This window comes from Nelusetta ayraudi, unplaced genomic scaffold (assembly GCF_046127955.1).
Source record: "Nelusetta ayraudi isolate G7.1 ecotype Tasmania unplaced genomic scaffold, CSIRO-AGI_Nayr_v1 ptg000002l, whole genome shotgun sequence".
NCBI lineage: Eukaryota > Metazoa > Chordata > Actinopteri > Tetraodontiformes > Monacanthidae > Nelusetta > Nelusetta ayraudi.
Window position 1 is genome coordinate 11870064 of NW_027466052.1, and position 72089 is coordinate 11942152.

The following is a 72089-nucleotide window of genomic DNA, read 5'->3' on the forward strand; positions in this document are numbered from 1 at the left end:
ACAAACGCTCGCTTCCTGCCGTGGGTTCGGACCTCACACGGTGCCGGACCTCCTGGTGGTGGCGCTCACCTCCTCACCCTGGGCACCCAGGAGCACCTGGCCGCTGGCTGCCTGGGTGAATCCATCCATCCATCTTCAACCCGCTTGTTCCTGCACTCGGGGTTGCAGGGGTCAGCTGGAGCCTCTCCAAGCTCTCCTACTAATCGCTACAAACAATTGAACTTTCAGTAATTATAACTAGATCTCATCAGAGAACTAGATGCAAATGGAAAGTTTTCTGTTTTCAGCCTGATTTGTTGTTTTTTTAAAGCTGATCATTTTTTTTGGTAAACACATTTAATCTTATGGTACAAAGTCTCTATAATCCGTGTTGCAGCCTTTTTCCCCCATTGTTTGTGTGGTTGACCACATTACTGAAAGTTGCGCCGAGGGAAACTGAAGTCTGGCCTCGATGAAGAAAATAAGTATGCGGCCTGAAGGTCGGAGTTTTTTTTTTGTGTGTGCTTGTTTCTTGCTGTTGTTTTTGTTTTTGATCTGAACCTGAGGTGTGCAAAACCCCTGGCGTGCAAGATGCAGAGATTTCACCGCTTTGAATTCCAGCGGGTCGGGCCGAAGATGGGAGAAGACGGCGCAGCGCTCAGGGGATTTGCTGGATGTGTTTACTGAGCTCACAGCCGAGTGGAGAATGAGTGTGGAAGCGAGGAACCTCCACACTGCAATCACAGGCGGAGGAGACCTTCCTCATCACACCTTCAGCCTCCACCAGCGCTCTCCGCTGGCTAGTGACACCCATTACCTGACACACACACACGGCTCCCATGCGTCAACCCCCCCCCCCCCCCCCTACTGTAGGGGCGATGGCTAGCTCTTGTTTTAGCACGAGATTATGCATGAGCACGCCATCCCTCGCACTCTTCTCAAATTCCCTGGACCATGCTTATCTATGCTCGTGCATCCGCACACACACACACCCACACACACACACTGTTAACACCCAAATAATGAAGTTTGTCTAGAGATTGAGAAAAAAGGGAAGCAACAATGAATACAAGTTGGCTAACCAGCCATTTATTTACAAGAAACTCCAAATGAAACCTGTGACACATCACAGCTTTTAAAACATCTCCCAAATCAGCCGGGGTTGGCAGCGTGCAGGTGGACGGAGGCGTGGTTGGAGTCTCCAGCCCAGCAGGTGATGTCGGCCGAGGAGGGGGTTGTCCTCTGGCAGGAGATGCCAGGAAAAGGCAGAAGAAAAGAAAAAAGGTTACGACGACAAATGATAGATAATAAGACGTAATAAAGATAAAAGAACAATAATGACGCTCCTCAACCCAGGAAACCCGAGTTCTGCAACACGCACGCATTATGCACATAAAAACAAGTCTGAGTTGTTCCTGACAAAGCCGGTAAACTTCCTGAATTCATCTCTGTGACTCTGACACATCCACCTGATGATCCCGCTCTGCTTCTTCTTCTCTGATCAGTTACCCCGAGGCAGAAATGAGGACACTAGACAGTCAGTCAGTGAGTCAGTGGACAGTCCACTATGTCCACTGACTCACTGGAAGAGGTGCTGAAATCACTTTGAAAGTGCAGATGAGAGAGTGGGACAGTCTCTGCTGCAACTAATTCAGCTGTTGCTGCACTGACAGACAGAAAGACAGACAGACAGCCGGACAGACAGACAGAAAGACAGACAGACAGACACAAAGCTTCCTTTGTCTTTCTCCACCCTGTTGCCAGTGCAGCAGCACAGCTTTAAATATATTTTCTAATCATCTCTAAAAATAAATCCAGTGGACCAAAATGTGAAGTGAAGCAGGCGGCATGTAAACAGGAAGCGCATAGGCGTATCACATAATTCCATTTAGCTCGGTTCAGACACCCTGGGGTGGTTCAGGCGACAGCCATTCATCAGGAACCTCCCAGCATCCGGTGCGGTGCGGGGAGGGGCGTGCACGCGCAGGGCTTGAAGTGCCGTCCAGCTGGGCGCCTCGGAAAGCGACGGCAGGGAGAAGCAGCGGCGTTTAGCCTCTGCGTTTCCTGCCTGGACATTTCATTTTTCCCTTCGGCTTCCTTCTGGCTAAACCGCCAGGAGGGTCGAGGCCGTTGGATGAACTGGGGGGGATGGGGGGGGGGCGTTCTTGCTAAGTCCTGCCGCGCGCGCGCGTCTGTGTGCGTTTGCATCGAGTCAGGTGGTGGGACGGAGCTCGGTCGGCGGCGAGGGATGGAGGGAAACGTGCACCTGCACCATCACGCTGAAGCTCCGCTGGCACTTTAACGATACGAGCTGTGGTGTACGTTCGATTATTAGACTCCAGAGTACAATATCCAGGAGTTGGTTTTTCTCTCCAGCTGATGATGCATTACAAAAATAAGTAATGATGTTACAGATGTCTGGGGGGGTAAAAATAATAAATCACGCAGACTGGTAAGACGACTGAGAAGCATGTGCCCACAAACACACAACAAACACACACACACACACACACACACACACGCATTAAAAACACCCGCACACCCACACGTTGGTGATTCATTTACTCCCTATTTTGGGAGTGAGCGGCGAGCTGGGGAGAGGAAATGAGACAGAGAAAGGGGGAAAAGCGATTAGTTTGCATTTAACTTGCAAACATCATTAGGACCTCGGCGCTAATTGTGTTGTTTTAAACAAGTGAAATCTGATAATGACTTCATTAGCGACCCGGGCTAATGACGACTCCCAGGGTTTAGAGGGAGATGGAGAGTAGGGGAGAGTAAATACACGCGCACACACAAACACACACACACACACACACACGCGTGCGCGTGCACACACACACACACACACACACCTAAGTGCACACCACAGGGGGACAATGACACACACAGACCCAGAGCATCAGGTAGAATGTTTGCTTAATCTGGTGGATTTTCCTCATGCATCAATAGTTGCGCTTTCATTACGTTTTTTTTTTTCTCCAAAATAAAAGCGATATTTCTAAAATTTCGACAAAGTACAATTGCGATGTGCAGGTGTTTCCATTAATTCTCGTGAAATCTAGTCCGGCCAGACACCACCTAGAGGAGGATGGAGGTACAAAACATTTTACGATAAATCTGCATTTCGATGTTGTTTGCTGACAAGAATGGTTATATTTTTCTCTTGTACACGTGTAAATGCGAAAAAATCCATGGCACTTTTGCGATATACCTCTATATGGATACGTGTGAAAAACCACCTGATGAGAGCGTCTAAACCTTTTAGCCATATTTGAGATGTTTTTCAAAGTTTAGGTGTTTCCATGACCAGTTTTTTATTGCGATATTTAGGTTTTGCACAATTCTAGGGGCAACGGGAACGCAGCCAGTGTCGCCGGGAGCTCGGCAAGGCGGATGGGCAAGATCTCAGAGTTTAAAAATCTGAGCCAACCAGACACTGGTTAAAGGCCGGGCCAAGACAAATGGGGAACAAGAGGACAGACGTGGCCTGTGCGTGCGTGAGTGCGTGCGTCCTCATTAATGCAAAGGGCTGTAGCTTCAGAAGGAGAAAGGTCTTATCCATAATATGGCAGCTCAGTGTATGGATGCATACATTACCGGATGTCGAGTGCTAAGCTGCTGTGTAATTTCCTAACTCCCCCATTTCTCTTCCTTCCCCATCTCCCAGACAACACCCCATGGCTGCTTCTGATGAGATTCAGCGCCGTCGAGGGTGGAGAAGGAGAAGGAGGTGTTTATGGAGCAGATTCCTCTCCTCCGCCCTCTTCTTCCCTCTCCTCCTGATTAATTTCCAACTAGATTGCTTGGCCGCCGGTGTTATTAGCATAAAATTTCCATGGATCAGGCCCGGCTATGAAACCCTTTCATCAAGCTGCTTGTCAAACACAAAATTTCAAATCTCATTTTGTTTCTAATATCATTTTCATACCGGGGGAGTGACGGGCAGAGGAATCGGTGTGTGTGTGTGATGGTGGTGGTGGTGGTGGTGGTGGGTGGGGGGGTTCCGGTGTGGAGAGACTGTCATCCAGACGGAGGTATCAGAGGATTGTTATTCCAAAGATAAATGGAGTCATCAATTAAAAAAAAAAAAAAAAAGACCCCACAAAAAAAAGAGCTTGGGGTTCTGAATGACATTCTGTGCACGCGTGAGCGTTCGTGTGCGTGCACGTGACTCCGTCCACGTGGCCTGACAGCCAAGGTCAGTGAGGGGTGGCTGGGGGGGGGCTCAGGTGGGGATGATATGAGCGGACAAGCTTAATTTCTCATCTTCTGGCGTCTTAAGTCAGCGACACTTTGATTTACCTGCATCCTTCACCTAACGTGGTTTATCGCCCCCGCAAACTCATAAAGCGGCCGTCAGTGGGGCCCCGTGTGACAGCCGCCCGCAAAAATAATTCCCAACGTCGCTCTGATTACAAAATGTGCCTGCAAAGCAACGCGCTGTACAATTAATTATAAAGAATAAGGAAGCGGCGAGACGGGGGAGTTTTGTTTTAATAAAGACAGAGAATCGATGCAATTTAATCAATCTGAAGCAATTAAAAAAAACAAAAAAAAAACTATATTGTGAAACAATCAAGTAGAATAAACAAGATTACAATGAATGAACCGGGCCAGGAGAGGCGAGCTATAATTAAATGGCACAAATTGTCATTCCGTCGTTGTGTGCTGTTTGTTGCACCTCAACGCCTCCACTCAGGAGCCGCGTCTCTAACAGGGCTCATAAAGCCGAGGGCGTCTCGTACATCGGAGGACGCAACACATTTGCACTTTGTGTTTGTTTCTTTTGTCTTTGCGCTCACTGGGCCAGATTTTAAAACGAGGCCACAGTTGAACCGCTTCGGTCTTGTTTGTGCTGCAAAAGCTGGAACGACGTCTCTTTTGCCGGCGATATTTATAGTTTATAGAAGCCGCGGTCTTGTCGCGCATGCGAACCCCCGGCGAGGGCTCACCGTTTTAATTGCGGCCATATTCCTCCACCTTGTGTGCAGGTTTAGCCGCTCCAGCGAAGCGTCGCGTCGTAAACTGAGGAGCCAGACAAACAGCTCGGTCAAGGGCAAGACAATGTTGAACTCAACAGTGTGCGGATGAGCAGCAGCAGCAGCAACAACAACAACAACAACAGGCAAGCATGCGAATCTCTCTGCCGTTCAGTTTATTGCTAATAGTCCAGCTAATAATGTTTACAGCGATGGTCCTTTTCACAGCTGATTGTCCGGCACACTGGGTTTGATTGGTACGAAAGAGGATTCGGGCCACAAGAAGAGAAAAAGATATTACAGGAAGGATATTTTTAAGTTTTTCATTTCGAGTAAAATTGTCAAAGTAAAATATCAAAGTCAAAATTTCGTGAAAAAAGTCGATGTAAAAAAAGACGAAATTTCGCAAATAGTTGCCGCAAATAAAGTGGAAATTGGCGAGTAGACTGGATGGATGGTTGGTTCATGTTGACATTAATTGCAAAATTTCAATTTCATTCACCAAATCCCGTCTTTTTAAGTGAACTTTATTCTCGATATGTTGACTTTAATCTCAAAATTTCAACTTTATTCTAGAATTGGAAACTGTAGATTGGATTCCGTAGATTCCGTAGATTGGATGGGCAACGTTCAGCAGAACAGTGTCTGCTTTTTGAAATGATGTGAATTTTTGAATGTACCTTTCGTCTTTGTTTATCACCTGGCCTTATCCCAACATCACGGTGCACGAGTCAATACCAACGACTGACAAGAAAGCCAACATAGCAACACATTACACACACTTGACCCAATGCACTGAAGAAAAAAATAGCAGGTCAACAAATTTGAGTATTACTGACTAGAAAAATGTATCACGTTATTCCCCCAATATTCAGAGTCCAGACTTCTTTGCTTCCTATTATTTCTTTACAGAGGTCGAACCCAAGCCGTTTCATATTGATCACGTCCGAGAACGTTTAGCTCAGCACCACAGCAACACGATAACTGACGCTGCTAATAATGTGGCCGGATTAATGTTTTTAAATTGGCTGCCTATAGTGCTGACATGTTGTTTTATGAGTTGTAAATGTATTGAAGCTTTTTTTTAAAATAAATAAATAAATAAAAAGTCCTCCCTGGGGACGACACGGTCGGAATCCGAATCAGTGGACGTGACGCCGAGCTGAAGTTTGTGCTGCAGGGAAACGAAAACACGCATGCATCCGTGGCCTGCGCACGCAAACACGCTCATTTGAAGTTCAGTGAATCGTTATCACTTATCGGGAGTAATTGCTGCATGTTTGCGCAACTGTGAAATTGGACAAAATTCCACTCCATATAATTAAAGAAAACACAGCGAGCACACAATAATGTGAAGGGGCCAGGAGAGCGTGAAGGCACAGATATGAGCGATGGGCAAACACGGCGTTTCTTCCCTATTTGCACTCTGAGCGGCCAAACCCTGACTGCCTGGGAGTTTATACAATTAATCCCCCCTAAAAACGACCACTGCAGGTGACCTTGGCCCGAGCGAGGCAACCTGCAACAGCAAAAGAACTAGTTCGCCGCCACCTTTGCATCTTTGGGCCTTCCCCTCGTCTTAACTTTCTGCCGGCTGACCCGTCCGCCCGGGTGCGTGCGAGTTTAAAGGAACGGCAACGCAAAGCAATTACTAACGAGCGAGACGTTCCCTTTGTGGAGTGAAGGAGGGAACAGAGTGGGGCCAAGTGCCCTTCAGCAAAAATGAATTTTCCAATTTCAGTTAGTTCTCCCATGAATAAATAAACAAATGAATAATTGAAAAGAGAAACATAAATAAATAACATCACAAACATTTCACCAGTACTCATAAGTATTCTACAGATAACCCAGACAGCATGCTAATGATAAAAACAGTGCATGTAGCAGGTTGGGATGCATTATTCACTGCTTGGCTACAGCCGGAATTAAATAAATAAAACGCGCTGGAGAAACTCAAAACATCCTGGCAGCATCGAAGTGACAGCGCTGTCCCATTTAAAACACACAGGGACACTGCGGAAAACAAACCAAAAAAAACCCAAAAAACTGACCAGCCAAACGCAAGAGGAAATAAATAAACCAGCAAAGGAGCTGGCGGCCATTAAGATGACTCCTAAAATTCCAGCCAGCAAAGACATAAAGTTCTTATTTAAAGAGAGCAACAGCAAAATAAAGCTCTCTGAGCTGCAGGTTGATTCAGGGTGATGGTTCAAATTCCTACAAACTGTTGGTTGAAGCAAAATTGGGGATTTTTTGCAGTTAAGAACCTTTTTCACCCCGGATGCTTCTGAAAATTTCGATTAATTGATCTCTGTGCTAATTAGAGTTGCTACTCTGGGAGGAAGAGTCACTTTAGAATAAACTGTTAATCGTTGCATAAATAAAACAACTAAACTACAACCATTAGAAGCAGCAGCAGCAGCAGCAGCAGCAGCAGCAGCAGCCCAGGATGGGCCGGATGAGGCGGCTGGCAGCGGGGGATTGTTGGCTGGAGCATGTAGATCAGTGACCTGAACCCTGATTAGAGGAGCAGCATTATTGCCACAGCGAGAGGCCAGCGCCCATTTGTTTTAATGTGATCGGAAAACGAGACAACGTGCACAATTTCAGCCGTTGCTGCAAAACGCTAATCGGGTTAGGTGACCGCGGATGGAGAGGGCAATTGAGGCGGCCGCTCGCCTCGGCTCGCTCTGCGGACGCTCTCAAACACACGCGCCTCGCCTCGTTAGCGCGTGACGAGGGGGGGCGCTTACCGCCACCGCCGCCGCCGCCGTCTTCAGCCGCCGCGATGAAGCTGCTCTCATTCTGTTTGAGTGCGCAACGCTTTTTATTATTATTGGGAAAACAGAGATGGCAAAGAATAGTGGAGAGCAAAAAGGGACCAGATCCAGGACTCATCACACACTAGTGTTGTAGCACCCCAGATTGGTCTTGGTCTCGAGTCCACTTTTTAAGGATCTTGGTCACGTACCTACTTGGTCGGACTCTGAGGCATTTCTACTCGGTCTTGTCTTGTCTTGGTCTTGGTCTCGGAATTTTTTTTTATCAAGACCAGTCAGGCCTCAGCCGACACTACAATAGCCGACAGATGATAATGGAAAAGGATCCAGCTGCTGCCATTTTTTTACGCTCTGTTCGTGGCACCCAGAGTGACACTCGCCCCCCTTTTTTAATGTTATAAAGCAAAAGCTGTTTTTTTGGTTTTTTTTTTAATGGTTTGAAATATTTGGCAAAGCAGCAAAATGTTAATGAAAATTTTTAAAAGATACCTTTCTGAAAAGAGATGCTGCTGTTCGAATTAGAAGCAAACTCACATTCAAAAAAAGATACTGGTCAATTTTTTTCCCGTTTTGTTGATTTTCTGTGATATATAAAGTCTTGACCTTGACACTCTTGACTCAGTCTTGGTCTTGGTTGTTGCACCCCCCCCACCCTCCACCCCCCACCACCACATACCAATAACACAATATCTTAAGAAATAAAGGTCTGGCTGTATTTCAATAAATACATTATCCTACATACGCAGCGGTGGGCGAATGTGGAGGTCTGAGGAGTAAAGCAACAATTTCCTGATCTCACTGTACTGGAATTAAGAGCAGCGCATCAGCAGCTACGCAGGGAGGTTGGCCTTTGTCCTCCGTGTGGTGCGTTCTCCACCAAGCTCATTAAGGGAGACTGTTAACATGCTTCCTAAGCACAAATGTTAATTAAAAACACGAGGCTTAATGCGTGTTTTTATGCCACGCTTTTGAAACGCCGTGAAGAGGAATAAGAAGAGGAAGAAAAAAAAAAAATCTCATTTCCTCTGTGGTTCTGCTGATTGCAGTCTGACGGGGAGCTCAAGTTAATTAGAACCCTGTGATCTGACGGGATGGTCGCCACCGCCACCACCGCAGCCTCCCGTGACTGCAATCACCAAGAGTCCACTCATCACAACTACTGGAGCGAAGGTCACCCGTTGCAGCGCCGCTTCAATCCCAGACTTCTGTTGTTTTTTTTGTTTTTTTCAAATGCCTTCAAGCTCCAGCACACAATTCAAACCGCGTGTTTCAGTCCACCAGCGAAGTCCTGGAGACGGACTGAGACCCAGTTGTTGCTTCGTGGGAGATACTGAGTCTGGTTGGAATTGCCAAGACCAACGAGGTTCCTGCGATGATTTGAAAGTTAACACAAGCGGCCGTGATCCAACACAATGTTGTTCAGAACCACGAACCAGCCACAACCTTCTTCCTCGTATTATTCTTACTCATCCCAACCACCGAGGTGGAGGCAGCACTGAGCAGCTGATCTGTGCGTGTGGGGGAGATTTTTGTACTTCTACCTTGGAGAAACTACACTGCAGTATCTCAACAGTATCTCTTGCAAAGTGGTAATAGTAAACAGTGTAATGGTGTTTCTGGTAGCTTGTTGTCTGCTTTGAAAGTGGTGAGTACTGCCGCTGTTACGGCAGAGATTTTTTTGTTTACTTTATAAATAAACCACGCGCTTTATTTTTTTATTTTTTTATTTTTTATTATTTACAGGCCGGAGGTGTAGTTCTGGATATTTATTTGGTTCTGCTGGAGCTGAAAATACAACGATGAGCAGAATGGGAACCGACCAGACGGCCGAGTCGCAGTGACCACCAGTCTGGTGAGAAGTCACACGTCTGCCAAAGATCCCAAAAAGAATCATTTGAGATTTTTTTGGGGGGTTGCATTAACATTTCTACCCGAGTGTGTTTCTAGGTTTTCCAAGGCACACCAGTGTGTCACCAGCTCTACAAGCGGCTCTTTGGGGCCGCTGACAGTTTGACTTTTTCACTCGCAAGCTGCCGCCTGCTGCCCGGCGCGTCCAACAACACGTCTGCACCGCCGCTGATAAGTTTTCACCGCAAGACACTCGGAGCGGAGGAGCATTTTTACGAAGTGACAAACTCATACAGTGACAGGATCGGCCCATAAAAGTCCATGCGAATGAAATGAATGAGCGTTCGCCGGGTGTGAAAATATACTGCGGCGCGCACCTCGGCGGACCCTCCTATTAATCAACCTGTCTGCACTTTGTTTTGAGAGTAATCTCGCCCAACCACGAGAGAGGCACTCAGCAGTAAGTGGCGCTCGGCTGTGCTTTGAAGGCCGTGCTTTATTGCCATCCCAGAGCGAGAGCAAGACTTGGCTGTAAAAACATCATCTCGGCGCTCAGCGCTCGCCCGCAGTCACACGTGCACCGATCAGCGCCGGGCTGAAGACGAGGCCTAAGCAGTCCCAGGGCGCACACTCAGAGCACGAGATGGGCACGGTGTGAACCTTCTCTCTCTCTCTCTCTCTCTCTCTCTCTCTCTCTCTCTCTCTCTCTCTCGATGCAAAATTAATGTGCGCGTACGTGCACCGTCCCTCCGCTCTGCCTCCATGATGCAAGAAATGAGAAGCCGTTCATAAATGCGGTCGTGTGTTTGTTTGAAAACAAATGAAAAGTTACGGCAAACAAGTCGGAGTTGCAAGAAAAAAAAACAAAAAAAAAAACCCTCCCTCCCTATTCAGCAAACGACGTTGTTCACGAGAGAAAAAAAGACCGCATTAAAGACGAGGACAATCCGGGCTCAATGTGTCTCCTCCTCCTCCTCCTCCTACATGAGGGAAGACAAGGTCTCCAAGGCTTTTCTTCTCTACTTCTTTCTTTCACAGCATCAAGGTGACATAAGTAAGACCATTTTTTGTCGCGCACGTCCGTCCGCGTGCTCCCGAGTGCGCTCGTGTGTGCGGAAGTTTTTTGCGAAAACGTCCATGTTCACCGCTAAAACAGAGCGCCGCGGCTCCGTTCCCTCAGCGCTACTAATGCTGCTGCTGATCTTCGTAAATGGAACAATCACCCCGTCAAGGGCGCCAGCATTGCCTCCGCCCCCTCGTCACTGACAAAAAGAGCCTCTCACTGTCATTCTGGAGGCAGCTCCTCCTGAGAATGGGACTTCAGTTGATGTTTTCAAGGCGAGGTCGGCGGGTCAAGGCGTGAAAGCGCCCTCGCGGCTTTGCCGAAGCTCCTTTTCTGAGCTTCTCCTTGAAGCTCGTTCAGAAATAAAGGCGAGGATTTGAAGGCGAAGGTGCGGCAGAGCACTTCATATATGCAGGAGGACACGTGGATGTAAACACGCGTGCATGTATGGGAAGGGCGGCTCCATTCAAGAGGGAAGAGGCGTCCCTGCTCTCCTGCAGCTGCGGCTCTTCCGTCTCCACCTGTGGCACCCGGACCCCCCCCCCCCACTGTCACTCCACCGGTGCAGAGGTGAGGCGTGCCGGGGATTGAAGCCGTCTGTTCTCAGAGGTGTCGGCGCGGCCTGCTTTTGCATAATACATATCACACCTCCGAGTTGATCCATTAGCGGGTTACAGCCGAGGAGCAGTGGGCGGGTGGGCGGGCGGGCGGGCGAGACGCGGCCGCCAAGACAAACACACGCCACGTGCAAAAAAAAGAAGAAGAAGAAGAAGGAGGAGGAGGAGGAAGAAGAGAAGAAATGAAGCGCACACAGAACGGTCTCCTTTTTTTTTTTTTTTTTTTGTTGCTGCCAGATGAGAGGTTGAGGTCGTCCCTGTGGGCTGGACCTGTGTGTTGCTGCATTTAAAAACACTTTTACCGGACCGACTTGTTGGCTTTGACCCTCCGGTGGTGCCTGGAGAGAGAGAGCGGGCGCAGACAAAAAGCATGTGAAAGAAAGAGAGAGAGACAGAGAGAGAGAGAGAGAGAGAGGGACGGAGAGAGAGAGAGAGAGAGAGAGAGACGGAGAGAGAGAGAGATGAACACAGAAGAGAGAAAGGCAGACTGTAAAAAGGCCTTCTCCCTCTCCCTCTCCCTCCCCCTCTTCCTCTCCCTCTCCTCCGCCTCCCGTCCCCGCACTTCCAGACACTGATTTATAATTTTAATATCTCTAATTTCCACAGCAGCGCCCATTTTCCAAATGTCATTTTCCAATTTATGTCAAACCGTGTGACCATTTTTCTTAATACAGCTTATGACAAGCTCGGTGGCAAGGCGGATATGCAATTCAGATTGAGTGTTTTACAGGCACAGCAGCAGACACACTGGGGTGTTTGTGTGTTTATCTTTATCAGCGTCTGCTCACCATTTGGGAGGTTGGGGGGTGTGTGTGAGTGTGTGTGTGTGTGGAAGCCTTATCCGCCGGGGAAAAATTGGATTTGCCGCAAAATATGCGCCTTCGGGGAACAAAACCATAATTCTGTCATAAATCTAATAATTACAGTTATCATAATAAGACTTATGATGGTGGCAATGATAATGTATTAAAATATGCATTAACATTAAGAGGCCGGAATGGAATGTGGGCAGGCTTTATGGCAATTACATGAATATTGATGTTAATTAAAACAGAACCTTCCTTTTTATGTAGCACTCTGTCTTGCTGTAATGGTAAGAGTTGGACACGGTGCTAAGCCAGATGGAGCACAAGTTGCTTCACCCAGTGTGTGGCAGTGTGGGACTCTAACTCTCTAACAAGGACGACGCCAGCATAAAAGTCTTCCAACCAACCAGGTTCAATGGGAAGGAGCTGTATGTCCTGTAAATACTCGCTGCCTCCACCTCTTATGTCCAGCAGACAAAGTGTTGGTAATTAAACCTGTGAGTGACAATCCAGCGTGATCTGGATTAAATGACCAAACCACAAAAGTTTTTTTTTTTTTTTTTTTAACAGGCAAAACAATACGGAAACTTTTCAAACTCCTATCAATCACGGCAACGATGCCGAGGCCGTGAGCCTTTCCAATATACCTCAGCGCTTCAGACTTTTATGCCTTTTCTACTAAATTGTTGACACATCTCTCAGTTTCCCACAGGAAATCACGAGGAGAGCCGTGCCAAGCACACGCCTGCTAAGTTTAAGTTTAATGAAAGCTGCTAGCAGCGTCCTGGCAGCCAACATAAATTCAAAGTATTGGCAATTTAAGAAGAAGCGTTCCAGTGATTTTCCCCGTTGACAATGTACGAAATCAACTTTACACAACTTTCATTGACCTTTTTGTTTAAAAACATGCAATAATTTTATATATTGATTTCCTTCTGTATGCTCCAGGGACCCATTGATTCCTCTTCATGCTATGTTGAAAAAAAAAAAAAAAGAAAATCCTTATGCCAACATATGAAAGTTGCTGGAGAGAACGTCACTGTTCCGCACGTTGATAAAGTTTTTTTTAGCACCCGCAAATCACACAGATGGCAGCAGTGAGCTTCTGAAGTGAGCCAGACGAGTGAGCGGCCACTGTATGAAGGCACCGACACCTTCATGTGCACATCAACCAAGACCGTTGTCGAGCTCCAGCTATTGTGTTAATGAAGACAAATGGAAAACACAGAATAAAGAGGAATAAATATAGAAGCCGAGGAAGAATAAAAGTCATACTTGTTTATACACGTACTTATATACAATTTAAAGCCGATTTCAAAGACAATCCAATCATATTTGGAAATAAAAAAACAATCTATATCCTCTTAGCAAAGGCAGGCTGTTCAGCAGTCAAGCTGCAGCACATTATTAAGGGATGCAAAAACAGTTTTTTTTAAACGCCGGCTGACCTTTGAGGTGGCACAGCATGAAATGGCTCCGGCCCTGACTGAAAACGCTGAAAGCAGCTCCAAACATGCTCTTTAAACCAATAACGACGATAGGGATCTATGTGAAAGACCTGTAATAGCCTGCATAAGCTGCTCTCGCCAGTCCGACCTCTAGCTCCCCTCCCTCCTCTGAGCCAAGCGCTGATCGACTCTCTGCGAGTGGCGGCCTGCCAGCCCATGTTCTCAACTATTGAAAAAGGGTAAAAATAACAGGAACAAGTTGTCGGAAATGAAATTTCAATTCATCCAGTCCCTTTATACACTGGTGCGAGAGCCTGTCGTTGAGAGGGGGGAGGGATCAATAGTGTTTAGACAGCAGGGCAGATTTTCTAAGTGCTGGATCAATAGGAAGGAGAGAGGAAAAAATACCCCGGCTTTTCTTTGGCTGTTGTAGTAAATAAGAACAAATCAGTGGCCTTAGGCTAAATGGATTGACCAGCTGTTTCCGAAGTCCTGCGTTGTAAATAAAGATCCATTCTGAGGTGTGTAACCGAGGCCCATGGGCGCCGGGAAAAATGTTCCAGGTCGGCCCAGCGTGAGCTGTGCGGACAACACAAGTGGACACTTGATGAGAGGGCGAACAAGACGGAGGGAGAGAGGGCAGGGAGCACCGACAGGGAGCAGCAGCAGCAGCAGCAGCAGCAGCAGCAGCAGCAGCAGCAGCAGCAGCAGCGGCAGTTCTCCACTCTTCCCAGATCAGAAGTGAGGCAGTGTCAAAAGTCAGGACTAAGAATTGATGTTTAATGACTAAATATGTTACCAGATCATGCTATTTGTTTTTGTTGGCGAATTTGCAACTTAATACATGCAACCCAATATTACATTTGTGGACTTCAGATTGCACAACCATATACCAAGTTAAGTAATTAAGTAATAGGTTTAATTTCAATTCAATTTCCATTTCAATTTATTTAGAATAGCCGCTTGAGATGCAGCATCTCGCTTTCAAGGGGGTCCCTGTTTTGTTTAGTGTTAAGATAAAACCTATTGTCAACTTTTTTCTTTTTTTTTAAAGTCACACAGACAAAGAACAGTGAACACATTTGAAAAATCTAATGAATAAATGACTGTCGGTAGTTTAGAAAGGTTCAGAAACGCTGCAGGTTCGGTGTGCTGATCACCTCCCACCGAGACGGCCTGCGATGTCGCTGCCTTTTAGCTGAATCGAGTAAGTCATTACATGAAGGACAAGTCTGGCCAACATCGGCAACTTTTGAGAGGTTAAATACGTCCAGCACAGCGGGCTGATCAGCGGGCGAGACCCTGACAGGATGACTGATGGCCTGCTTGCTTTGCCTCACCTCTGCACTTATCTGAAAAAAACGAAAGAACAAAAAAATAAAAAATAAAAAAATAAAAAACACCACCTCCGCAGGACGTTCGCACGCAAAAGTCGCTGGTCAGCCATCGCGGTGGAAAACGCGATGGGTGAAATTCATCACCGAAGCCTCTCCAGCCCAATCAAAACACTGACGGGAGTGCAGGAAGAACTCTCTGGTGTTGACATTTTGCCTGCAAACTCCATGGGAGGACACTTTGTAGGGCAAACGTTCGGGGGGAGGCGGAAGGGTGGCTGTTGACTTTCTCTGCGGGGCGATTGAGGGGGGGGGGGGGGGGGGGGAGGACCAGTGGGCGAGAAATCTTCAGAGTTTGCTGTGCTTGGAAGCGGCGTGAGACGTTGCGCACGGAGCTCCAAAGCCGTCCGTTCCTTCCAGGCCGGAGAACGCCGCTCTATATTTGGCCTGTCTAAACACATGGCGCCGCCTGCTCCCGTCTGGATGTGACAACTGCCCATTTTGCGTTGCGCCAGTAAAAATCACACTCCGCTGGTGTTATTGCAGCAACTGCACGGGCAAGGCGTCGGCAGGGGCGGCAGAGGGCCGCGGTGCAACGCGGGTCGCTGGGCAGGCGCTGGAACCCGAAGGGTGCACAAACACAGCAGCCACGACTCACTCGGTAGCGTTGTCAAAAATTCCATTTGGCTTTGCGTGTGTGTGTGTGTGTGTGTATGTGTGTGTGTGTGTGTGTGTGTGTGTATGTGTGTGTGTGTCAGCCTGTGTGTTCCCAAGTGCCACCTGCCTCTGATTTAGGTGACCCGGATTGTGCTCTCCACCACATCTCAGGCTGAGCAGTGGAGGTGAGAGCTGGACTCATTTGTTTCCGGAGCAGCATTACCTTAATGATGCCATTGCTCACGCCTCCATTTCAGCACATTTACAAAAAAAAAAAAAAAAAGGGGGGGGAGGGGGCAGTTATATCATTTATTAGGACATTCAAATATCTCCCCCTAGCTATTTACCCACTGCTCTGGCAACAAGGGGCTCGCCTGAATTAAAGGTGACAGCGAGGACTCGCTCCTCTTACCAAACGCGGGCAGAACAGAGTCATCATGCAGGGGCGCCCATTAAAAATTCAGATTGCAGCTTCTTGGCTTTACCGAAAACGTCCGTCCTTCGCGTGGTGTTAATATGACTGTTTTTCTTACATTATTAAAGCGTTTGTCGCGACACATCGCCGAGCAGTCCACCGAAGGCTCCTGGTTCTCCGTTTCTGGCATTTTTATCAAAGTTCATTACCGCCGAATGAAATGTCTGATCATTAACCTCGGGGTCTGTGACTGGTGCGGGGCGGGCGACTGTCTGCCTTCAACGCCTTCAATGCTACGGTATCGCTAGGCGCACCACCGCTGAAGCAGTTGTTGAAGAGAAAGGCTCACTTCTGGAGCAGAACTCAAGGTTTCTTTATCACATCCGTAGCCAAGGCAATAGAGCCTTGAAGCCACGACGGTTTTGCGATAATTACCGTTTATGCGCTTCAGACCATTCAATGGAAACACCTGCAAATCGCACTTTGTCAAAATCTTAGAAATATATATACATATATATATATATATATATATTTTTTTTTTTTTTTTGCGAAAAAACTGTAATGGGAACACAGCTAATGACAGAATAATGTTAAGGCAGGTGGAACTATCAAATCCTTCTGAAGTCAATCTGGGTAAATGTGTGTCGCTCAGGTGCACTTAGCAGAATACTATTCTATTCTAATTAGAGACTTTTTGTCACACTTTTAAAATGACCTGGCAGCACCCCCCTCCAAAAAAAAAACAACAACAACAACAACAAAATAGAAACACAGTGCAACAAAGCACATATAATGGAGCTCTTGACTGTTGACGTGTGTGTTTGTTTGGGTTCTTCAAGGTGAGATACTTTTCATGTGCCTGCAGGAGGCGTTTGAAAATGAACGGCAACGGAAGACGGGTGTCACCGTCAGGAGCTCGGAAAAGTTATTTGAAAAAATAACAACGGTGGAACCTGTAGAAGATAAAGAATCCTCAAAGCAGAATGTTTAGAAAGTCTAATCTGATTTTCTGCCCTTTTCCTCTGTGAGTGTAGTTCTTGGCCAGGCTACTGTTCAATGAAGTGCACGTCTCGCTGAGTGGCCCTTGATGTGGTCAAGTCCCTACAGGCTATCTGTTACATATTCCAGCCTGTGTAGGCAGTTTTCTCCCTGTTTTGAGTCTTTTTTTTGGGGAGTGTGTGTGTGTATGTGTGTGTGGGTGGGGGGGTTTTCTTGGGAGGAGATGAGGACTATTGAGAGTGTTTATGTTCCTGGCTTGTACAGAGGCTTTCTAATGTGTAACACTGGCCTCTTCAGTATTCACATGCCTGGGGCTATTCTCTAAGTGGTCTTTACTTTGAAAACACAGGTGCCCTCCAGGGGTTGATGAGCAGCGGTTGCGTGCATGTGTGCACATGTATGAGGAGGCCGTGTGCTGGGCGGCCAGATAAAGGCGGCGCGGTGCGGCGCGGCGCTCTGAGGCCCGAGCAGTGCTCTGAATAATATATCCATACATCATCAGTCCGTGTCGGACTTTGATTCAGTGTGGTGGTCTCGCCGAAACCACTGAGGTATTATCTTTAATAATGCAAGCTGGGATTAGGCGCTTACTCTCTTCTGATAAATATGGGCAAATCAATTAATTCTACTGACACCCTCCGCCGAAGCCGCGCAATAAATCCAAGGTAGCGCGTGGCACTCTCGCTTTTTGTTCTGGGAAGCGGCGGCGAGGAGCTCGCTGCTTTACATAAGGCCGCAAAAAAACAACTCGCACGTTGATATTTGGAAAGCTAATGAGGTTTGGAAAGGCGATCGTAAATTGTAGAAATAAAGTTGCACGTCCCTCCCCGCTGGCGCATGCGGAAGGAGCCGCGCCTCTCGCAATAATTAACACCCAAGCAACCATGACCGGGCAAGAAAATGCATTCTGCGCCGGCCGTACAGTAAACACGCAGCTGGCATGTAAATGCGGCGTGATTGCAGGCATTTGTTTCACAATGCCCTTGTAAAAAGGAGGGAGAACCTATTTAAATGGGGATAATGAAATAAGGGCAGCACGCGTTTGTCATGCGCATCGCCGTGTTTGCTGCTAATAAATGCGCTCCTGATGGAAAAAGGCCTCGCGGCTATTTTGCAGGCAGCACGGCCACCAAACACAACTCAGCTGGTCCCGCTGCCAGTGACCTTGGTAATGGGGAGCGTCTGGCACGGCAGCCATTAGGACCGGCAATTCTCCACCTTAAGGAAGCATCTTTTATTCCGAGTAAAAAAAAAAAAACCTTTTATGCGCCTCTCACCGCGCGGCGGTGCAGACGCACGCCGGCCCGAGACCATTACCGACTACAGCGGTAGAGCAAATGTCATTACGGAGCTTGTCTTATCAATACTTCTAAAAAGATAACATCAATGGAGACGGAGGCAGAGCAGATATAATATGTTTCTGCTACTGTCACAACCGTGTAGGTCTAATTAAGCCGAGTTCCACTGAAAGCCTCCATGGGAGCAGGAAGGAGAGGAGAGGGCGACCCAATTAAAACTAAATGGGAACTCAGACTCAGACGCTCGGTGGTGTGGCTCATGCACACGATGAGAGCTAACCTGTGACAACAAGGAGAACAAGCTTTATTAGTCCCTAAAAAGCGCCGCTCCTCTATTAGTATTCAAGGCTAATGAAGGCTTGGTTCTCTCCCCACTTCCCGCCGCTAGCCCGTCGCCGCTCGCTTCATAAATATTGTCTTATTATGATCATCGTGATGATATGCAGAAAATTTCCGAGCCAATTACCAGAGTGACAGGTGAAACGGGAGCGGGCGGGGAGAAAGCGGGAAAAAAAAGAGAGGGGGGGGGGTTGCCATGGTGACAAAGCCAAAAGAGTGAGATTTTATGCGAGTGGTCACGTGACCAACATCCGGCTAAACTGCTGCTGCGCTCGGGTCCGCCGCGCCGAAGGACACTTAACCTCAATCGCTGGCGGCAATCGGAGGCTCACCCAGCTGCATTTATTTGCTATTTCCGTCAGGCTGGCGGTGCGTCGGGCGCAGCCGCTGCCCAAACTGAGCAAACAAGAAAAGGAAAAAGAAAACCAAAATAGTGACACTTGCAACCTCTCACTGCCAAATGGCAGCCCCGGAGCGGTGAGCGCAGCAGTGAGCAGGGCCTGGGTGGAAGTGCTGAGGAGACAACAGCCAGAAGGAGCGGGCAAAGCTTCTGGACCTCCTCCGAATAAAATAACAAACTATTTAAAGATGCAGAATAAAATAGTAGTGTGAAGTTTAAGAGAGGGTGACAAAGCCGGAGGAGGTGGGGGAGGAAGAGGAGGAGGAGGAGGAGGAGGAGCAGCAGGGCGAGAGGGCGCCGCCGCACGCCGTGTTTTGTCGTTGACATTTTTCGCGACCGCGCGCCCGTTCTAATCTGCCTGCTGTTAACAGAGCACGCACTGTGTGAACTGCGTCCCGCTCGGTGATCCACCCTGATTAGGAATACAATACCACATGCACAGACAAGGATTAATATTTGAGAATGTGAAAAATGGAATTGGAAATGAAATGAGAGGGATCAAAAGTTAATTAAAAAAAAAACCTCCTTGCACAAATACGTCTTTTTAGATTGCGTTTGAGCCGGCGTTGGGGTGGAACCGGTCCGACCTGCTGACTGCAGACCAATGCACGGCCTGCCGGGGAACTACAGATGTGCGAGGTGACGGTCAGTCGGTGCATTTCACGACACAAACTCCACTCAAGCCCCCCGACCCCTCACTGTTATCATATCTGACCACTGTAAATAGAGCCATCTGCACGGCTTACAACTGAGGAAAAGTCACTCTCAAGTGTAATGCATCCTAAAGCAATGCAGATGGGACTGTAATGACGCAGGAGCGACGCTTGTGAAGGAAAACCGACTAAATAAATAAATAAAGTCAAACAAATGGTGTGTTGGGGGGGTGGAGGGTGGGGGTGGGGGGGTCATCACACCAGAGCAATTATGGATCTAATCAGAGGTTCTGCGTGAAGGTACAGCTCTCCCATTTGCATCATAACACAGTGTGCAATATTAATTTCCGAGTTTACTGCTTATTGGAAGTGCAAAGTATGAAAAGCCATTAAGGTCCCAAATAGGAAAGCAATTTGCTGTCACATGGATTCGGCTCTATTAAAAAGAAAAATCTTGTTAACCATTTGGAATTAGAGTCATTTGGCAAAAGGCATTCTGCCGCACTCCAGCAAAATAAGTAATTATGCTTCTCTTCCTCCCATCCCTCTCGTTCTTTCATTTGCAGCGGCGTGGTCACGAGTGGTGGATGGGGAGAGCGGCTGGATGCAAAGGTAATTAAAGTTGCTGGCTATCTGTTTGGTTAATGTAGGGATCAGGCCAGCTGAGAGCCTTGGAGGGGAGAGCAAGATGAGAAACACATCCATTTTTCTGTCTGTGTCGAGCAGCCCTCGGGCAAACTCTCATCTGGTCCATACATCACCTATTCCGCTCGCACAACCCACAAACCAAACAGGGAAGTATCCATATAGAAAAAAACTCAAAGTGATTATTCCTGCGAGCTTATCTCGCTTTCATTTAGGCTCCCACCGAGTAAAATCTCATTAGTTGTCCTCGGGCCCGCCGCTCAAATTAAACCATCTCTGCAGGGCCTGATGCTTTAGCAGATTGCATACTAGCTACTTTAAGTGACGCGTGCGTGCATGCGGCTCCGTGATTTGTCACTCCCACTTTTGGTTGTGCAACCACTAAGACCGAGGCATGTTCTCACTGGGGTCCAGGAACAAAGCCGGTCCACGCCGCACGTTACAGAAGAATACAAATAAACAGCTCAGACCTCCATGCGTGCGTTCAAGACTCAAACTCACGCACAAGTTTCAGTTGGATCGTCTCTTTCTCAACCTGATAGGTGAATGAACCAAACTGTGCTTGGCTGTGGACAGGGCCTGCTATGACATTCGTCTTGAAGCAAAGCCACCGTGTTTGGAGGATTATTGCAATTATAGTGCAAACGACTGATATTTAATTGTGCATTACAGTGAAAGAAAACTTTATTTTTGCCTCAAAATGACACATTGTACTTGTTTCTTTTGAACGTTCAGAACATTTAGGTAAATAACACGTGACGTGGTCATGTTTGGAGGCTTTCCTGCACTTTCTAATTGTTGTTAATATAATAGCACAAAGGTTTATTTCATTTCATTTCATAACTGTGACTTTTTCATTACACCCTGCAAACAGCCCTTGACTTGGCTTTTGCTCCCGTCAGTCCTCAGCAGGAAGAGTTTTAGCAGCAGCATCACAGCACGGAGTGGGAGAAAAGGTAAAGAGAAGAGGGGGATTTATAGGGTGACGTGCAGCCTCCAAGGTGTTTTATGGTGGGACCTGCAGGGCCTATTTAGGAAGCGCAGCCTGCCCTGTCCTGACCGCAGGTATTGATCGTCGGCGATGGCCGCCGCGCTGGCTGACTAGTTAAAGGCGCGCGTGTGCCCTCGCAGGGAGATGAAAATAAGGCCTCAGCGTGTAATGATCTGTGTATGAGCAGCGCGAGGAGGCCACAGAGACAGAGCAGGAGGAGAAATTAAATCATTCCTTTGCTCCTCCAGGAGAGGCACGGCGGCCGGCCATGCTCGGCTGCTTAATGTGGGATCTGTTTTTGAGGGGAAAATTAAAAAGAGAGGGAGAGGAGCGGCGTGCGAGCGGAGGGTAAAGAGAGATAAATGGCTGGATGTGGAGGCGGTAAATGAGAGCATCCTGATGCGGGGAGCCGTGTGCGGATGTCCCTAATGGGGTCGGGCTGATGTGAGCTGTCTGCTGGCTGACCACCGTGGCCGCAGACACACTTCTTCCTGCCCGCCCAGCACCAGGCCCCTCCGGCGGCCAGACAACAGCGGCCCGCGCTAATTGGCAGAAAACGATGGTGCATAACAAGTACAGAGGAAAATTGGCCTAATACGAAAGAGGGTGAAACCACGGATGAAATCCTTATGATCATATAAGGGTTTTTCTTTTTTTCTTTTTTTGGCCTCGGCCTGTGAGGAGGAGGCTGCTTCTTCCACTGTTCTCAGCCTCATACAAAGGACTTTAAAGGCATCTCGAGTGAGGATTCACATGAGCTTCAGAACGAGAAATAAAAGCAGATTGCCAGGAAGAGACACCTTTCTTGTTCCTGTTCAATGAGCCATTAATCAAAAATACAGGCAAAGTGCATCTCTCACTCTTGCATTTTGCGAGTCACATTCCAGATGTCGATAGATCATATAGCGCTAAAAAATATATATACAAAAGAATTTAAAAAAATATATTCACACACACAAACAAAGAGAAATAAAAAAACAGAAAGCTGGATAACTAAACTGAGAGAGGAGTGATGCCAATCACCCCAAACAGACTGGCACCCAATGGTAGAAGAGGTCAGACGGAGATTCAAATTGGTTTCAGGAAACCAATCAAAAGCAAAAGTTTCCCCCAGATTGTTTTGTGTGCTTAAAAACTGAAAAGCCTGATGCCGGTTTACATTGACAACGCAAAGATTAAGAGATTAACTCAGGATTTAACAATACTAAAATACGTGGATGTAAAACTTTCCTTTCAGAGGCTTTTATGTTGTTTCACAAGAGGAAAACATTGCTGGTCCACTCTGTCGTGAACCACAGTGAACGGTTCACCACATGGTTTGGCTATTTGGTAGGTTAATATAAATCACATTGAACTATCACAGTGACTAGTTCAATGGTAGTAGTTAGGTAGTCAGTCAGTGCACTTAGGTAAGGTTAGCTAACAACTACTAGCTGACTTTAGGTTAAGTAGCCTGTGTCTCTTTTTCTGTGAGCTATTCTGGGCTACTAGCTTGAAACAGTGACCACAGTGTTTCAGGTCAGCTCACCTCCAACAGGCCGACCTGCCGTGCAGTGTGTCAGGTGGTCTGTGTGGCTTGTGGATGTGAAAAGACCAGAGCCCACGGCTACACCTGCAACCAAAAGTGGTGCCTGACGTCCATTTCAAACGTACCATAATGTTCCCTTCAAAAGCGTGCGCACACTTTTCCAGTCCCGTGCAAAAAGCTGGAGTTGACCTGCACCTTTCCTGCCGGAGAGTCAGGAGGCTTGAACGGTGTCAGCTGACAGCCACGTGTCACCAGCTTACATAAAGGCAAACGCTAAATCTGCGGCAGCTTGCTGCAGTGAACGACCCGGGACTCAACTCGCGTCATCGTGCAAAAGTGCCTCGGTTTCGGCTGACGCTGCAGCAATCTTCGAGTTCGAGTTCGAGTTCGGCCCTGTTGCCTCGGTGCTGTCAGTTTCTACACAGAATAAAATAAAATAAAATAATAGAAATGACACCAGAAGCGCCTGTTGTGTGCACACATATTCAAATGCGACTGAAGTTGCCACCTTATTTTCCACCACGGTGAGTGACTGGGGTCTCTAACCTGCTCTGCGCCCCCTTCCAGTGATCTGGAGGTTCAGCTTTCCAACACGGCGTCTGGGACAAACCTCAGAGCCTCTCAGGTCCCGCCCCTGTGGCGGGGCGCGCCTGTTCCCGCCACCCCGGCGGCCTCATTAGCCTGACCCTCTCATTAAGACGTTTGCGGCAAAATTAATTGAAAGACAGATTAAAAATAAATTAAGAAAAATGCGTCGCAGAATGCCTACGTGCACTTCATAAATCACCGGGGCAAAGCCAGGAGCCCGGCTCCCCGTAATTAACTGCAGACTATTTATTTTATCCTGACGGTATAAATTAGAATTCAGACGTGCAGATTATATTAGGGCTGTCTGCCATGCGGAACTGCTGGGGGTGGGGGAGGGGGGAGGTGGGGCGGCGAGAGGTGGCGGGTGGGGGGAGGTGTCGGGAGAATATTTTAGGGGATACAAAAGAGGAGCAGAGAAGGAAAAAAGGAGGGAAAGCGCGAGAGAGGAGAGATAATGCACAGAAAAAAGGCAAACAGTATGTAAATGCACAGCGAGCAGGAGAGGAGATAACATTCGCATCCCGTGGGGGGACTGTTTACTCAGGCGGCGAGGAAAGGAAACAAGAGGGAGCGAGCAATTAGCGGCGGCAATCAGGAGCGCGATTAAGAGAAGAGGAGGAGGAAGAGGAGGAGGAGGAGGAGGAGGAAGAGGAAGAGGCAGCCGGGCTCTGGCGGGCTGACTGGAGACAGACTGGTGATGAGTAACCGCTGCCGCTGACGTCACAGTGAGCCTGGGTGGAGGTGGGAGGGGCTCCGCTCACCTGCTGCATCATCACACGGGTGGCACCAGGCCACTTCGCATGCAAATGCAGACGACCGTCAGAGCATCTCGTGCAAGGAAAATAAAAAAATAAAAAAATCAGACGCACTTTCCCAGCCTCCTCCTCCTCCTCCGCTTCTTCCTCCTCTTCCCCCACCTCCTCCTCCTCCTCCCTTCTTCCTCCAGTCAGCGCCGGCCACACACTGCCTCCTCGTGGGCTCGCTGCCCAGACTGGCACCCAGCCAGAACTGCTCTGCCACACCGGACTGGCAGAGCGCTCGCTCTCTCACTCTCTCTCTCTCCACACTCCGGATTCCCAGCACATCCTTTCATCACCACGCCTGTAGCCCCTTCGCCTGCCCTCCCCCCCACCCCCACCACCAGCACACACACACATACACACACACACAGCTGAGATCCCCACACTTTAAACGAATGCCCTCCAACCAGAGAGAGGAAAACGATGCTACCGACCGCTATCGCCGCAAGAACAAATAAAGCACTCGCACATTTGAATGTTTGGTTATTATGCAATCAAACTCAGGGAGGGGCGAGGAGAGGGGGGCTGTGGGGGGAACAAAAAGAAAAGAGTAATCTGTGAGCAATGTTACATCAAGGCACCGTGGCAGGTATCGGGTCCATGGCACGGGGGTGTGAACAAGAGCTTTGAGAGGTTTATTTAGTGTTGTTGCTGTTTTTTCCCCCCACTGAACCAACACAAAAAGTGGAATACGGGCTCAAATACTGTACTGGCAGGTGTGACACTGCGTAATGGGCCAGCCACAACACTCCTCTACAGCTTCCCTCCAAGGAAAACAGGTAGAGCGGCTCCAATATGCTGCTTAATAAATCAAAAACCACAAAATGACTGAGGAGTCTGCACGGAAGGCTCGCGTCCAAATGTTCTCTTTTTCCTCACTGGAAATTCCACAGAAACATGGCAAATAGTTGAGATGAATATTATTATATAACTATACAATGACACTCAGGAAATGCATTGATACTTTAAGAGTTTATCAAGCACAGCACCAACGTGTCTGTCAATATTTTATTCACATTTTTAATCTGGGTTTAGTTTCAGAGTATTGTGCTTTCCAGGTGATCCTGCTGGCTGTTGAAGATTTTGAAATGCTTCAGAAACACACAATCAAATAAAATTGTGTGATGTCGCTTTAAGAATTACACTTTTTTTTTTTTTGGTGGGGTTGGGGATTGGTGGGGGGGTGAGGGGGGGAAGGTTATTGTCTGTTATGCAAGTGTGCAACTGTCCAAGTGTGTCGGCCTCGCAGAGGGAGACGTGTGCGCCACGCTGCTCCCAGCACAGAATCCATTTTAATCCTACTGTTTCACAGGGTTAGGTCTACTTCCTCTCTGTGGATAATGTCAATTCCAGCCGTGTCTGTCTGTCCGTGCGTGCGTGTGTGTGTGCGCGTGCGAGCGGACGTGCGCCTGCGCGTCTGTCGACGCACTTTTAATTATGGCAAAGTCCTATTATGCGTGGGAGACAGACAGTGCTGGACAACCTGTCTGTCCTCTGGATGGCTGACTGTCTGCTTTTTAGAACGGCTGAGAGAATGGAAAAACAAGAACATGATGACCCACTGTGTTTAATCCATTAATGAGCTATATAAAAAAAAAAAAAAAAAACATAAATATTGACGCATTTTTTTTTAATGTTATTAAAAAAAAAGGCCTTGGCGCATAAATACGAAAAAGTTTTTTTTTTTTTTTTAGGCATTCATGCCACGTGAAATGACCGGCCTGCCTCAGATGTGTAATTTTGTTTCCCCCGCGAGTAAAACGCCTGGGAGGCGAGTGCACACACAGCAGCAGTCACGTTGGTTAAGATACATGGCTGCAGCCGGCCCCCTTTTCCTCAAGCACCGGAAAAAAACAGTAATTCACCAAGCAAAGAAAATAAATATATACTTATTACACTCTGCACACTGCATATATTCACCTCCTTAACATATTGCACGGGCACGGTGCAAATGTGCAGCGCTGCGCCTGCCCCGGCAAAAAACACGGCATGAAAAATGACAGCGGGGAGGGGGAGCTGCTAGACCTGGAATATAATGGCGCGCTGGAGCAGGGGGAGAAATAATCATACCTAGTGGTGGTGGTGGGGGAGGATGGGAGGAGCCAGAGGAAGATGAGTCTGTGCCCTGTAGCATAGAAATGGAGCTGTGCTGCTCTGCTGCTGGCCGCCCGATTCCTCATGAACGCTGCAGCTGCAGCAGCAGCACCAGCAGCAGTTTGCCGTGCTCCACAAATACCTTTTTCCCTCTGACGGCTCACAGTCACAGGACCAAGGTTCACCTTTGGACACTGGACCAAAAACAGGTTCAGAAAAAAAAACCCAAACATAAATGACGGGAATTTCAGCCATGCCGCTGACATTCTGGCTGGATTTCTTTTCTTCGCAGCGTTCTGACAAGGCCAGAATATCAACCCTGCAGTTCCAGGTCCGGCCGTTAGGTGTCTCTCTTTCACTTCGCATAGACCTCCCTCTCTCGCTCAGTGGCGCTCGCCGGCTCCTGAACTCCCATCTACACATAATATATACACCATCATTTGAAAATGGCAGCTTTTTGAAAATTCACCTTGATTATCAGACATTAAAAGTGACTTCTCCAGAGCTGAGTGTCTGGCTAGGGGGATGGCTGCAGACGGCAGAACAATGCAGCAGGCTTGATATTAATGCCTGGCTGGGGCGCGCAGGGAGGAGAGAGGAGCCAGCCCTTTGTTCTCTCCTGCAGCCAATTATTTTTTACGTGTGCCTCTTTTCACAACAACCAGAGAGAATTTAATTTTAATGTGCTCGCTAGGAAAAATGGAGGGGGGACCGGCTGGGGGTCTGAAACATCTACTGTATTTTTAAAGTAAAAAAAAAAAAAAAAAAAAATACAGGGAACAAGCCTTGCATTTGCAGTTAAGTATACAGTGTGCGCACACGGCTGTGTACGATGCAGCTGACATCAAGACAGAATGACATCAACACAAACATGCACAGCAGTGCAAATTTTCTCATGCAAAATGGGGGGGGAGACACACACACACACACACACACACACACACACACACACACACACACACACACAAAACAACCCCTTTCCTCCATTTCCCTCCCAAACCAAATCACAACTGTGTTCAGTCCTGCCTTTACGGAATAAAGACGCAGATAAGAAGAGAAACTGCAGGTAAAACCATGTTTTTTATATATATATATATTTATATGTATGCACATTCTGAAGCAGCAGTGAGCAGTGGGGTTTGCATGTGCACTCCCAGGACAGTATGATAAGAAAGCACGCAGTAAAAATAGCGAGGATTCCTGATCAAATGGCATGAAAAATAAAAACCTGGGATTGCTGTTGGAAGGTATGTGGCCAAATATTTTTCTAATTGGAAGGGCACTTTATCTTGCTGTCAGAGAGGCAGTAAAAAGCTGCGCTGTTCCCATAAGGAGAGGAGCACAGCTTGCTGGCCGTTTATTAATGCTGCAGCTCTGATATATGCGTCTGCACTGGGCTTTCATCAGGAAACTGCACCATAAACCCAAACATGCATGCAAGGACACACACACACACACACACACACACACAAATGCAACACAAACTCTGCATGCTGAAACTATTGTTCACCTACGATGCTGCACCTTCCAAACAGGAAACGAGCAGAGCCTCCCCAGAAAATCCCGGCCAAAAAAAAAAAAAGTTTTTCAGTGACAAATTGGCGAAGGCAACAATCACTGGAGGCGTTTCTTTCTCTTTTTTCCGGCTTCACAAGTTGACTGTGAAAAACACACCAACTGGAAAAAAATAATAATAATACAAAACTCAAGTATTCAGATGTGGGAAGGGGTACAGCGTGCAGGACCAGAAATGGCTCAGCACGGTTGTAAAAGCGAAAAACGTGCTTTCAAAACTGGCAGTTTAAACCATTAGGTCACTAGAGAATAAGGAAGCATGGAAAACATGCACGCAGGCACGAGCGCACACGCGCACCCACGCACACGCGCACAGAGCACAGCAACAACTCTTACATATGCAGTTCATGCAAAGCATTTTTTTTTTTTTTTTTTTGCACAGTGAGCTCCAATCTGACTCATGCAGACAAAGACGGTCAGGCTGACAGACGCACGCGCCTTTACACACAAGCACAACACACACACACACACACACACACACACACGCCACACACACAGGCTAAATTAAATTTCAGTCCTTGGGCAGACAACTAAACGGCTTGTGTGCGGGACTGACTGCAGCACAGCGAAAGCAATTCTCCGAAGATGGCGAAATTAAAGGGCAGCATCCAGCCGGTGTGTGTGCGGCTCTCGCTATCCTCCCCTCTCAATCAAATGTTTTTATTAGGAATCATTTGGTGCTAAAAGTCGTGCTCTCGCTAGGTGGCTGCTATGATGGCCGCTGGATCAACAACAGCACTTGAGCATTTTATGCCCAAAGTTATTTACTGTTCCCGGCCAGTCGCCGGTCTGGAGTGTGGGGTTAGCGAGGGTTAGCGAGGGCGGCGCTTCCTGTCGCCCTGTGTCTCCATTATGTCCGTGTTTTACATATCCTCCCGCTCGTCCCAGGGCCAATACTATTACCCCAAGAGCGGTTTTACTGTATGCACCAGTGTGTCAAACACAATCTTGAAACAATAGCACAATGTTCTGCTGCAACCAGTCACATTTTACCCCTAGAATTGCGAAAAACCTAAATATCTCAATAGAAAACTGGTAATGGAAAGACCTAAACTTTGAAAAACCTCTCAGATATCACTGAAAAGGTATTTAAGCTCTCATGAGGTGGTTTTTCAGAAGTATCCTTGTAGAGGTATATCGCAAAAGTGTCAAGGAAACACTTTTTCACATTTACACATCAGCAGACGTGACGTACGGGGGTCACTGCTGCAAATAACGTTGCATGTGTTTACCTGTTTGGATGTTGCTCTGCTGTCTGAGGGGAGGAGGAGGAGGAGGCGGAGGAAGCTGATTGGACGAGCCATGACGGGCAGCTCTGAAGGATCATCTGTCCAGCCTAAAGGTGGGAGAAAGTTAATTTTATAAAACACCCTGGTGAGTTGCATTTTATCCCAACGGGCAAACACCAAACCCACAGAATTTTGTAGAACTTCTTATTTATGCGGCACATGCACTTCATAGGCAGAAAAACTTTATAGTTTAAATCTATACAAATGGAGGTTGTGGCGGCGTAACCATCCTTTGTACATAGATGTAGGTGCCCGACCCCACCACCCACCACCCCTTTCCCCCCCATGACCTCGCCCCAAACGCCCCCAGGCCTGGTATTTGGAAGCAGTTCCTGAGCCAGCGCTGCTGGGATTAGCAGTGACTGCAGATTGGATATACGCATCATTAAAGCAATAAAACCACCAAGCAGAAGCCGACTCACAAAGTCAACAAAAGGTGACACGGAGGCAATAGAGAGGAAAAAATAAATACATTCCAAAACCTACATTTGCTCATTTGCACAGACACGACAGAATCAGTAACTGTAAACTGGCAATGTATGCATGTAATACATGCAAACTGTACTTCAATGCACGGTCGTAAAATCTTCAGTCTTAATACATTTGGCTTTAACTCGATATATAATGTTGCTGTTGACCACTCAGGTTGAAGCAACGTGACTGAGAGGTTGACACAGAGCCCCAGAGTGTAAGATGGAAGCATTTGCAGAAATAATATTTTAGCCTTTTTCTGTGAAAAGCTGAGAAAATGTGTCATTTTTCTCCCGTTTATGTGCGAACGCCCCCAAAAGATGTTGGCGAACACTATGACAAACTTCAGGCCCCTTCGCCTAATGTGAACCTTCCATTGTTCTTTGCAAATGTGAAATATTCCTTGCAAAAATGCAAATATGCAGCATGTGAGAGCAAAATGAGATCCAAACATGAACGCACAACATCAATCAGAAGAATGTCAACAGGAGATCCAAAAAAATGGAGCTTTGGCAAGTCTCACAACCTATTCTGGGTCTTCGCCTGGAGACGTTTCCCAAACAATCCATATCTGTGATAAACTGTCTTTCATTGCTCTGACACTTACAACAGCACTACAAGAAGCAGATTTTTTTTTTTACATTGAACAATCCATCTGACTCACATCTGACCTGGAAATACAGGCACAATAACCGATAGCCAATGAACTGCATGTTCTCAAGCTTTACCACCCATTCCACGGAGCATAAACCCCCTGATGTGCCTCTTTAGAGTGCAACACTGGTCGTCGTATTGTGCAACATTACATGGTTTGGTTTATATAGTTGTTGTCCCTTGACCACTGAGAATAATCTCATGGGTGTTACAGCTAAAACAGTGTGAGACATAAGGGACAGTCACAGTTCAGACTCAAAAACAGCATTGGGAACAAAAAAAACAAAAAAAAAAAACAAGGTTTGAATTGAAAACTCCAGGCCCTGATATGTTGGTGTATTAAGTCCAATCTAAAAAAAAAAAAAAATCAAACCAACACAACAAACACCAGTGACACAGACCATCAGTCACAACTGCCACCAGTGATTTTGAGCATTTTTTTTTTTTAACTTTTTTTTTTTTTTTTGTCACGTAACAAAGACTGAACGTTGCCTTTGTGACATTGTGGGGAAGCTACGTGTTTGCAACACATTTCATATGCAGGTGATTAACTGTCTTGTTTCTCATGGTTACATGTGGATATGTCAAAACAGCAGAATAGCATGAAATTATTTGCGTTAATACGCTAAATGTGCTTCTTTTAGGGCGAACGGAAACAGACACAAAGGACAAACTGCTTTGACTGGCCTGAGTCTGGAGCTCCTGAGGTGGAGGTGCACCAGTTGGACTCTGGAGCAACTTCCGGTGTTGCTGCATTTGAGGGTTTGTTCTTTTTTCCGAACATCCAGGTGGCTCCCCTGTCGTTCTGGCGGTGACAGAAAAGAACCTGGACGTCCCGCTGTGGAACCACGAAAGGGGGCGGGGCCACAAGTGAAGAGAAATCAATCCAGTGACAATGCTTGTTGCAACGTCAGCCTTCTACCACACATAGTAGCCAAGGCACAGATCGAAAAAAAAAAAAAAAAAGAGGTTTCAAAATCCTCTTGAGCGGATATTTACTGTCAAATCAATAACAGATTCCAGTGGTTCGCTTCCTCAGCTCATTCTTCACACACATGACTATGGAGGAGGAAACACAGAAACCTTAAATGGTAGGTGTTCAAGGGAAGCCAATATTTCACATTCAAAAAATAAAAGAACGACAGACACAGATGATGGAGGCTCTGAGGCAATTTCTCAGTTCTAAAGTGTAGGGATGATTAATGGACAGAAAAACCAGAAAGACTTTTTTGAATGTCATAGTTAAAGAGAACAAAATGACCTCACAGAAAGTGACATGCTAAAGACTACAACCAGTGATTGTCATTTAATGACGTGATTTAATTCTATATAGAGACGGCAGAGCGATAAAACATTAATGACACTGTAAAGGCACAGCTACACAACTGGAGCTGCGTCGCTCCGGAAAGCACAAATCTGTGGTGAAGCTATTTGGAAAAACAGTGCAAGGGAAGCTGCACAGGCAACAGCGCCGACGATGATGAACAGGCCACTAATTAAAACTACCTCATCCTGTTTAGAGAGCCCGGAGGGGGACAGACAGAGAGAGACAGAGAGAGAGAGAGAGAGAGAGAGAGAGATAAAAGTGGTAAGAGAGAGGCAGCGAGCAGAGGAAGAGGAAGGAGCGTGGCAGAGAGGAAGAAGAGTACAAGGAAGGCGAACAGACCTAGCTTCAGGATCACTGGGAGGGAGGCTTCAGTCCAGCGGTGCCGGCTGCAGTCCTGTCGAAGCAGAAAAGGATTCCGAGCAGAGGACCCTGGCAGGACGTCGCATTGATTGCGCATCTGCAAAATTAACAAAAAGCAAGAAAAAGGGAAAAAGACGCGTTTCCATCGTCACCTCGGTCAAAGCCCCGTTTTCAGCCAGTGTCCATTTTTTTTTTTTCTTCCCCCCCTTCAAAGAGCAAATGAAAGCAAAGGCTTCCGCTCATCATCCTGGAAATTATGCGTAGATATTATGCAGAAATCCATTTCACAGAATCACTAAAAACGTGTCTCATCCGCAAGCACTCTCTTTCTGTGTGCGATCCACACCGATAACCATGGTCTTTGCTTTCTTTCCCTCACAATCGCTCGCTCTCTCTCTATTCTCTCCTCCTAAACTGATCAATACTTCATTTAAATCAAGACATTAGCACGCTACCTCTGGAAGAGAAGGAAGGCGAGGATAAAAACAAACGAGCCGCCTCGCTCTGCCCGACGTTAAACCCCGTCGAAAGCCAGTTTTACGCAGTTTTCTTAAAAAAAAAAATCTACTGTTTAAAAAAAAAAAACAGCGAGAAAAAAACCCCCAAAACTGAAACATGTATGCAAGTGTGCGGGGGCTGCGGCGCTGTTTTGATTTGAGCCCCTGAGTGTCAGTGATCAATACACATTTAAATCCAGGCTGACACGCGGCATCACAATACCCCGTCTCATCAGAGGAAGGCAAATATGTTTCCCCAATTATCGTCTCAAATGACCAGTGCTCAGGCGACACAAGTTGGAGGCTGATAGAGGCATGATTCATATTTATTCAGCAGAATTTTTACATTAGCACCTGAGCATGTAATTGCCTAATATATATGCACGCTCACACTGTTATCTATTCACATAATTCACAATGAACGCAATCAATACTGCCCTCTGCATACGATGCCCCGCGCTCATAAAGCGCTCTGCTTTAGATCATATCGTAAGCCGTTCAAAAAAAAAAAAAAAAAGAGAAAAGGAAAAGCCCAAAAGAGAGCGGCTAATTTCCTGGCGTGCGCTGAAAGTGCAGGCGAGAGCGACTCGCTAATCACGCCGTTCGTCATTAAACCCGGATATTTACCTGAGCAGCCTGCGAGTCACGTGCCCGGCGAGAGTGCGAGACGTTTCCTCGGAGACTCCGGACGGTCTTATTCCGCCGAGATAAGCGAGAGGAAGGCGATCGGGTCTCCTTTCCCAACATGGGCGAGCAGGAGCGAGGACAAGAGAAAAGAGAGACGGGAGAGGAGCAGACCGTGAGCCCCGAAACCTGGCGGGAAGAGGTGGAAATGGAGCCCAAGTCGATCACTCTGGGGAACGTGGACTTAGATGTATTCCAGCACCAATGTCAACCAATGAGCAATTAGGCAGACAAGACCAAAGTTATTGATCGGGGGTTGAGGCTCTTTTCTCAGGGCTGACTGGTCTGCCTGAGGTGGTGTTGTGGCTGCTACAGCTGTGGACAGGGAGACGCGGGGAGGCAGCGTAAGTGGATGTAGGAGGAAGAGCGCGGCGCACCCTTCTGTTCTCAGGCCTTGGGCTCTTGAGCTAGGCACTACACATGATCATTTATGCAGCTATTGATTGCAACTAATAAGCTTTGGACTAAGCAATGGCTCACACAGAGGTAGGTAGTTAGAAGAATGAATATATCCTATCAGTGATATTATGAAAAGTAAAGGGGTCATGACCAAGAATCGATGAAAGCAACCACAGGGTTTTGGTTTCCAATATTCAGGCTAATCGTAATTTTAAAGGTCAAGGAGTTGTTTAAAACGCTTTGTTAGAAGTTGCAGCGGATTTAAAATAAACGTGCACTTCACAAGAACCTTTTACACGTCTGGAGTCATAAAGGGACGCGTTTCTGGAGTTGGAACCCAAACACCATTCCCCAAGAGGTCATGCGGGATTGTGGAAATTCAATATCAGACCGACTCACTGGATGTTGCTGACCACAATTTTCACACTTTTTTTGGACACCTTTCACGACTTGAGGTTTGAAGTCTCAAGTCAGTTCAGTGTGAATTTCCTAGTGCTCCAGCCTTCCACGAGCACCTGCACGGCTCTGCTTGCTAACTAAGTACCAACCAGATACTGACTTAGCTTCCTGTTCCCAGCTCATCCACACCAGCTGCAGACACAGCCCCCTTTATGACCAGAATACTCTGATTTGGCGAACGATTCCAAAATCACCAGTGGATCACACTAGAAACAAAAACTGAACAACAGACAGCTTTTCAAGTTGACTCTCCAAGAATTAGGACTTAAAATGCAAGCCACCAAGGTTCCGAGTCTTCATGACGAAACCTGAAAAAGCCTGATTTTCTCAAACACACTGTGGCAGGACAAGAACTTGCAAGCTTAGTGCTGCTTTGTTGATAACTCGTATTAATGCTAGAATTTACGTGGCGCTCATTATCCATGATCATTTCAGAATGAGTGACTAAAACACAGACCATCTTAACCTGGAAAAACAACATCAATGAATCCAGAATCTGTAAAACACTGAAAAACATCAGAAAAAAACATCAGAAAATTCTAATTTGCTTTAGTTGCCACACAAAATGGAAGCAAGGTTAACAAAATGTAATTTTTTCATGCCAGTCTTCATGAATACATTTTCAACCACCTGCCACAGCTTTGGGTTTGAAGTAAGCAAACATCAAGAGAAGTCTTGCATTGTACAGGGAACAAATACCCCAACATAATAAGGGCTTTTAACAAGTTAACCCACTCTGCCCAGCTGTCAAATGCAAATGAGTTTTGATTTTCAAAAATTCTTTCCAAACAGCTTTCATAGGTATAAGAAAAAAAAGTTGTTGTCCGTGTAATAGAGGGATAACTCATGCCCAACATGCTGGATCATATGCAGAGACAATATTGCTGACGTTCCTGCCTTTACATGTTGTCCTTGCTTGTCTTTTGAAAATCAATTCTGATATTGCAATTACAGTGCCATGATAATTAAAGGGCAAATGCGCACACGTACACATGTACACACACACACACACACACACACACACACACACACACACACACACACACACACACACACACACACACTCTCTCTCTCTCTCTCTCTCTCTCTCTCTCTGAGGCAATTGCTCAACACTCACTCACGGCTTTCATTGCCTCAGCGTCAGAAGGACACCTTTAATATTTGGACTTTTCACAGCACTCCAGGCTAAATCCCTAGCAACCACCATAGCAACATACTCAGAGTACAACGTGAAATGCATGGCAAGTTCCCTCCTGTTACCAGCCGGTGGAAAAAACAGAAAGAGAGACCACAACGGATCACAGCATTCTTATATCAATAATGATACATAGATGCAGGTAGAGAAGTGTTGAAGTGACAGAATTTTGTTTTTGTTTTGCATTTGAATTAAGCAATTACTGAGAAAATACATCTTTTTCTGACTGAACATTCTAAATGTTCAATAAACATGACAACAACAATATTTTTCAGATAGTAGTAGACCAAGTAAACATATGTTTGGTTCAACATTTACTTCAAGGAAGTAGTGCGAGGTATCTGATTGTATACATCCACACCAATTATGGAACTAAATTAGAATATTTGACTGTTGTGAATCCAATCAGACTCCAAACAACTGCATTCATAGAGCCACAGTGTAGGTCCTCGGTGTATGATAGTTTTCTTTATTATTTTCTAAAAAGACATAATGAAAAAGAATGAAAAGAGGGGACGAAGCAACACCCATGAACAGTTATTGCCAGAAAGGGCAAAAAAAAACAAAACAAACCTCCAGTGCTACCTTGCAACACGTAAGCATTTAACAAGCGCGCCGCCGTCCCCTAGTTTCAACAGGTCTATCAGGGGAAGCCAAAGCTACAAAGGCCATCCTAAATGGATTTTCTTTGAGATTCATTCACCAAAATTAAAAAAAGAAAAAAAAATAGCCTTCACATTCCAGCACTCTTTCATCACAGGGCTGATGGGCGTCCAAGTTTCAAAAAGCCTCGGCCAAATAATGAGCCTTTAATAATTTCACCTTTGTTGCCGAGGGTGCATCACGGGTGCTTTATGCTGTGCATGAATGGGTGAGCGCATGTTTACATGAACTGGGCAGACTTGTATCTGTCGACATTGAGATAGACAGTGACCTTGCTTGAAAGACGCTGAGTTTGTTTTTTTTTTTTTTTTCCAAAGCCTCATAATTCAACCTTTAAAAAAAAAAAAAGAAGATAAATCAGAAGGTTCTCCACATGGAAACCTTAAAACAACCTTAATGCAACTCTTCAAGGGTTGCAGAGAGTTTTTGCGTTGCAGGAGCAAGGAGGCCACAAAGTCTCCACAACAGTGTTGGAATCAGCTGCACTGGGCCTGATTTCAAATGCAATTAATGACGCTCACAGAGGAGGATTAGGCTGACAGGATTATTTCCAACAACAATGCAGCACCGGCAGCCAATTACAGGGACGCACACTATCCATGCAAATTCTAACCATCCTTTTCTCAAGCATACAACAGCCTTTAAAGGGCGCTATCAGTCTTAGCACTGGCTTCCCATTGAAGCCAACACTTAAATATTCATTTCGCAATCACAATGACTTTTGAATCTCATTACACGTTCCCCTGCTTTCAACTTATTTTGTAGCTTTACCTCGCCACAATTGATATTGTCTGAGTTCCCCTTAGTTAGTTGCATATTTTCTTCTGCAGTCTCACCTCACGTCATCTGCCAGACTCACACAGACACGCACACGCGCAGTGTGGCTATAATGCAATTAGTTTCCGTGAACTTTGCATTTGAAGGGAAATGTTTGCCCTGCTCCAAAATGTGATCTCCAGACCCCGACAAGGATCTGAAACTGTCTGCAGCCAAACGAGAGCTGTCTGTTACTTCTCGGGGGCGACGCCAAATCAAATTAGTCAAAGCAATGTTAATTTCAAGCAGCATTTCATTAAAAAGCTAAAGATAATCAGCAGCAAAGACTCCATGCCCTTCTGACTAATCTAATAAAGCTGCGTTTGTTTGCTTTAATCACATTTAACGATTAAGAAGCACAAAGAGGGAGAAGTCGTGTGGACAGAGGGATCTCATAATCTGCCTGTCATGGCCACCGTCTGATTTCCTGCCATTCGTCACAGTATGGACGGAGGGAAAAGAGGTTGACGTGTCAATCCACTGATGCCTTGAGAGTCGCTCTCGCCCCAGGACGGGCCAGTTCATTTTTAAACAGAGGGTTTAGAGATCACCTTTGGAGTCGATGGACTGAAGCTGGACCACTTACAGCCAGAAGCACATCGTCCTGGCGCCGGAAACTTGACATTTTATTTTTAGCTCCGCGTTGCGTATTGACAGTAAAACTCAATGCCGAGATCTAATACCAAAGAAAAAGCCTGACTGAGAAAATCATCAATATCAATGTGTGTGTGTGTGTTTTTGTTTAAGAACAGTCAACCTGCATCTTTGACGCAGTGTGGACAAAAACATGTTTTAATGAGGCAGCTGTGTGAACATCTGTCACATTTATTCCGTTAAAAACAAATTCTAAAGACAAAGTTACTGATATTTAAACAACAGAATTAGTTATTAGACTAGTTATAGACCATGATGGCTTTTTTCTGTTCCTCACTATATGATGGAAAGTCACTGTGTGAACCACCTCTTCATACACAATCTGATGCAGTTGCAATTGGTTTCTCTGATTGCTGCAAATTTGTGATGCACATCTATTTGTGCATGAAAGGAAGGTTTGCTAAAAATACAATTAAACAGAATAGAAAATGAGAGATGAAAAAAGCTTTTATTTCAAATTTCCTCCCCCTCTTCCCAACCTTAACCCCAAATTTCCTGAGAAAACATTAAAATAACTTATTCCTCATCAGTGGCCACGATCACTTGAATGGAAACAATCAATTGTGTTCCGCTTGGCTTTGCTCCTCTTTGCTCTGCGTTTCAAAATCCAATCTCTTCCATGTCATCTCGGAGCACATTTATAAGGGCCCTGCCTCTTGATTATCTCCCTCCCTCGCCTCGACTCCCCCGCTGCTGCATGCTCCAATGTATTAAATTAAATGAGGTGTCTGTCCAGGTCACCCTCGTCCCAGCCTCCCGTCCCCCAACCCTCCCCTTTTCACTGCTGGTAATCAAGGGAGAGGACCCCTCCCTGCTGGTGTTGTGCCAGCCAGGCTGCATAAATTAGCATTAATGGGGGCTGGGGAGACCTGCAGTAAAGGAGGGAGTGAAGGACAAAAAGCAGCGAAAGCAAAGAGAAAAGGGGAGGCGAGAGCCGCAGCGTGGCGTCGGACTGGAAACCCCACCAAAGGTTACATTTCTCTGTCGTCCTATTGTCTCCCTTTTACGGCTCGCTTCCCGTTCTGAAGCCCGGCTTCTGGTTCTCCCACCGACCGCCTCTGAAGAAGCGGCGGGGAGCGAAACAGTGGCTGCCGAGGTGCTGCAGCTGAATGAATCATGGATGAGGTTGTGTGAACACTGTTGACATAATCCCAATGGCTCCGGCTCCAAAATTCTGCGGGGTGCTAACATCTTTGTTACTCATCAAATATTGATGCATACATGATGATTTAAGCATAAGTGCGCAGATGGCGAGAATGCGTCGACGTATTTCGGGGAGGGAGAAGCGTGTTTTAGTACACACGGCACTGACGGCGGAATTGATTCCAGCGGATGAAAATTGGCAAAATCACCCAAGCGATGTACACAATTACATTTGTTGTCATAACAGTGCACTGCACGTGTGACGCGTTGTTGGCAACAACGGCGCGCATGAAGTTGACCGTGATTACGGCGAAAGTGTCAAAGCGGCGGGATGACGCACAGCGGACTTTAGCCATTTCTTTGGCCATTTCCTCGCAATTATTTCTGATAGGGACGACAATTACGGTGGTTGGGGGTTGGGAGTAGGGGGTGGGGGGTGGGGTCATCACATTACTACAGTCTTCTGCACGGCAACTTTAATTGCGTAATGCATCCCATCTTACCGAACCACTCTGCTCATCTTGGTTTCTCCCCACATCTCACCCCCCCCCCCCCACCCCCCCCCCCCCCACCCCCGCATCTCCCTTCCATTCCCCTCTCTGCTACCTCATTTACTACCAAGTTTTGCACTGCTAATTAAAGTTGAACGGCACGCAGGCCTCAAGTCTGAGGGTGGCAAATTGGCACAATCAGCCAATAACTTGCCAGCGTAGAGCTTCCGTTAGGTTTCACACGGCACGCAACTCTAACGAGATATCCTGTTAGCATCAGTGGGAGCGTGGAGTCATAAACACCTTTCCAAAAGACTTGGTGTGGAATCCTGGATGTGCAGCAGGTGCTTTCCGAACAGAACAGATGATGATTAAAGTATTCCAATTTCTGACAGCGCGCGATGTTGCCAACACCTACCTAAGGCCAAAACCACAGGACCCCACCACCCTCTTAACAACTGCTCAGCTAACAAACAAAAAAACAAAAAAAAAAAACACGGCAATTCAGTGATTGGTCATTGGTAACCAAGACTTCCAGGAGACTTCCAGGGGGCTTTGTGGTCAAGCTTCATAACAATGCAATGTTGCAGAATACACAAATAAAAAGGAACAAGATCCAAGCATATAATCAAAATATAGTCAATCTTTCTTAGTGCCCCTCCTGACGGATGGTGGGGTTGAAAGTTTTTCTTTTTTCACCCCTTCAAATAAATACATATGTGTTTTTCTGCAAATTCTCAATTTTTCTTCTAGGCGAACACTTGTTCGCCATTAACTAACTAATTAAATAGGTTTTGGGAACAAAGTTAGTCTGAGGGTTATGGGAAAGGGACTAGGATTAGGATCTGACAATGGGACGGTAGCCATGCAGTGCATAGTTTGTGTAGGCATTTGTTTAAAATACTAATAGTTAAAAACCTATCAAAGAGCATTCTATGATGTTTGTGGTACAGACCAAAAGAATTTGCAAATTATACCCTGACGTGTTACTGGACCTGAAGATTTCAACATTACACTTGGAGAATGTAGAAATGGCAAAGAGAATATACCATGAGATAATATACCATGTACATACCAACATATGCACTGTCAAGACACAGCAAGAGACTAAATCAAGCAAACATCTTGGCTGGATTATTAAAATTAATGCGACAAAAAAAAAAACCATCACACCTACATACCGCATGCACCTCCAACACAGTACACACATTTGCAGTGGGCCATTATTCAGTGGAGCAATTTTCCTGACAACACCTTCAGGAGAGGCCACTAAGGGCTTCAGGAGAAGCTATCATTAAGCAGCAGCCCAAAGCGTATGCTTGACTGCCATAAAAAAAATAAAAATCTTTTCTTTAATTAACTTTTATGGCCTGCAAAGAGGACATGCTGACACCTGTCTTGTGCAGCACAATAGATTATTCCTTTTCTCACGTCAGTGCATGAAGTATCAGCGGTGTATACATAGGTGTGTGTGTGTGTGTGTGTGTGTGTGTGTGTGTGTGTGTGTGTGTGTGTGCATGCGTATGTGTGTGGATGTCGTCCTGAAATGAAACAGCAATGCAGCAAACATCAGTTAAGCGTGGACCTCTCTCTTCACTGCCCCTGAGGCAGATATAAAAAGAGCTAGAGTCACAAATACAATATGTAAAATAATACTGGTGGAAGTGAAGAGCAAGGCGACGGGTATGTATGGAACAGTGAGATAATACATTTTAAATAAATGTTGTTTTCACGCAAACTACCATTTCTTTCTTTCCAAGTGCACATTTGCAGCGAATTGCATAAAAAAGTGCAGAACCACCAAACACACAAATACGCTTGGCCATGCTTTGGCAGGGACGACACAAATTGGATCATCTAAAAATAGAAATGCATTTCAAAAGCAACGGCAAAGTTTAGCACAGCTAAGAAAAAAAAAAAAAAAAAACAGCTCTACAGGGATTTTAATTAGTGCCGCTCAGTCAACAGCACAGCCAGCTATTTCTCCCTTACTAATAAACAAAGACCAAAGATTCTTTTCATCATGAAATAAAACCGATGGCTTACAGTGAAAGATGCAACTGCTCTTTCTTTGCTCAGTTCCGTCAACGTCTCCTCTTCCTTGGTACGATAAAAGAAAACGTAAAGAAGCATGAATTAACTCTGCGACAGATGTGTGGAAGGAAAGAGGCCTGATATCTGAAGGTTCATATTACAATGTTGTCTGCAACCTTGTTATTTGGCTCATCAACAGAAAATTTGAGAATAATAATAAAAAAAATCTTCCTATGGATTAATCTTGTGTGCCTATCACTGACTTCTTTACGTACATCACAAGTGAAACCTGCATAAAGCTCTAACATGGAATAAGACAGTTTTACAACTGAATCACCAAATGCACATATCTGGATCTCAAGTGCTATGAGTCACATTAGTAGATACGGCCAGGGCAGAAAGAGTGTGCTGGAAGCGAGTCCATTCCGGAATAATAATACGAGCCAGTAATGGACTAACTTGTGATTTGTCTGGATGTGTTAGGCTGGCAAGTTCCAACCATGCAATTCAGTTATATTATCACATATGGTACAGCTATAACTAGTCTGGGATATGTTGTGATGATGCCATAAAGTTCTTGGTTAATGACAAAGTTATTATTTTGGTTTGGTCACCACTGCAATCAATAGAGGGATTCACAATGACATATAATGCAGTTTCACCAATCCCTGCAGATTCACTATACAGTGTCGTGTTGATGGGACAGGTGAGTCACCCTCTGACCATCTCTAACCAATACAAGTCATTTGTCTCAGACACTTAACATTGAGGTCACACCAAGACAGTGCTACTGGCCATGAAAAATTGTCTATGAATTAGACAAGAGACATTTTCAAAGTTCTCCATCTATTGTGTAATATGTTGGATAATATTGCAAAAATTTTAATTGAATTTCTAAAATCAAAATTTAAAGGTATTAGAAATAAAACTCAGATGACACAGGAAGCCATTCACGACACAACTACACTGGCTGTAAAGAAATAGGAAACACCACTGAAGATCTCAAGATGGTCATCATTCTTTTATTATCCTCCATCTTTATTGCTGCGCTTCAAAACCAAGAGCTTGACTTTCGGTGACCGGTAATAAAAAATCCCATCTTGCACACCGCTCGACAACCTTGAGGTTACTGAAAGCCACTTAACACAGGAAACCTGCATATTTCTAGGTTTAACAACAAAAACAGGACACCAACAATGGCATTACTAACAAACACAGTTTATTTTATGCATTTTGGCAAAACATTCAAAATATTGCTGTTAGGACTTCAGGGGGAGTTGTGAAATGTTGTGGAAAGCGAGGCGTAGATTGAGAGCCAAGGATAAGTGATTAAAAATAAAGGCGCTGGAATATCCTGGATGGACAAAGAGTGCTGCAGAAGCCAAACACATCAGAATAAACATTTCGCTGAATTCCAGCAGGCTTAACTGCTTTTAAAAGGAAGTAGAGTACACGGACATTCATTGCTGCCAAGTCCAATTACTGGAGCCCTGTCCAAACACATCACCACATACAGACAATATAAAGATGGATTGGATCTTAACATTTAATTGTTGAGAGAACAAAGTAACCCAGTTATACTGCATAAGTGCTGTATAATTAATGTGTACCTGCAAAAAAATATATGCTATTATTAATTCAGAAGTACAAGTATGTGCGCATAAAAAATGCACAAATGCAACATATTTTGAAAATTCTCAAAGCCTTTTCACCTTGGTGTTTGAAAAAAAAAAAAAAAAAAAAAAAAAATCACATTTTTGAGACAGTTTTTTTTTTTTTTTAATAGGGATGGCACGTTTTTATCGAAAAAGAAAACACTTTCTAGTTTTGTTGGAAGTGCGGCTGGAGGAGTCAACAAGAAAAGCCTGACGCTCTAATGGGGTGACCTTCAAAGTTAAAATCCACGTGGCTGAACGGTGTTTTGGGTTTAATTTGAAGGGAAGCGATTGCACCCGGCAGTCAGAAGACAGCCATGTAGCCATGCTACTGTGCCCATGCTTAATGCAAAATTGATATCCAGCGGGAAAAGTGTGAGATCGTTTTGACAGCACGAAGGAGAATCCCGAGAAGATGAACATGTAAACTCTGCTTGGCGTGTCAACAAACACAACAAACACGTTGGTTAGCCGCTTAGAATGGAAATCCCGTGTCCTACACGTTGTCATGCCTACATCAGTCTTTTCTCATTTTTAGAGACGACTTTTTACTTCTTTCAGTACGCGTTAAACTAAACTGGCATTTCTTCTATGGTGACATTCGCTTAACCCAGCATCAACGATGCAAAATTCATCGCCCTTGACGAAGCAAAAAGCTTGATCTGAAATTGCCTCATTCATAAAGAGGTAGTCATATTTCACAGTGGGCAAAGCACACTTTGTGCAGAGAACATTCCCTAACTCCTCATCACAAAACAGCACTATCCCAAATCTTTAAATACTAGAAAAAAAAATCAAACAATAGACTTGAATCTCGAATAGTTCCGTGACGTGGCGGTTCAAGAGCGTCACCTCTGGTGGACGTTTATGCTACGGAAGAGGACGGCACAATCAGCTGGAACGATTCTCCCACTAGAGTTAAACTTTTCTCTTGTGGCCCAGTGGACGGCCTATCTGCAGCTCTTGCTGAGACCCCGGGCATCACGGCTGACCAGCTCCCAGGTCAGCATTCTCAACGTTAATCCACATAGATAAACCAAATGCTGACCAGGAGCAAATGGCCGTCCTCACCTGGCTTTGTCGAAGCCACACTAAGGTCATGCTTAGATTTGGCCACAGTCCTCCACTGGCCTGAGCTCAAATTCAATGTAAGGTCTGAATGGACGACATTGGCTTCCAGAAATATGAAATATTGTCAGTACTTTTTCTATCTTACCTAAAAATTAAACAATCTCGATATGGTCTCCATGCACAGCCATGTCAGCATCATGCACCCTGGTAGTATGAAAGTGTTCACTTGCACCCCTTTGCATAGAATTGGATTCTCACTCAGCTAGGAAAAGCTCGGGGAAAAAGAAATCACAAACCAGTGGAACAATAGTGGTGCACAGCAACATGGCTGTATAATGTAAAAACTCAATAAATAAAACCAAATGCAACCGGCTTCCAAGAAAGGCGAGGCACCAAACGCGCCCACTATATCTCCCCCTCACTGTGATTTAGTTATACTATTAATTGGTTGTGTCAGGTGGTGCAGGCAAGTCAACTCATTTTAAAACACAAACATCTTGTGGGAGGACTAAGTAGGGAGCTGGGAGATTACCACTGCTGCAGTCGGATTACACAGTGATGAGACAAAAGGTAACAGAGGACACGTTGGCAATAAGAAACCTTTGCCATCAGAAACGATAGCTGGAGCTGCTATAAAGCCTGAGACCGTGTATGGCGAGCACAAACGGGGTCAGCTAAAACGGTGGATTTCCAGGTTTGAACGTAACTACGGAGCAACTGCTTCTGCAGAACAGGCAGACTGCCAAACTTAAGTGAATGAGCTTTGTCCTTCCTTCCTGGCAAGAGTCAATCAGAAGTAAAGGAATAAATGCTGAATTCACCCATAGGCTTTGGGTGGTCCTTTGGGGGGCATTGGGAAAGATTGGCAGCACTGCCTGCACAAGGGAAGTAGTGAAATGAGGTAAAGCAGCAAGAATATTTTGTTGGGAGAGGAGAAGCGAGTTGAGTTTTTAGCGGGTACACGCTGATCCAGTCGACGTCCTGCAAGAAAAGGATTACGGGGTTTAGGTGTTACAGTGAGGCTGGCAGACGGGCGGGTCCGCAGACGGACGCCCCAAAGCTTGGTATCAACTTAACACTGACACACCACATGATGGCTTCAGAGATTACAGGGGGCTCCATGTGCCATTTGTGACAAGTGCAGTGTTGCAGACGTTAACACCCGGCTTTCTCTTCTTTTCTCTCATCGGCTCTCATCTTCTTTGCAGCCCCTTTCTGTCAAGTGGCACGCGGGTTAGAGGGAGAGGGAGAGGGAGAGAGAGAGAGAGAGAGAGAGAGTCTGCGTCTGCTTACTGGGGCAAGTGAACATTTGAAATGACAGTGGGTGACGCTGGCTTGAGTGCTGCAGAAGATGCCTAGAAGCTAAGTGAAGGACCATTAGAGAGACGTTGATAAGATGCATGCATGCAGACGGGGGCCGCGCCGTGTTCACCTTGAGCGGTCTGGTGTCATCCGCCAGAGAGGCGAGCGATCGTGGAGCGAGAGCACGGCGTCAAACTCGGGCAAAACTTCGCCGCAGCTGACAGAGAAATCTAACTGACGCCGACACACGCCCCAAAGGTGCTGTGACCTCCACTCACCAGTGTTATTCACGCAGGGTGACTGCCGATTACTCTCGTGCCTTCCCATTTCACGTGGCATTCTCGCGTTGGTCAACTAAGCAAAAGGCTTTCAAGAGCTGCAGCAGCGCTGATGCGCTGAGGGTCTCTTGTCAAAAAAGATACTGGGTGGAGACAGGGTTTGACACGAATAACCTTAAAGTTCCTCAAGCAAAACAGGGTTTTTTGTTTTTTTTTCTAACTTATGTACAGTTGGATGTCCATGCGTTTTTTTTTTTTTTGTTTTGTTTTTTAGCTCAATGCAACACTGAATGATTCGTTTTAAAATAAAGAATACATTGTGAATTTATATTCCTCTGGTGCGCTTTTCTGCTATAAGTAATAATGAAAATAATGCAGTTTAATCTGCGTGTCTATGATTGTGCATATTTTTTTTTTTCAATACTGAAAATATGTAGGCTCTTTTTAAGGTTGTGATGTATTTATTAACCTTGGGTAATGCCTTAAAGTAAATAAGTGAAGCTGTGTTGCATACAAAAAAAGACCATGAGGAAATAAATGCAGTTTGCTACTTGTGATATTTATGACTTTATTGTATGTATTTGTCTTTAGCTTATATAACTCAATAAAATAAACATGAGCGGGCCAAAATATTGCTCTTATCACGTTCCCTTCTGCAGAAGGTAACCTTGCTCTCTTTCTCATCTTGTCCCCTTCTGCCAGTGTTTGCAGACTCGGAAATTTCTTAAATAATTTATGCTGTTAATAACCAGCCCTATCCCTATGGCACTGAGAGGTCCCGTCCAAACATAGCTTTGCATGCGAGTGTGTGCGTGTGAGCGCAAGTGTGTGTGCGGCACAGAGAAGATGGGCCAATGTTTGAAGAGTGAGCTGAAGGTATTCGTATGGATGTGTATGTGATTGCAGGCTGAGTTATCACAGACTGTGTGGAATTGACTGATGTGATGGTTGAAGGTGGATATTGGCTGGGCTGCTGTGTCAACACAGGGGGGAAACCACAGATTTCAACCGCCAGCGAGGAGCTGAAGGTCAAACACTGGAGTGTTCAAGAAAGCAGGATGTAGAGGGGAAGTATATTAACGGAGTTGTCTAAGTTTTATATTACTCCAACATTCGGAATTCTGTGTTCTAACTGGGGTTGAAAATTATAAAAAAAAAAAAAAAAAAAGGCCAGATGAATGCTAGCTGATATGTCTCTGCCGTGTACGTCAAAGGAATCAGGCAATGACAAATTTAAGCCCGACGTGAGTTATAAGAGGAGAGAAAAGGGTGACTGGGTGAACAATATGTCTATCATATGCGACTGGACCAGTCAGATTTGTCCCTGCAGGCTTCCAGGCTTCAGTTTTTGTAGCAGCGCTGAAATTAGCCCTGTGTCAGCGCCCTCTGGCAAGCTGCTATGTATTACGATCTTAACATAAGTCTTGCCAAAGCCAGTCGGGACTGAAAATAAACAATGTTGTCTGCAGAGAAAAGCCTTTTGTGCCTCTTTTTTGTTATTCTTTTAATGTGAAAATGCCATCTAGCACTGATAAAACTGTGGCTATGGCAACAGTGATGCTAATCTCTTAACAGCCTTTGTTTACAACTTGTGGTAGTCTCTCCTTCTTCCTTGTGTCATCTTCAGTGTTTTAGTCACTTCTCACCGGCATGCATTTCTTTCCTCTGTGCCTTAAACACAATGGGAGGTGATGGTGGGGGGGCAGTTGCGTGTGACTTGCAGAATACAGATATTGGTTTTATTCTGATCTAATCTGTCAAAATGTATGCCATCAGCTGCCTGGTCTAACTCACAAACGGTCATGCAGTGCAACATGCAGTGCAAAAAAACCCTGTGCAGTATGCACAAACCATACAGCAAATACAAACAAACAAACAAACAAACCCAAAAGACAATAGTCAGTGTGAGACATGGACACAATCTGCAGTGTAACCGCAGCCATTTTAATTCATCCTCTGGGCAACTTGATGAGCATCTTATTATCATCCCAAACAATTCCGGTCTCAGCTTCTGAATTTTGATTCTCTTTGTTGTGGACAGTCAGCTAGTCAGTCAGTCAGTCAGTCAGTCAGTCAGTCAGTCAGTCAGGCAGCGCACTAGCCATTATTTCAGCCTCCATCTGCTCCTCGAGATGGGAGGCGCAAGAAAGAGGAGGGGCTCTTTCTCAGCAACGATGACCTTGGCAAAAGTCTGATGATTTGATGCGAGCAGCAATATCAATAATAATGGGGAAATTAATAAGCTGGCGCGCTGGCCTGGAGGGTTAGAGGGAGGCGGAAGGGGAGTGGGTGCGGGTGCGGGTGCGGGGGGGGGCAGTGGCAGGCTGTGACCGTCAGGCTGAGGGGGCTAGTTGATGTCACAAAGGGATGCGGGGAGAAAGGGCTGTGAGGTTTGGGGCGGTGCGTGTGTGTGTGTGTGTGTGCGTGCGTGCGTGTGCATGTTTGAGGGAGGGAGGGGGTAAGTGCACGATTTCCTCAGGAGCAGTGTGGTGCTGCAGTCTGCCCTGTCACACGTCAAAGAGGGAGCAAATCAAAGGCAGCTCATTTGATGAATATAAAACAGAGAGTCCTGCTGAGAAGCACTCTCCCTCCCTCCCTTTCTAATCACAGAGCCGCTGCAGAGGCGGCGGGCTGCGCCAATCCCCCCCCCCCCGCCCCCCCCTCCCCCACGCCCCACCCGCTCCCACCCAACCCCACCCCACGCCACCTCCCTCCCTCCACCCACCCAGCCCGACACAAAATGAAAGGAGAGCAGAAACATAGAGAAGGGGACAGGGAGCACACGCAATCACAACAAAGGCTGCTTTATAATAGCAATAAACATTTGTCCTCTCGAGACATCTGCACAGAATGATGGGTGTGGTGCCGCAAGATGCAGGGGGAGATGGAACGACATCCACGACATAGTGTGTGTGTGTGTGTGTGTGTGTGTGTGGGGGGCTTCACCTCCAGATCCATCAGTAATCGTATATACATCGTAAAAAAAACAAAACAACATACATGTACATATATATGTGATATATACATATACATAAATATATGTATGTGTATGCACTGGGTAGTGAGGCACACTACTCAGTCATAAAGGCTGTGATAAAATGCTAATATTAAAGCAGAAACGCCCCCAAAATAGCTTTTCCTTATGGACATTAGTCTTATCAAATCCATGCTGCAGAGCAGCTGAAGTGCTGACTGCGCCTGTGTAATTCATCATCTGCCCTTTCTAGCGCTGAAAGAAAAAGTGTTTTTAAGGTAACAGCCATTAGCTTGTTCTCTTCTTCAAGCTGAACAAAAGGTAAAGAAGCTTTCAACCAGATTTCCCCTAACTAGCCTACTATTAAGGTTAAGGTTGACTGAAACTCCAAACGCCGGATTTAATAGGACAGCTGTCGTTCTTCTCACGTCACATGTTGATGGAACACCGAGTTCAAAGGCAATCAGCATAAAAAAAAACCAAATAATTTTCAGTAAGTCCTTCCTTCCTTTCATTTCCTGCTGGACCCCCAAGACACATTTCTAGCAGAGTTGCCTTGACTTGACTTTAGGACGACTTTTTAAGTATTCCTACCTCGACTACCGGTGAGCTGTCACAGTGTGAAAACAACGATAACAAAAAAAACAACAAACCCAACAATTCTCGTTTGAGACAGCCGAGTGGAAAGACTTAAATTAAAAGCTCAGAAATGTTAACCTTTGCTGCGAGCCAAACCATACCTGGAAAGATTTGTGCAGCCTGCGTGAGAGTTTGAACCTCGGCATTAATAAAAGGGAAGGAAACAAAAGAGCAGCGGTTCTGATCACATGTACGGTGCAGGCCTATATTTTCGCACAAAAGAATGAGTGAAGGGTGTATTTCTCTAAGAAAGCAGAGACTTTGTGCGTTTTCGAGCATTGTTCAGAAGTCTTGTTTCTTTTTGTTTGTGTCACATACATGTTGACACTACATATGTACGTATATATTCATATATATGTATACATGTGTATATATGTATACATGTGTATGTACGTATGTATGTATGTATGTATACACATACATACATATATATAAATACACATATGTGTGCATATGTGTGCATATATGTATATATATACAGACAAATATATGTAAATATATATTTATATATACACATATACACACACAAACACGCACACACACACATATATATATATTTATATACATACATACATGCATACATACATATATGTATATATCAGATTAGGCTCTAAATGCAACCCACTACTTTGGCTTTGCATTAAAAAAGGGGGGCTTAGTGCGCTGACTATTTGATGCCTCCTGCTCCGCTGCACCGCTGTGTTGAGTCCGCCTCTATCTGCGCAGCGTCCTCACTCCAGGACCGTCGTCACTGCCGAGACCAGAGCTCAGCTTATGTGCCACTTCCGAGCCTCTCCCCCCTCTGGCGGCGCTCCTCTACTGCTCCCCAGGCAACGTTTGTGCGCGACACCGCGGCCCGCTCCCACCCAAGAAAGTGACACACGCGCGGGTGTCGCTGCTGTTTCACCTCCTGCCCGCTGAAGTATGAGGCAATTTCCTGCGAGTGGTGCACGGTGGGGCGGCGGAGGCGGCGGGGTGCCGGGCGAAGACCAGCTCAGCTGCTCTCTTTGATACTGTCAAGGAAGAGTAATGGCTCTCTGCAGCAACAGCCGCCGCCGAGCTAATGTAGTGTGACTTTGCTTCTCTTTTCCAATGCATTACCACTGTAGTGAGCAAGAAAGGGATGGTGAGAAGACAGCAGAACCGCCAGGGATGTGGGAGGATGACGGGCCGGCGGCCGGGGGGGCGGGGGGGTTGCTTTCTCCGCGCTAGGCTTTCTTTTCCGTTAACTTATGCTCAAATGTACGGCAGACATGTTTTTGTAATAGGGAAGTAGCTGGGAGGTTTGCCTGATACGCTTTTTTTATTTGTATTTTTATTACCAGGCAACCGGACAAATCAAACTCTGATTATGGTCTACCAGCAAACGCGGCACCAGCAGAAACAAAGCAAACAGCGGCACTAACAGCCAGCGCAGCTCTGGCTAATCCACAGGATGACTCCAAGGTCACAGTACAGCTGTGAGCTGCTTATCGTTGAAGGGACCTTGTCAACGACCAACAATAAATTCCAGCCGGCCTTTACAGGCAAGCTTGCCGCTGCAGAACTGAAAAATTAACGAGCAGAAAACACAACATTTTCGTTCAATTATACTGCATTTCGCTCACAATTTAAGAGGAGAGAGAGAAAAAAAAAATCAAAATAAAGATCGCCGGTCCCGCACACTTCCCCGGCTGAACCCAGCCCCAGCCACAATTGCAATCAGACTCAATCAGAAGTTAAACTGTAATTATGCAGAGTAATGATCTGATTGAAACGGAACAATATTGCAATTCATTAGGAGAGAATTAGATGGCACGGTCTTTAGGCTGACTGCCAGTTGTCCTGATAGAGGCTCGTCTGCAGAGCACAAGGGGCTGCTGTTGTGGTTGTTATTCCAGGACGGACAGTTGTTACCGCTGGCCTCGGCCCAGTCAGTGAGTCTGGCCATCGTTGCAGAGCCGTCTAACACTTAGCCAAAGCAATTCCATCTCTGTCGACTTACAAAACGATGATCTGAACTCTGTGCCAAGCAACTATGAGGGAGATTGTGTGAACTCTTTGGGACGCTAACAGGCGTTTAGCGACATTTCTTTGAACATGATTTTTCTGCCAGAAGATCTTAACTACACAAGTAATTATAGAATATTACCATATTTGATTAGACACATACATTATTCAATAATGAAATTACCAATGCGTGCTTCTATTTAAATGCCCTATTTTCATGATATGATTACTGTCTAAGAAATCTTTGACGTTTCCACGCATCTTGCCTAAAAGCTACTGTTATCTCCTACTTTTTGTAACCTACGCATGCCGCTAATGCACACAGAACGAGAACACCACACAGAACGGATCTGAATAATGCAGAGACTGCAGGCCAGAATACTGTGGATGCAGAAAATGTTTGAAGGCAGGAAACGTCTGGAACCTTTGGCCCAGTGCAGCCCACTGAGAGAACACGTTGCAGGTTATCACCTCACAAAGGTTGGGCCGTTTAACAGCTACCGAGGCGGGCTTTTTTGCCACAGTGGGTTACGACTGGCTACTGCAGTGGTATGCTAATGTGCTGAGAGATGAACTCCATCAAAGGAATGAAAAAAATGTAATGTCACATCACGAAACTACAAGAAGGAAGGGGGAGTGGGAATGAACAATCAACTGTTATTCACAGTTACATACTGAAATGCAGCGCCTAAATTCACCAACAACACATAGATATTGTGTTATCAACAAAATTATGCTATTGGCCCAGACGTGCAGCCACCTCACTCTAATTCAAATAGCCAGAACCTTGATCACAACTAATTTGTTTTATTTTTCATCCAGGACAATCTACACTTCCATCGCTTTGCTTTCTTTTGAAATACTGTGGATGCATTAGCACTGGCTGTTAGCATAGTGCAGTTGAAAGCAATGCAGTCAAGCTGCAAATTCAGAAAATCTTGCACACATTGCCGCCTCAATTAGTTTTTCTTCCAACCAGATAATGGAGGGAAAATGCCAGAGGTCACCTAACTCATTCGGCAAAGAATCAAAATGATAATGATTTCTTATTAGAAATTCTATCTGGATGTGCACACAGGAAACATCAAAAGGTGCTGACAGGGTAACTGGGGGCAATGATGAGGCTCAGTGATAATCCACATCAAAGCAACGGCAGAGGGTGTGGGGACATCCATAAGGAAACCTGGACTACAACACATGTGCAGCCAAAATAAATACAGACAGGGAGACATTCTGTCTCTGCAATCTGCAATTGGGACAATTTGCTGCTCTGAAATTGAAATGTATTTTTGGTAACCATTCCCAAGGAAAAAGGGCTCTCTTTGGGGGGCTGATGAGCCCAGTTGAAGGCAAGCCAGGTAAATTATAAATGATAGCCCTGCAGTAAAATGACATAAAGGATATAATAAAATAAAACATCTAGTCGAACCATGATGAATGTGCACTGGAAATGGCACTTCAGTAAACAATCAGCCAATGTCAATTACGTGAAATCGGTCTGGACATGGAGAATTTCTATTCTGGCAGTGGTACAGTCAACCTTTTAATGGCAGGCTGGAAGTTAATAGCAGTCTGTTGGCCCCCAGTTTGAGTTCCCAACAAACAATCCTTTTTGCACACGGCCATTTATAACTGGTCGCACTGGTTCACACCTGTTTAACATCAGATTCTTTGAAAACAAAATCAAGAAAAAGAGAAAAATGTGAAATATCTGCACTGTGGTGCATTACAACTCAGGCCCATTCCCTCCCCAAGCCTGTTCTCTAACAAAAAATAAAATAAAATAAAAGCAATCCTGGAGACACATTTTGGTTGGTTGTTTTCCAACGTTCTGATCCGGTTTAAGCTTCTCATCATCAGGTGATGTTGCCCAGTATTCAGCGTCCTCATCCATCTTGTGTCAGCCAATTAAGCTGATGTCGAGGCTTCACGACAGAATGATCAGAAACCAATAAGTGAGACTAGGATGGTTTCATGCTCAGGTCACCTTTCGGTTTTTAAGACTGCAACAGCATTAAAATCAACGTCAACAACACGACACATCCCAGGAAGAGACCCTGAGAGGCCCTTTAACTTCGAGCAAAAGTCTCTGATCAATTAAATTGGACCGGCATTTCTTTTTCCTTGGGATTTGACAATGCTGGACGCACTTGAGAATTTCATCCACCCATCCATCAATCCATCCATCCATCTATCTTCTATACCCGCTTCCTCCTGCGCTCCGGGTCACGGGGTCTGCAGGAGTTATCCCAGTGGGTTTGCTCCAGCAGGGTTCACCCCGGACAAGTCGAAAGACAAACAAAGACAGACGCCCATTCACTCTCCTTCTCCCTCTCTATATCACACACACGCACACACACACACACACGCACACACACAGTTTCCAATTCACCTCACATGCGTGTTTTTGGACATTGGGTGGAGGCTGGAGTGCTCAGAGAGCGTGAGCATGCAAACTCCACTCAGAAAGGCTCGAGATTGAACCTTTTTGTTATTAGTAGTAGTACGAGAAGTTTGACTCACTTGATGAATATTCATGGATTTAGTTTTACATTATCATACACTTTAAACCTAGAAAACAAATAACATACAAAAGAAAAACAGATTTTCAACTCACCTAATCACTGAAATAGCCTGTTTTTATTTGATACCTATTTTTACTTTGTCAACAAACAGTAGGCGATAGATAGATAGATTTGTTGGTGTAATTGCATTTTGAACTTGAAATACAGAGCTGCGCTATAGTTGTTTTAGTTTACCACACCTGGCAAATATCTAGAGAGACATTGCAACTGCAGGATCAAGCGCCTTCGCCATCCCATGCTTTGTGTACCAGCAAAAAGAGCATAAGAAAGCAGAAGCCTCATCCCACACCTACCCAAGCCTCTGGCTTCACGCCCCATTCTTCATGACAATTGGGAAATTTCAATCCTGCTTCATATCCTCGAACAAATTCCTCTCCTGATTACTGATGCATTTCAAAGCAGGCATCATTATATTTTCAGACCACTTTCTTTTAAAATGTACTGAAAAAACCTTTATGCTGGTTCCCAGGGGCTTCCTCCTCCTCCTCTGTTATGCTCTTATTAGTCTGTTCTCCCCCACTGCCTGCTGGAGGATCCACTTGCTATTCATTTTCTGTCTCTCTGACCTCTGTGTGGATGGAATTCATCTGGCCTATCCCTTGTTCTTTACATTACTTTGGAGACAGGCAGCTCCTGTCTGGTGCACTTATTAAAACATAAACATCATTAAATAGAAATGTGTTGCAGGAAGGCATGTGGTGGTGGTGGTGGAGAGGGTTGAGAAAGGGAGGGAGAGAGTGAGTGAGAGAGAGAGAGGTGGGAGCAGAGAGGAAGAGAGAGAGAGAGAGAGGAACACACTGTTCTTCTGCTCAGCCTTTTCTTTCTCACTGGAAAGGACTCTGTTCTTAAATGTTCAAATATGTGAAAGACTGAGCACTCAAACCTTCAGTTATGCACCTGATAAGTTGCTGCACGTTAAAAAGATTATCTGTTTGGAATTGTTTCAGAACAGTCCGCAAAAGAAAGCGTCCAGGAGAGAGAACATATGATTAATGATAATGCAGTTGACACAATCAATAACAAGAACGACTTGCTCGGGCAACACTGGCCAACAAGATTATCCCATTGAGTGCATTTTCAGTTTGACCACTGAGGACAACCATATGTGTGCATAGATACATTTTGAAAATCAAACAAAGAATGCATTCAGATTGCTTTAGAAAGTCCGACTGTGGTCCGACTTTACTTGCAGATGCTGGAAGCGATTACGCTTAAGTGCAGATAGTGAGAGAGCAGTGGGGTCAACAAAAGGTAAAAAAAGAAAAAAGAAGAAGAAGGCTGAAACCCACTGGACTCAGTGTTTTCTTTAGTTTTGTTTTAATATTTAAAGCATTGTTGAATCACCGGCGGTCAGAGTTACTATACAAATCATTAACATCTCATGAGAGAGGGAGGGAGTGAGGGAGGGAGTGAGCGAGCGAGCGAGCGAGCGAGCGTGTGGGAGCGCGTGAGTGACTGATCAAAAAATATCCTGACAAAATAAACGGCTTGAAATTGAGAGAGATGGACAGAGCGTGACGGGCGGGGCTTCCACGGCAGCGGGCTCTAATGCAAAGCCCAGTTTGCCTCTGAAGCTCTGCAAAGAAATGTTGGACTTGATGAGGCCGTCCAGTTGAATGATATACTGTATATCTCTGGCCACGGGCGAAAGCTGTCCATTAGTTACAGGAGTTGTAAGGCCCAGCTCCAGTACATTATTTCCAAATGCATCCGTCAGCGTCGCGCAGCACAAAATACATTCTATTGCTTAAGATCTGTAATGCATACTCTTCCCGCTGCTATATTACACTGCAGGTTAGCGGGGCAGGATGAGAGAAGGGAAGGGGGGTGGGGGGAAGGTATGTAATTTATTTTTCACCGCAGCCAGTATTCCTCCCATTAGCTTCAAACCTGAGATAAGTTATGGACTTTAACGAGCACCTTTAGCCGCCAGAGCACGCTGCGCGCAAGACCGCAGCCAGACGGGGGAGGGAGGGCCGGGGGGGGGGGCGCAATCCAACGCATGGCACAGACGATGCAAAAAACAGCTCTCTTTTTTTTATTTTTTAACATTTTTTTCTTGAAAAACCGGGAGGATGTAAATCCAAATAGAGGCGCTCTTACCGCAAACTGCGTTGCGGACGTGGAGCGCTGCCATTTCTGCTGCGTGGACGGTGTCGCAGCATCCACCTTTTCACATTGTACATCAATCTACTGAGCACCGAGCTGACCCGCTTAGAGAGGCTTCAGGTTTATGTTACCTGGCAGCAGCAGCTTTGGTCTCTCACTTTGAACTGGATGCCGACTGCTGGTGCAACTGAAAGGAACTTAGATTGGACCGCTTCAATATAAATTAGGCAAAAGACGGACATGAAATCTCAGCAATGCAAATGTCTCCCATAGTTAGAATATTTTAGAGCTGCAAGAAAACGGCCTCAACGTTCCAATTTTGATAACTTTTTTCTTAACTTTTTTGACAGAAATGGTTCGCATGAATTCCTTCACAGTTACAGAAATTTAAAAGCCTATGTGGAAACAAATAAATCTGTTAAATAGTTTTGTGAAATCATTATCTACAGAAAAGGGTCAGTGTCAGCCTAACAGTCCAACCCTTATTGTTGAAAAAAAAAAAAAGATTTAATGGAAAACAAAAATTACAAAGTTCTCTTTGAATAAAGCACTTCTCTCATGTGATTAATTTGAGTCGTGCCTTCTCGACTTTAAATTACCACAGGTTTCTTCCTTCTTTTCTTCCGGCTGCCTTGAGCAGCAGCTGCTTCTCTCGTGGAATACATTCCAGTGTCAGATATTGACATGTGACTAATTAGCTGTGCGCCTTTTAAATTTTCCTTTAGCAGTGGTGGGAAGAATATAAAAACATACATGATCAATACTCCCTCTATTGCCTTGTTATCATACATTTCTTCATATAGCTGTTTAAAGTGCTGAAGTCCCAGGGCACAGCCTCATACTGCCAACTGCATAATAGCCTCATCTCAAGTCAACAAATTAAAGTCATGTACAGACAATCACCATTTTTAATCACTAACAATGACAAAGTTGACCATTGGCGAGATGAACTGATCTGCAGCTAAAGGTAAAAGATGACGACCACACTCGGGATTTGCAGTTACAATTAAAGGGCTTCATAAATAAGTGGAATCAAATCAAGCAATTGTAAATGAGCAGTTTGAAGAAAGCGTTGAAATTAAAATAGAATGAATGAATAAATATGTCCAGCACAACATTGTTAAAATTCTAACCTGAGGATATATTTACAGCAGTTTGTTTTAACAAGACGAGGCAATCTGGAACAAAAATCTACATCAGTTTTTCTTTTTGCAAAGCCAAATATCTTAAGTATCCTTGAAGCAGAGTCTCGTCTGTCTCCCATCACAACCGCCGCTAACTTCATCAGTGTAAAAATGCAGAGACTGCTGGCAGAAGCTATGAGGGAAGATGTTTTTCCACCTCAGCCCCAACTAGCCACGGGCTAAATGGGAAACGACAGCATTTCCATACACAAGTGCCATGTTGTCTCACTTAACATCGCATCATGTGCCAGCTCTGTTTATCGCAGCTAAACTGCTGAGCCTTTAAAGCAAATGAATTATGGAGTGACTACAAGGGTCTTAATTACTCCATCCACCGGCTCTGAATAATGCAGCGTTCGAGATGCGACCGTGTTAGTGCACATCGCATGAGAAACTCAACACAAGTGCTCAACGCAGCACGTGGCTGGCGTGGACCGGTGTGCGTTACGGGATTAAACTCATCACTGACGTGTCTGCGTACGCGTGCGCGCACGCGAGCGTTCTTCCGTCGGCGGCGCCATGCGGCGCATTGCTAAACGCGGCAATTGAGAGAGGGGACCTGGCGGCGGGCGTGTTTACCCTCTGGCACTTGTCTACGGTTCATCGGGCGTAAGAGGGCAGGGGGATTCACAAGCATCTGCTGCTGGTGAGAGTGGAGTGGAGTGGAGTGCAGCGAGACAACGACACACAAGCATGCAAGCACGCACGCACGCACACACGACACAGTCACGGCCACGTTTGAACGAGACGGCTGCCACTGCGCGGGAGAAAATATAATTATGCTGCCAGAGCAGTAGATTTTGAGTCGCGGGTACGAGAGCGGATACGGGGTATGGGAGGACAGCACATGCACAGACACTGGACGTGTGTCAAAAGATTCCACCTGCGCATTTTTGATGATGTGTCACAGACGCCAACCGTGCAAGTGTTGCTTGGTGCAGTTCAAAAGGTGATAAGGTAATGAGGGGAGGAAAAGCTCAAATGAGTGTAAAGTAACAGAAGGGGATTGAGCCGAACATTAAAAGTGACTTCATCGCCTGCTTCAGCTGCCAGTTGCATTGTGTTTTCATTTGTGTCTGTCTGCCGAGACGCCCGGTGCAGGCACCAGATGCTCAACGTGGTGATGTGGCGCAAGGGCAAGCATTCGAAGCTCAGTATTAAAAAAAAGTAAAAGAAATCAAAAAATTTGGGGATGGACTTCAAAACTTTGACGGACAGAGTGAATGTAACTGACAGACTGAGGAAATGTTCTAGAAACCTGGATTCTGCATTGTTTCTTATTTTAGTTTATACTCGGCAAAAGTTAGCAAAGCGCTTCCAAGATATAAAGTTCAAATGAAGAGAGAGTACATTTGGTGTAAGCCACCTGACTTGTGACCAATAAATTTGACATAACATGTCAGCGTGTCAAGAAGTTCATATAAATGTTTGTCCCACATTAAAAAGGAAAACAAAAAGTACTGCTCATAGCTCTGCGTGGCAAATGTTTTCGAAATTTGTTGTAGAAATGTGCTAAAAGTATTGTTCCACCAGTAGTTTCCTCCGAAGCCACACACTTGCCGCACTCTTTGCTGCACTCTTTGTCAGTCCAGAAAGTGCTGTTGGGTGGTTGCGAGAAGTTTTGTGCACCTCCGCAAAAGTTCGAGAGGCAAACTCTGGAAAAAGTCAAGCCCCTGTTCGTATTTCAGGTCACCGCAGCACAAGTACACAGCTGAGGTGACCCAGCGTAGCCTTTAGAGGCCATGCAGCATGCAGAGTGCAACAATCTGGGAAACTATCTTTCAAAACTGTCAAGACAGTAATCTAGGAAAGTAAAGTGATGTTCCCCTACCAAGCAAAATTGTCTTGACGAGGATTGTGAAAGAACTGCAGTCACAGCGGCGTGTCATCAACCACTGGGAAAAGTTTGAAGCCATCTCACGGAGGGAGATGCAGTTAGAGAATGTTGCTTTGGCCAAGGCAATCCTCAAAATGCTGCGCTAGTCTTAAATCTACATTTACAATGTTTCGCCAAAAATGCATGATCAAAAAAACAAAACAATTGAGTCATTTAATTTCCAGACCAATTTCTTCATTCTTACACAGTGTGCACATTATTTTAGCTTCCAGATGCTAACAGTTTAGTTTTTTATGGCAGTGCCATTTAAAGGCTGAGAATGATTTCCGTACTTGTATTAACATACAACTGCAAGCAGCATTAAGTATGGGTAAGGCACTAGAGAAAAGGTTGATCTTGGGGTTTTTGTTTTTCTTTAATTGATGTGAGATGGAAGTGTTGTTGCAAATGAAAGAAATAGTGCACCTTCACTGAACTGGATGTTTGACTCCTTTGTAAGAATAATTTAAAATCTGAGCAGTAGTTTGACGGGAGTTATTAACTCCGGTTAAAGTCATAAACATTTAAGTGAAGCAAGAAAAGGCAAATGATTAAAACTCCAACTCAGAGATAGCCAACTCTTCGTGCCATTCAATTCCAAAAGTGGAGAGACAATATTTTGGACCAGGAAGTACATTTAGAAGGAACTTTATTTCTTAAAATAGCAAGAGTTTGGTTCCAAGCCAAGAAAAAGACAGAGAGCACCAGGAAAGGTACAGGTGAGACAATGTGCTATACATGAACTGCCGAAAGGGGAAAAAAACAAAACAGACAAGTGAAAAATATCCGTTTCAATGACAAACAATGAAAAACCATTCTAATCCTCTTTCTAAGTTAGTTTCTATCTACTGGACGGCGATGTTTTACATCCCAATTTGAACAACCGGTGTGAGCCAGTACAAATGTTTATCATCTTTGGAAACTTGCTGCTTTGGGAAACTTTACTTACAAATCCTCATCTTAACTAGTTTGGTCTAAAGGGCAACATAGCATAAAAACAGGGTTTCTATTAAACACACAAACTTGATTACCGAACCAACTTTTGTATTAGTATATGTCATTTAAAAAAAAAAAAATGCAAAGGTGAACTTAAATTGGAGTTGCCTGATCTGTTTTTCTTATACTTTTGTTTTGTTAAACAAAAGTTTGCAAGAGAAATTCAGGTTTCCCCTATATCCTTTAGTATGGTGGGCAGAATGTAATTTTCCAAGTTTGGGATGATGACTTTCAATGGTGCATATTAGAGGGATAAAACCCTTCATTACTTGCACTTGGATGTATTTCAGCCTTTTTGAATTTATGCATTTTGAGGTGTGGGGTGTTAAAGCCTCTTGTACTTAGTATACTAAGTAAGCCAATCAGGGCCTAAAGTCATGGTGAGGAGTACTGTGAATGGCATGTTTATTAACTAAAGTGCAATTCTTTTCTTGCAATTTTATGTGTCATTAGCAAGTACATGAACATCGCCATACATTTCACAGGACTGATTACATTCGTAATTGATCCATCAATTATTATTACAAGTCGTAATAGGTGGATTATGAATAAAATATAATTGTCCGTAATCCATACAACGCTTGCTTTGTCCCAGTGTTAGATAAATCAATGCATTGGAATAAATTAAAAATCATCATGCCCTCAAAGAGAATTTCTAATTAAAGTGGGTCTGTGTTGTCCAATTCTCACAACCTGGATGTGAAATTAGCGATGGATATTCAGGAGCGGACTTCAAGCACAAACATCCCAAAGACCGGTGACACTTTCATTAGGTATAATGAAAGGTCTGCATTCTGTCAGAAGCTGCTAGCTGAATACTAATTTCACTTAAACAACTGCTCGCCAATCTTGAATACTGAAAATTAGTCTTTGCATATTCAGCACGTCATTATACTAATAAACACACGCATGAATAAATAATGCAATCTGAGATCCCTCATGAATTTTGCTTTTTTTTTTTTTTTAAAGACATGGATATAACGATCTTGAAATATTAATCAGAATCGCGTAATTGGGATCAGCGGAAAACGGAGCAAATTTAAATGCAGTTCACAGAATTGCGGTCGCAATGTAAAATTAAGACAAGAACAATGATAACAAAGAAGAAAGAGAAAGAGGTTGTCATTTCTATGAGAACAATTTCTTCCTCTTCTTGAAACCAAAGTCCAGTGACAGGAACAGAGAGCTTATACGAGCTTGTGTTGATTTTTTGGGATTTGCTGAATGAGGAAGACATCGGGGCACGCCGTCATCGACTGTGTCCTAAGGCAGACCCTGACTTACAGCAGTAACCCCACACGCAGTCCAGGGAACAGATGCCTCTTCACGCTCAGTGGGAGGCGGGCATACGCTCAGTGTTTGTATTCAAAGGGTTCGTGTTGGCATGAATACCATCCACCCGCCACAAGATCAGCAGTGTCCCAGTGGAAGGAAACATGCATTACGACTTCCAGGACCGGTCGAGAATGATGATGCAGTGGGTCCTCTTTTTTCTTTCTTTTTAAAAAAAAAAAAAAAAAAAAAAAGGAGCCTTTTTTCTTTGCTAGGCCCTGAAGATGAACTTTTGGTCAGGATTTATGTCCTCAGTAAATTAGCGCACTGTGGTTAGAGCGTCTTCTTTAATTCGGTCCCGGTGGAGTTTTTTTCCCCTCTCTCTCTCTCTCTCTCTCTCTCTCTCTCTCTCTATCTCTCCCTCCAGAAAGCTGACGAATTGTCTCTTCACTCATTAGCCTCTAATCAAGTATTCAAAGAGGCCAATCAGCGCAAACGAGTCGTCGCAGGATAAGCGCGGCAAACGGAATCCAGCTGAGAGACGAGAAGCCCAACGGAACGATGAGAGGGCGGCCGGTCCTGTGCTCCTCGGGTACCGCCTGGCTGCTCTGCTCTGCGCTGCGCTTGGCAAGGCTGAGTGGTGGCATCCCAGCCTACTGGGGAAGACCGACCGACAGACTGGGGGTCCAGTCTTGAGATGCGTCCTCCCTTCCAATGCTGCGTTTCTCTTCTTCTTCTCCAGCACAGCAGGCACTCGACCGTCCCCGTGCCCCCAGTTGGCTCCCGGGGATATCGTCCACAAGAGGGGGAAGGAAAAAAAAGAAGACGACAACTCAGCTGGCGAGGTGGAAACCTGCTCAGGAAGGCTGGCACTGCGGCGCAGAGTGAACGCTCTTGCGACGAGACAAAAAAAAAAGAAAGAAGTCAGAAATCGCCGTCGCTCCGCCCAGTCAAAGTCGTCCGCCATTGTTTTGTCTCTCTCATTATTTAGTTCAGTTTTAGGGAATTAGCATCTGCTACAGAGCCTTTGTAGAGGGATTTATGTGCCCCCCTACACACTTCTCCCATGCCCCCCGTCCCCGCCCCTTTCCCTGCATCTTTTTCCCTCATTAGTCTCCCAGACAAGTTTTTCCCACCCAGTCATAGTACCCAGCTAGCAGCCCCTTTTGTGGGTGTGCTCATTTGGCGCGGGTCTGCACTGTGACCGTTGTGCAAGCCTTGCCAGTCTAGATAGGAAAAGGGGGAAAAAAAAAAAACTCTTTGTAACTTATGGGAACATTATGAGGCAGACGCAGGCGCTCATAAATTACAAGGGGTAATTTGCATATTCGTAGTGCGAGACATTATGTAAATAGTGAGCAATTTGCATAATGGATTCCTCTTGTTGTCTCAGTTGCCCAGTTCCTGCTTTTTATTTTATCATTAGACAAAAAAAAAACCCACAAAGGTGCTAAGCAATCTGAAAATACATGCTGACGACCAGCTCATTTTCCCAGACAAATACAGCGAAGGAATGAGAAATAATTGTTGCTGTTTTCAAAAAAATACCCCCAGTAACATCTTCTGACCAGCTTACCAAATAAAATGTGAAAAATGTCAAAACACAAGTGAATCAGCGTGTCAAGCACAAACACTTGCATGTTTTAAAATTCCTCTCTTAATTAGTCCATCTGACCTCCCTATTAAAGCAAGCTGCGGGAATGCTAATTACCCGCAGTGTGCCGAGCCTCTTTGGGAGGGGGCTTTTATTAAATAATTAAAATATTTCTGTCCACGGCGTATGAGCAGAATGGAAGGAAAAAAACGCAAGCAGAGACAAAGCAGATGATAACCCAACGTAATTATGCTTTCAAATTTGCGCTACGTAAACACATCATGTCATAAACAAAGGATAATTACGACGTTTATGGGTAATACTTTATCAAAAGCATGTAAATAAAAGAGCAATGGACGACGAGTTGGTTGGATAAGTGATCAGTTAGTCAAAGATTACATATTCTTTAGAATGTTGTTTTGATGTAACGCAGTGAGTATGTGTGGTACAATTTAAGAGAGGGTGTTGACCCAGTAACAAAGGAAGATTAAAATGGAAGGTGTGTCCATTGAAAAATATTTATACAAAAAGACTGGTTGGAGCCCAAATACTCTTGGACAATACTGTGCATTTAGGCACCAATAGGCTGTTTTTTTTTTTTTTACAAGACATTTTTGCAGAACGTAGAGCAACATTCCGTTTCCACGTGGAGGATTACTGAAAAGGAAGGCGAACGTGCGGCAGGCACACTTCATGCCAGGCACCTTGGTTACATGGCAGCCCGCCGAGTTACCAGGAAACATCGGCTCTAAGAATCAATTAACCAAATGTTAATTAATGTCAAGCTCTAAAGGAGAAAAAAAAGGAGATGGTGTCCTCAGTTTGTGAAAGGAACACAAGAGAGGAGGAGGGTGGGTGAGAGACGGACTGAGAGAGAAAGGGGATGGGCAAATAAGGGAAACAAGGAGCGAATGCGCTTGATGGCAGGGAAGTTGGCACAGTGCCATCCATTCAGTGGTAGCACCAAGGCGTGCTTCTCAGTGTTCTCTACGCTAGGTGGTTAGATGCAGCTTGCGCGACAGAGGGAACGTGCAACCAACTGGTCGCATCCAAGACTTGGAGATCTCGTTCACTGACTCGTTTCTCTCTCTATTCAACCCGCAGGCAGGTGAGGAACCAAAGTGCTCGTCAAGCCATCCTTCCAGAACCTCCACGATGACGAGGACACATCTGCTGATGAAGACGTCGGGACAGAAACAATTCGTTATCTCGCTGCGTGAGCTGCCGACCAGATGGACGCCACACGCCGGAATGGGCAACGCGACAGAAGTATTCGGCGCCCCGGAACTCTACGAAACAGCGACGGTCAACTTGTGAAGAAGTGAGACGGGAGGCAAAGCAGCATCGCGACGGCGGCGATGGAGGAGAGGAAAGGAGGAGATGGAAGTTTCCTGGCCGTGACAACAGAAACTTTGCACTATTTTGTTGCTCTTACGATGATGGGGGTGTGGTGGTGGCACAAAAGGAAGCTCCTCCCACTCGCTCCATCTAACACTCTCTCTAATCATTCGAGGCACAGCTCACTGTGCCAGGCAGGCAGCCATCTGGACATGAGACGCCATGCCAACTCTTCCATAAGCGGTGAAGGATGTACTTTTGGAATATACGTGGACGACTGAAGCCGTTTCCAGCTTACCTTTTCCTGACATGGACTTTGGGTATGGAGGACGCCCGTGAAAAAGAGAAAAAGAAAAAAAAAAAAAAAAGAGCGATTCGCCGCACGTGCCAGCGGGAATGCGTTGGCATCAGATGGCACCAGAATTAACGAAGGACGCAGGCGATTTTTAATAATTAAGCGAAATCAATACCATCGGACGGGCTTTACACATCAGTTGCCGAAAACAAAAGAGAACAGAAAAGAGACACCGCACCACCTGATACAACTAATTAGAGCAAATTTCCTTCGTTATGAGGGGCGATGCCATCAAAGGCATCAACAAAAGAGCCACTGCTTTGTAGAAAAACCAAACAAAATACCGCGTGGCACGACCAAAGTGACAATTCGCTTAATTATTAGTCGGCGGCGTAAAGCAAATACCTTTTTTTGTGCCAACCTTTCTCTCCCAAATGCAACCCAATTTTCCACATTGTAAATAGCCATTTTCTTATTGCCCTGGATGACAAGCACACTGAATGTGCACCAAAAGGCAATGCTGCAACAGACACTGCCAATCTGCCAATCACCTGCGCATGTGCCTGCCAGAAGAGGGGGGGGGGGGGGGGGAGCGGACCAGAGGGACTGTGCCTGAAGCTAAACAGAAGCTGTTTACAATTACCTGGACACAAAAGACTAACAAAAAAAAAATGCAAACATGAGGATGCATACTAATGAGCAGCCAAGACAATCAGGAGACAAACAGGAACTAATTAATGCTTCCCACCTCTTCTGTTTACCCATGGGCTCGCTCATACATCTTTTTGGGGAACTTTTTTTTTTTTCTTGCTGCAAAACAGTACAACGTAAGAAGACCTCCAATATATGCAGTGACCAAAGCAAAGGAGAGGGGGAAATGCAGCCACCTAGTTGGCTCATTTGTATTCACACGGACCAATCTGCCAGGACATTTTCTAACAATTCGTAAAGATTCACTTTCTTGAAGGACAAGAGCGAGAGAGGTGGCATGGACACAGAGTGGAATAAGGGCAGAACGCAGAGGGACAAGGAGGCACAAGGAGGCGAAGGGAGTTGAAGACACACTGAGGGGGAGGTGCTGGCCTGTCTGCAACCAAACTGGGGGTAGTGAGGCCGTGGGAACTCATTACGTCCTCCACACCCACATCTCCACGACTTTTTTTTTTTTTTTTGCCCCTTTCTTGCCAACCATGCAAAAGAAATGAACTAACTCCACCCTTTTGGGATTTTCCCTCCTTCACTCAAACAACACAAACAGATGCATCGCAGACTTGCCAACTGGTTTGGGGTTGCGGGTCGAGGTACCGCCGGGGTCCTCTTCTGGGGTTTTCGGCAAAGTCCGCTGGCATCGGGCACGGAGCCAAGGACGGGCATCGCTGCAAAGACCCCGAACAGAGGATTTAATTAAGTTCATTTTAGCGATTATACAGTCGGGATTACAACGGTAATTAGCGACGCGAGGATATTTATCCATTGGCATCGAACAGTTGATGTTGGATTTTTTTTTTTTTTCCCCTGGATATCTTTGGACGAGAGGCATGGTTGTACAATATAAATAATTAAGGACGAAAACCAAAGGGAGGGATTATAACATCTTCGTGCTTACTGGCAAACCTTGGCACTACCAAGATGTCTGCAGCTGGATGAATCAACACTAAGGACGGACCGCTCGAACAATGGCATCTTTTCGGGCATCTCAAACGTGATAACCGCGATCGCAACAAATGCGATTAGCTGATTAATTTGTAATTGGTGCGGTATGTTTTTTTTCCCTTTCATATTCACAGGAGAACGGCGATATTCTAATCTTGCGGAGCTAATGAACTTTGGATAATCACCCTTTATTTTAATTCCGCCGGGGATGTTAATTGTGCAGCGTCTTCGTCACACAAATGGATTACAAAAAAGACTGCTTGCACGAGCGAGTATAATGGAAAAGAGAGGGGGGGGGGGCTGTGGAGTGTGTGCATGTGTGTGTGTGTGTGTGCGGGTAAAAGAGAGAGAGAGGAAAGCAAGAACGGGGACATTTTTCTCCCTTCGTTTTATGCCAGTAGTCAAACAATGCCACAGTTCCCACAAACAAGCAGAGAAAAGCTCCACAGCGTTGCCAGTGATGTTCATGTGCCCCCTTTTGGAAAACCTGCTCGCTTTGCTGTCTGGCTGCTCCTTGGAGCACCAACGCTCGCGCCACGAAGACAACCGCCTTGCTGCTTTCTGGATCGTACAACGCTGGAGCGAGGAGAATCCTTCCCCCGGATCTAATTTCTCTCAAATTGGATATTATTTGTTATTCAGACGATTAATGCGCTAGCAGCATTGATCTTTATTAGAGGTGTTGTTGGCGCCTGACGGAAGCGGAATGCAGCGGAGACAACAGACATGAGTGGCGGGCAGTGGCTAATGTCTTCTGTGCTTAATCATCCTACAGCAGAACGTGGGTTTTATGCATATTTCATTTGCATATCATTAAAGTACTATGCCATATGGGCAAATGGCAGTGGAGAGCGAGAGACTGGGAACAGAATAAAAGCCCCAAAAAATAGGAGGAAAAGGGCGAATAATTATGCGATGACAATCTTCAAAGCTGTCTGCTGCCTGCTCTCTGGAAACTTGCCAATTCGTTTGATTCGCGATTAATTAAAAGAGTTGGTGCGGCAGGCGTGTCTGACGCGGATTAATTGCGCACCTTACAATTCGTGAAAGGTGCCGCCTCACATATGAATGTGTGTTCGCTTAAATTAATGAATGTTTGCGTGGTGTGAAATGGAGACTGAAAATACTGATTTTTATCACCGCTAATTCCGGATGAAGTATTTGCATATAGTGTGCTGCTATGTGAAAAAAAAATAACTTTTTGGAACAAACAATTGAACTTTTTTTTTTTTTTTTTAAAACAGGCAGTGCACTGCAGGTAAGTGGTTTCAGCTGATGAGAAAAACGCTGGTGGGCTTAATTAAAAGGGACAAGCACTTGATTATTAAAATAGCTCCAGGTTCAGAAAATAGAAAATAAAAACAAGATAAATGTGTCCCTGACTCTCCCTTGATTCTGTCTCATTATATTTTGATAACTATTATAGAATGAATCCGCAGGCTCTCGTGCAGGACAACACTCAAACTTTCTAACATTTTCTGAACTTTTTGCAATAGTTTTTAATTGGCATGCATTAAATGGAACAATAATATTGTCATTTAAACATTTTTAGAAAAAAATTTATGCACATGAAAACTGCAACAATTTATATCACATTTGTTGCTTTAATAAAAAAAAAATGTTTCAGTGAAGTATGAAAGCAGATTCTAAATGCAGCTTTTAATTGAAAGAAGAAGGAGAATTTAAGTCTTGTATTAAACAATATCCCCATGACGTACAACATTACCAGCAGAGAAAAAAAAGAATCCTGTGGTAAAATTCTGCTCCACTGAGACCTGGCTATCTAATTGCAGCTCCCTTTCCCAGACATCCTTGCTTAATTCTTCCCCTATGCACGGCGAATCCCCTCCAAGCCAGGATATTTAAATGAAGTGAGCTTCACGCCTCGCACAATTAGCCATGTTTAGTAATTGGAGAAATGATTGCCGCAGGTGCAAGGAGGAGGGGCAGCGCAGACAGGCGGCAGGCTGGAAGGGGGAAGCCTCGTGAGGTGGGCGGGTGGGTTGGCGGGCGGGTGGGTACGTGCCTGGCGCTTTGTAGCTATGGCACATGCAGATGTCGCTGTAGTTCTTCCAAAGGCTTCTACCAGCCGCGCGAGAGGGAGGTAACGAGCAACTCGTTTGGCATCGCACACCTCCACCGTGCGTTTCCGAGGAGGAGTCTGCAGGAATGGGGCGGTGTGGGAAAAAAAAAAAAAAAAAGGCTGGCACACGGGGGCAGCCGAGCTGACGGGGGCAGACCGGGGCGAAGGGGAGATCCTGCATCGCACGAGGGGATGTGGACGCAAACAACAGCGGTGAAGCACAGGGGAGCTTTCGCAGCACCGCCACGGTGTCTGTGCATGTGCGAGACCGTCTTAACACGTATGCATTATGCAGACGACTGACATTAATATGCATGTGGCCCTCTTTATTATGCAGCTCAGCGTGAGGTAATATTGCAGGGCTGATCTGCGACGCTTTGGGTACTGTCTTAGAACGTTATCTCTTACCGAACAAACACGGACCATATTTTCTCACCCTTCGTGGAAAATGTCTTATTATCAATATCAATTTGTAAAGGAAATGCATAATTCTCCGTGAAGAGCTCCACTGTTTAAAGGGTGAATAAATGATAATACGGCCCCTGTGTTACAAATGGGATTGAATGGCTGACTTTCATACGCATTTGATTAAAAAGGCATTGATCCCTCTTGCCAAAGCACAAATGGTTTAGCAAAGTTCCAAAAGCCCCACAATCACAGAACCACATTTACTCTCACCGAGCATACAGGACAAAGCGTCAGGAGCAAAACTGAACTCGCTGTAAAATCTGCACAATCTCTCCCTTCACCAGGACACCCATGTTGGGGGGCCTTTAAATTGATTGGCTGCAAGTAATTGGTATTCAGATAAGTATTAATATATTGTCACATAAGGTACCAAGGTGACTCTTGACAGCTCTTCATAAACTATATGAAGGTCAGTTGTCAGTCATCCCGCAGCAGAATGATTAGCAGTCTTAGGAGTGAACATGAGGCCACCATTATCTGATGGCTGATAAAAAGAACTCGCGACTGTGAACCCGACAGGGATAAATGCTTATGGTGCGGCTAAGCGCAAAGGCAAAGGGAAAAAGAGAAAAAGCTGAACAGCGGTGCAGTAAAAGCTTGTGGCCAAGCCACAGGTGTGCAATGTCTGAACTGCTTGTCTTTGAGAGACCTATGACTTTGCCACGAAGGGAGGGAATGTCATCATAGTTTAGAAAATTGGCGCGGCACTGAGTGTCCTTTTCAGCCTGCCGACACTAAACTTTATGAACATGACATATGCAGCTGCGACACTGAGCTCTATCAGACTTTTGCAATTGCATGCAGTTTGATGTGAATTGTGTGGTTGTAGAGTAGACTAGATCAATTAGTGAATGAGATATTCAAGTAATTAGTTAAAATGGACCCGTGTTAAAGAATTAACTGCGGCACAGTTCAACAGATTACCAAATCTATCCTTGCTAAAAATGACCTCAACCCGCTGGCCCCTCACTGACTATCTTTATAGAGATAACCATCTAATCAATGTCAAATTAAAAACCTAATCAATGTGTGAAAAGCACATTAGCAAAGGCTTCAAGCTAAAAAAAAAAAAACACTTTTCAGCGAGCAAGGGAGGCTCTTTTAAGACATCACCACTGTCACAGTTTCATGACAAAGCTGCAATATTGTTGCAAAAAAAAAGTGCAACCTTAAAACAACTCTATACTTTGAGGGCGGGTCTAGGACTGCATTGAGCAAAGATATTCAGCTAAAAGAGAAGTCTTGAAAGAAAACTGCAGCTGTCACACAGATAAAGATGTACCATCATACTGTGACTATTGGGGCCCAGTATACTGAGAAGCTGCAGCCTGTTGCCTCTCAGTGAGCACGGACATGACTGCACATGAAGACCCACCGCATATCGACCACATGGGACCATCCTCAGGGATACAGTCACTAAATGCCCCTCCTGAGTCCTCCATGCTCAGTGAGATTCTGAATGTGCGTGCATGGTGGGTTGTGGGGTATGTGTGCGATGCACTGTCTCCGCAAAAGAAAGACACTGGAGGCCTGCGACGTGTACTGGGCAGGTCAGAGCTTAACGAAGTAGGGAGTGGGAAGGAATCAGAAGAGGAGCGCAAGACGGATGAGAAAAAATGCAGAGATAAAAGAAGTGAAAGAAATGGCACGTCTGAGCTCCGTCCCACTGGACTTGAACTGGGCAGCCAGCGAGGGAGCCATTACATGCGTGCCTCTGACAGCTCACTCTCATTAGGCTAGCAGACAGTTAACACTAGCACCGCTCTGACAATACCAGCTTTTTAGTGCGGAGCATATCATTATCCACCACACACGGCGTAACGCTTGATGAGGCTCCTGATGCCTCCAAGTGTAACTGGGGTGAACTGCTACTTGAAGTCTAAATGGTCCGACCAGAAATTTATTGAACAAAATCTAAGAATAAAACATCTCTGAAATTGCAGTATACTATTCAAAACTGCATAGGTAAGGGTCCATTGTGTAAGATTTAGTATCTAATAACAAGAAAGGGTGACTGATATCTAATGGCACAATGTGGCCTCAACCTATGAAGCGGGCGCACCCTCAATGCCAATACAAAATACTTGTAATAAGCAAATGAATACCTCAATGGTAGTTTATTTTAGCAGCTTTATCATAGTATTATGATCTTGCTAAAATACATACATGTGTATTTTATGTTCTCTGTCAATAAGTCCCTTTGTGAACCAATGCAAACATGTGGAGGAAAAAAAAAATAGCAAAGGCGAAAGTTGGACAATTGGCAACTCTTCATTAATGCAATAAGATTTAATTTTGGAGGTTAGAAAGTATTTATCTGTAATATGTCCGAAATCTGTATCAGCATTATGCCTCATGCAGTTAATGAGGCTTTAAAAAAAAAATCCAACTATATTTAAAACATTTTTTCTCTATTTTTTTTTAATATGGTGCACAATATTGTTAATTTGCACATCATGTACAATGATGAAAACATTGCTTCTTTTTTTTTGCCAACTATTATCTTTGGGCAGGTCTTTGAAATGTGTTGCACGGATGTGTTAATTGTTACTTTTCCCTAAATTTAAATCAGAAGCCAATTTGCAGCTTTTGACGACAGCCTCTGTGTTTGAAGTCAAATTTCCTGTTATAGAATCCTTTTATCAAGGTTCCATTTGCAGTGTATGAAGTTTTCTCTGCAATTGGTCAATGCTGTAGTTGTTTTGGTAAGTTTGAATGTTCACTCGTCTTTTGAAATAACTTACAAAATTGGTTGCTATAATGGACAGGCCTTTTCTTTTTCTGAAGCTTTCTGCATCTGATTATGTTGGCTTAGTCCACAACAATACAGTCTGCCTATCACTGGCACTAGCTAGTGATGAGGACGTGCATGATCGAACAGAAATCATGGGCTGAGCAATAGAGATAGTGATAATGGGCATGACTCATGGTCTAAATATGCTCCGAATCAGACATACACAAAGATGATGACAATGGGATTGTGCATTCTTTTTGTGCAACTCTCAAATCATCGTTTAATGGACAACTTTCTAATGTATTTGTCATCACAGAGGAGAAAAAAAATGTTATTTTCATCATATACACAAAGAGTTTGAAAAAGATATAACCTGATTGGGTCGCATTTGTTGGCTTTTAGTTGGAGAAAGATAAAGTTCATACAAAATTGAATAAATTCTCAACACAAAACATGGCTCATGAACTTGCTGATGACTCTGGGTTGTAGATGTGATGTAGATGGGTTGTGTGACTGCTGTCAGTCTGGTTACACTTGGATACTTTGTTTGCTGATTTTATTTATTGAATAATCATATTCACACGAGTGTAGCTCTAAATAAACTGACTTTAAAGACACAATCAATCTTGCTAACACACACACACACATATATATATATATATATATATATATATATATATATATATACATACATATATATATATAATATTTAAAAATGTGCACTTCTGAAAAGATAGGAAACCAGCCAAACCTGGAATCTTTAATACGGAACTCTTCTTCCCACACACTGTACAAGGCCCCGGTCTAAATTGGATTTCCCGGGCACTGTTTCGTAATTTGAAACATCCATCATTTATTATTAAAGAAAAGAGATAAGGTGGAGAAAGAGAAGTAATGCCTTTGGCTACTTTCGGAAGCTCTCTGCTTAACCAGCATCCTGATTTTTTTCCCCACAGCTTCACTGTTTAAGAGCAGCCAACTCTTGTATTTACTCTTTGACAAAGGTATTCATGTGGTTG

The 72089-nt window shown here is 45.1% G+C and overlaps 2 long non-coding RNA genes across 2 annotated transcripts; both read right to left on the bottom strand.

Moving 5' to 3' along the window:
- Positions 1-1052: 1052 nt before the first annotated feature.
- On the bottom strand, positions 1053-29195 carry LOC142887012 (uncharacterized). The gene is made up of 3 exons (XR_012926483.1): positions 29072-29195; positions 4935-5007; positions 1053-1221 (listed from the first exon to the last, which is right to left on the bottom strand). It is a non-coding gene; the product is annotated as an uncharacterized LOC142887012 (long non-coding RNA).
- A 1768-nt stretch (positions 29196-30963) lies between these two features.
- LOC142887008 (uncharacterized) lies at positions 30964-33959 on the bottom strand. Its single transcript, XR_012926480.1, has 3 exons — positions 33065-33959; positions 31920-32037; positions 30964-31091 (listed from the first exon to the last, which is right to left on the bottom strand). It is a non-coding gene; the product is annotated as an uncharacterized LOC142887008 (long non-coding RNA).
- Between the last annotated feature and the right edge of the window lie 38130 nt (positions 33960-72089).